A 54723-nucleotide genomic window follows, 5' to 3' on the forward strand; every position below is an offset into this window, starting at 1 on the left:
TTTTTTTCTTTCATTTTTTAAATATTATTATTATTATTTGCTTGCTATCTTCTGAAGATAGAAATTTTGGTCAGCTTTGTCATTTTAATATTTCTTTTTTTAGCTTTGCATTCGGCCTATTGCCGATTTTTATACTAAAAGAAAATGTGTCGAGACATGCCGTAATTTGCTCGATTCTGGTGCCGGTGTCTATAGAGCTCCTGCATTGATTTACATGGGTAATATTAAAATTGAAATATCTCAAGAACCGAATACCGTATGACGCTGAAACAAACTTTGAAATAAAGCTTTTACATTTCTCTATCTATTTTATGTCATTTTGATGTTTGTCGGATTCGTGTGATTTTGCTATCAACTGCAGATAGCTCAAATTTAAATGCCCGTTGGTTGTCGTTTTTGTCTGCTGAACGAGATCAAGGATAGGCCTACATACCACAAAAAAGCTTTCCACAGAGCAGAGACTTTACGTGCTAAATAGGGGTCGCATTTTGGCCATAAGTCGAGTTACGTCCTACTTTGAAATATATATTTGATATCATCTTAACTAGAACAACATTCTGCATAACATTTCTGAAAATGACTACACATAAACTTTTTAGTCCGACTAATTTTGAGAAAATTAGTGCTATATCAAAAAGGCCACATTTTTCCGTGTTTACATCCGACTGCTAACCGCGTTCTGACCTCGTTTGTTCATGCGCACATAATCGTAAATATCACTCAAATTTTCGCATTTTCTTTTCAAATTTGCAGAGATCACATTCACAAAATCTAGTAAAACACGATTTTTAACACTAAAATTGTTAATATTGTACCGATTTTCTTCAATTTTTATGCAAAGTTCGGACTATAGGCGTGATAAACTTTTACCGGAAACCGCTTCACAGGCGGATTTAGTGGTATGAACCCTGAACCCTAAAGCGATATTTTATAGAATCATGTCACTGATGTGCTATTCTGAAGATCAAATTAAAATTTCAAATGTTGCTAAATTTTGTTTTGGTTTATAATTTTAATTGCATACCTACTCAATACTAGTATATAGCTGAAATAAAATGCAGGCCTATGTTTTCATTGTCCCCTGCGCGAGATAGGCCTATATATTTTCGAATCGAATTAGGCCTACTGGTGCTATATCTACAGAGAATCAAATTAAAATTTCAAATATTGCGACATTTTGTTTTGGTTTAATTTGGGACTATAGACGTTAATTTGAGACTATATGAGATTCTAAATGCTAGGCCTATCTTCAGTAGATATAGCGAAAAAAATCCTAAAACGCGCACGGTTTCTCTGCGCGAATTAAAAAAAATCGGCATTCGGCCTATATGCCGCGCTATTAAAAAAAGCGGTGGAAAAGAGGTAAAAATAGAGAAACAGGCAGATGCGGAGAGTGATGAGTCTGTAATATCGCTTTAAACTTTCTGATCGGGACTGATCTATTAGAAAGAAAAAACTCGCCGCTACATGATGAAGTAAAATTTAGAGAAAATAATGTAAAACTTTACTTCTAGAGTAGAAAGATGCAATGAATCGGGATGAGATTCTAAATACTATCTTCAGCCGATATAGCGCAAAAAATCCTAAAACGCACACGGTAACTCTGGCATTCGGCCTATATGCTGCGCTATTAAAAAAAAAAAGGGGAAGGAGAGGTAAAATAGAGAAACAGGCAGATGATAATCTCTGCTTTATATGTGCCGTTTTAAATTTTAGTCAGCTTCGTCATTTTTACAATTCTTTATAGCTCTACAGTCGGCCAAATGCCGATTTTTCTCTGAGAGCGCAACCCCGTGCAATGCAGTTTTACCGTTTCGCGCCGTACTGAAACATCATCTACAACGCGTGCTAGGCAATGTTGTTGTTTTTGTTTTTCTTTCTTTTTTTAAATATTATTATTATTATTTGCTTGCTATCTTCTGAAGATAGAAATTTTGGTCAGCTTTGTCATTTTAATATTTCTTTTTTTAGCTTTGCATTCGGCCTATTGCCGATTTTTATACTAAAAGAAAATGTGTCGAGACATGCCGTAATTTGCTCGATTCTGGTGCCGGTGTCTATAGAGCTCCTGCATTGATTTACATGGGTAATATTAAAATTGAAATATCTCAAGAACCGAATACCGTATGACGCTGAAACAAACTTTGAAATAAAGCTTTTACATTTCTCTATCTATTTTATGTCATTTTGATGTTTGTCGGATTCGTGTGATTTTGCTATCAACTGCAGATAGCTCAAATTTAAATGCCCGTTGGTTGTCGTTTTTGTCTGCTGAACGAGATCAAGGATAGGCCTACATACCACAAAAAGCTTTCCACAGAGCAGAGACTTTAAATAGGGGTCGCATTTTGGCCATAAGTCGAGTTACGTCCAACTTTGAAATATATATTTGATATCATCTTAACTAGAACAACATTCTGCATAACATTTCTGAAAATGACTACACATAAACTTTTTTAGTCCGACTAATTTTTGAGAAAATTAGTGCTATATCAAAAAAGGCCACATTTTTCCGTGTTTACATCCGACTGCTAACCGCGTTCTGACCTCGTTTGTTCATGCGCACATAATCGTAAATATCACTCAAATTTTCGCATTTTCTTTTCAAATTTGCAGAGATCACATTCACAAAATCTAGTAAAACACGATTTTTAACACTAAAATTGTTAATATTGTACCGATTTTCTTCAATTTTTATGCAAAGTTCGGACTATAGGCGTGATAAACTTTTACCGGAAACCGCTTCACAGGCGGATTTAGTGGTATGAACCCTGAACCCTAAAGCGATATTTTATAGAATCATGTCACTGATGTGCTATTCTGAAGATCAAATTAAAATTTCAAATGTTGCTAAATTTTGTTTTGGTTTATAATTTTAATTGCATACCTACTCAATACTAGTATATAGCTGAAATAAAATGCAGGCCTATGTTTTCATTGTCCCCTGCGCGAGATAGGCCTATATATTTTCGAATCGAATTAGGCCTACTGGTGCTATATCTACAGAGAATCAAATTAAAATTTCAAATATTGCGACATTTTGTTTTGGTTTAATTTGGGACTATAGACGTTAATTTGAGACTATATGAGATTCTAAATGCTAGGCCTATCTTCAGTAGATATAGCGAAAAAAATCCTAAAACGCGCACGGTTTCTCTGCGCGAATTAAAAAAAAGTCGGCATTCGGCCTATATGCCGCGCTATTAAAAAAAGCGGTGGAAAAGAGGTAAAAATAGAGAAACAGGCAGATGCGGAGAGTGATGAGTCTGTAATATCGCTTTAAACTTTCTGATCGGGACTGATCTATTAGAAAGAAAAAACTCGCCGCTACATGATGAAGTAAAAATTTAGAGAAAATAATGTAAAACTTTACTTCTAGAGTAGAAAGATGCAATGAATCGGGATGAGATTCTAAATACTATCTTCAGCCGATATAGCGCAAAAATCCTAAAACGCACACGGTAACTCTGGCATTCGGCCTATATGCTGCGCTATTAAAAAAAAAAAGGGGAAGGGAGAGGTAAAAATAGAGAAACAGGCAGATGATAATCTCTGCTTTATATGTGCCGTTTTAAATTTTAGTCAGCTTCGTCATTTTTACAATTCTTTATAGCTCTACAGTCGGCCAAATGCCGATTTTTCTCTGAGAGCGCAACCCCGTGCAATGCAGTTTTACCGTTTCGCGCCGTACTGAATCATCATCTACAACGCGTGCTAGGCAATGTTGTTGTTTTTGTTTTTTTCTTTCTTTTTTTAAATATTATTATTATTATTTGCTTGCTATCTTCTGAAGATAGAAATTTTGGTCAGCTTTGTCATTTTAATATTTCTTTTTTTAGCTTTGCATTCGGCCTATTGCCGATTTTTATACTAAAAGAAAATGTGTCGAGACATGCCGTAATTTGCTCGATTCTGGTGCCGGTGTCTATAGAGCTCCTGCATTGATTTACATGGGTAATATTAAAATTGAAATATCTCAAGAACCGAATACCGTATGACGCTGAAACAAACTTTGAAATAAAGCTTTTACATTTCTCTATCTATTTTATGTCATTTTGATGTTTGTCGGATTCGTGTGATTTTGCTATCAACTGCAGATAGCTCAAATTTAAATGCCCGTTGGTTGTCGTTTTTGTCTGCTGAACGAGATCAAGGATAGGCCTACATACCACAAAAAGCTTTCCACAGAGCAGAGACTTTACGTGCTAAATAGGGGTCGCATTTTGGCCATAAGTCGAGTTACGTCCTACTTTGAAATATATATTTGATATCATCTTAACTAGAACAACATTCTGCATAACATTTCTGAAAATGACTACACATAAACTTTTTTAGTCCGACTAATTTTTGAGAAAATTAGTGCTATATCAAAAAGGCCACATTTTTCCGTGTTTACATCCGACTGCTAACCGCGTTCTGACCTCGTTTGTTCATGCGCACATAATCGTAAATATCACTCAAATTTTCGCATTTTCTTTTCAAATTTGCAGAGATCACATTCACAAAATCTAGTAAAACACGATTTTTAACACTAAAATTGTTAATATTGTACCGATTTTCTTCAATTTTTATGCAAAGTTCGGACTATAGGCGTGATAAACTTTTACCGGAAACCGCTTCACAGGCGGATTTAGTGGTATGAACCCTGAACCCTAAAGCGATATTTTATAGAATCATGTCACTGATGTGCTATCTTCTGAAGATTAAATTAAAATTTCAAATGTTGCTACATTTTGTTTTGGTTTATAATTTTAATTGCATACCTACTCAATACTAGTATATAGCTGAAATAAAATGCAGGCCTATGTTTTCATTGTCCCCTGCGCGAGATAGGCCTATATATTTTCGAATCGAATTAGGCCTACTGGTGCTATATCTACAGAGAATCAAATTAAAATTTCAAATATTGCGACATTTTGTTTTGGTTTAATTTGGGACTATAGACGTTAATTTGAGACTATATGAGATTCTAAATGCTAGGCCTATCTTCAGTAGATATAGCGAAAAAAAATCCTAAAACGCGCACGGTTTCTCTGCGCGAATTTAAAAAAAATCGGCATTCGGCCTATATGCCGCGCTATTAAAAAAAAGCGGTGGAAAAGAGGTAAAAATAGAGAAACAGGCAGATGCGGAGAGTGATGAGTCTGTAATATCGCTTTAAACTTTCTGATCGGGACTGATCTATTAGAAAGAAAAACTCGCCGCTACATGATGAAGTAAAATTTAGAGAAAATAGTGTAAAACTTTACTTCTAGAGTAGAAAGATGCAATGAATCGGGATGAGATTCTAAATACTATCTTCAGCCGATATAGCGCAAAAATCCTGAAACGCACACGGTAACTCTGGCATATTTCGGCCTTTATGCTGCGCTATTTAAAAAAAAAAAGGGGGGAAGGGAGAGGTAAAAATAGAGAAACAGGCAGATGATAATCTCTGCTTTATATGTGCCGTTTTAAATTTTAGTCAGCTTCGTCATTTTTACAATTCTTTATAGCTCTACAGTCGGCCAAATGCCGATTTTTCTCTGAGAACGCAACCCCGTGCAATGCAGTTTTACCGTTTCGCGCCGTACTGAATCATCATCTGCAACGCGTGCTAGGCAATGTTGTTGTTTTTGTTTTTTCTTTCTTTTTTTAATTATTATTATTATTATTTGCATGCTATCTTCTGAAGATAGAAATTTTGGTCAGCTTTGTCATTTTAATATTTCTTTTTTAGCTTTGCATTCGGCCTAGTGCCGATTTTTATACTAAAAGAAAATGTGTCGAGACATGCCGTAATTTGCTCGATTCTGGTGCCGGTGTCTATAGAGCTCCTGCATTGATTTACATGGGTAATATTAAAATTGAAATATCTCAAGAACCGAATACCGTATGACGCTGAAACAAACTTTGAAATAAAGCTTTTACATTTCTCTATCTATTTTATGTCATTTTGATGTTTGTCGGATTCGTGTGATTTTGCTATCAACTGCAGATAGCTCAAATTTAAATGCCCGTTGGTTGTCGTTTTTGTCTGCTGAACGAGATCAAGGATAGGCCTACATACCACAAAAAAGCTTTCCACAGAGCAGAGACTTTACGTGCTAAATAGGGGTCGCATTTTGGCCATAAGTCGAGTTACGTCCTACTTTGAAATATATATTTGATATCATCTTAACTAGAACAACATTCTGCATAACATTTCTGAAAATGACTACACATAAACTTTTTTAGTCCGACTAATTTTTGAGAAAATTAGTGCTATATCAAAAAGGCCACATTTTTCCGTGTTTACATCCGACTGCTAACCGCGTTCTGACCTCGTTTGTTCATGCGCACATAATCGTAAATATCACTCAAATTTTCGCATTTTCTTTTCAAATTTGCAGAGATCACATTCACAAAATCTAGTAAAACACGATTTTTAACACTAAAATTGTTAATATTGTACCGATTTTCTTCAATTTTTATGCAAAGTTCGGACTATAGGCGTGATAAACTTTTACCGGAAACCGCTTCACAGGCGGATTTAGTGGTATGAACCCTGAACCCTAAAGCGATATTTTATAGAATCATGTCACTGATGTGCTATTCTGAAGATCAAATTAAAATTTCAAATGTTGCTAAATTTTGTTTTGGTTTATAATTTTAATTGCATACCTACTCAATACTATAGTATATAGCTGAAATAAAATGCAGGCCTATGTTTTCATTGTCCCCTGCGCGAGATAGGCCTATATATTTTCGAATCGAATTAGGCCTACTGGTGCTATATCTACAGAGAATCAAATTAAAATTTCAAATATTGCGACATTTTGTTTTGGTTTAATTTGGGACTATAGACGTTAATTTGAGACTATATGAGATTCTAAATGCTAGGCCTATCTTCAGTAGATATAGCGAAAAAATCCTAAAACGCGCACGGTTTCTCTGCGCGAATTAAAAAAAAGTCGGCATTCGGCCTATATGCCGCGCTATTAAAAAAAGCGGTGGAAAAGAGGTAAAAATAGAGAAACAGGCAAATGCGGAGAGTGATGAGTCTGTAATATCGCTTTAAACTTTCTGATCGGGACTGATCTATTAGAAAGAAAAAACTCGCCGCTACATGATGAAGTAAACATTTAGAGAAAATAATGTAAAACTTTACTTCTAGAGTAGAAAGATGCAATGAATCGGGATGAGATTCTAAATACTATCTTCAGCCGATATAGCGCAAAAATCCTAAAACGCACACGGTAACTCTGGCATTCGGCCTATATGCTGCGCTATTAAAAAAAAAAAGGGGAAGGAGAGGTAAAATAGAGAAACAGGCAGATGATAATCTCTGCTTTATATGTGCCGTTTTAAATTTTAGTCAGCTTCGTCATTTTTACAATTCTTTATAGCTCTACAGTCGGCCAAATGCCGATTTTTCTCTGAGAGCGCAACCCCGTGCAATGCAGTTTTACCGTTTCGCGCCGTACTGAATCATCATCTACAACGCGTGCTAGGCAATGTTGTTGTTTTTTTTCCTTGTTTTTTTTAAATATTATTATTATTATTTGCTTGCTATCTTCTGAAGATAGCAATTTTGGTCAGCTTTGTCATTTTAATATTTCTTTTTTAGCTTTGCATTCGGCCTAGTGCCGATTTTTTATACTAATGTGTCGAGACATGCCGTAATTTGCTCGATTCTGGTGCCGGTGTCTATAGAGCTCCTGCATTGATTTACATGGGTAATATTAAAATTGAAATATCTCAAGAACCGAATACCGTATGACGTTGAAGCAAACTTTGAAATAAAGCTTTTACATTTCTCTATCTATTTTATGTCATTTTGATGTTTGTCGGATTCGTGTGATTTTGCTATCAACTGCAGATAGCTCAAATTTAAATGCCCGTTGGTTGTCGTTTTTGTCTGCTGAACGAGATCAAGGATAGGCCTACATACCACAAAAAAGCTTTCCACAGAGCAGAGACTTTAAATAGGGGTCGCATTTTGGCCATAAGTCGAGTTACGTCCAACTTTGAAATATATATTTGATATCATCTTAACTAGAACAACATTCTGCATAACATTTCTGAAAATGACTACACATAAACTTTTAGTGCTATATCAAAAGGCCACATTTTTCCGTGTTTACATCCGACTGCTAACCGCGTTCTGACCTCGTTTGTTCATGCGCACATAATCGTAAATATCACTCAAATTTTCGCATTTTCTTTTCAAATTTGCAGAGATCACATTCACAAAATCTAGTAAAACACGATTTTTAACACTAAAATTGTTAATATTGTACCGATTTTCTTCAATTTTTATGCAAAGTTCGGACTATAGGCGTGATAAACTTTTACCGGAAACCGCTTCACAGGCGGATTTAGTGGTATGAACCCTGAACCCTAAAGCGATATTTTATAGAATCATGTCACTGATGTGCTATTCTGAAGATCAAATTAAAATTTCAAATGTTGCTAAATTTTGTTTTGGTTTATAATTTTAATTGCATACCTACTCAATACTATAGTATATAGCTGAAATAAAATGCAGGCCTATGTTTTCATTGTCCCCTGCGCGAGATAGGCCTATATATTTTCGAATCGAATTAGGCCTACTGGTGCTATATCTACAGAGAATCAAATTAAAATTTCAAATATTGCGACATTTTGTTTTGGTTTAATTTGGGACTATAGACGTTAATTTGAGACTATATGAGATTCTAAATGCTAGGCCTATCTTCAGTAGATATAGCGAAAAAAATCCTAAAACGCGCACGGTTTCTCTGCGCGAATTAAAAAAAAGTCGGCATTCGGCCTATATGCCGCGCTATTAAAAAAAGCGGTGGAAAAGAGGTAAAATAGAGAAACAGGCAAATGCGGAGAGTGATGAGTCTGTAATATCGCTTTAACTTTCTGATCGGGACTGATCTATTAGAAAGAAAAAACTCGCCGCTACATGATGAAGTAAACATTTAGAGAAAATAATGTAAAACTTTACTTCTAGAGTAGAAAGATGCAATGAATCGGGATGAGATTCTAAATACTATCTTCAGCCGATATAGCGCAAAAATCCTAAAACGCACACGGTAACTCTGGCATTCGGCCTATATGCTGCGCTATTAAAAAAAAAGGGGAAGGGAGAGGTAAAAATAGAGAAACAGGCAGATGATAATCTCTGCTTTATATGTGCCGTTTTAAATTTTAGTCAGCTTCGTCATTTTACAATTCTTTATAGCTCTACAGTCGGCCAAATGCCGATTTTTCTCTGAGAGCGCAACCCCGTGCAATGCAGTTTTACCGTTTCGCGCCGTACTGAATCATCATCTACAACGCGTGCTAGGCAATGTTGTTGTTTTTGTTTTTGTCTTTCTTTTTTAAATATTATTATTATTATTTGCTTGCTATCTTCTGAAGATAGCAATTTTGGTCAGCTTTGTCATTTTAATATTTCTTTTTTAGCTTTGCATTCGGCCTAGTGCCGATTTTTATACTAAAAGAAAATGTGTCGAGACATGCCGTAATTTGCTCGATTCTGGTGCCGGTGTCTATAGAGCTCCTGCATTGATTTACATGGGTAATATTAAAATTGAAATATCTCAAGAACCGAATACCGTATGACGTTGAAGCAAACTTTGAAATAAAGCTTTTACATTTCTCTATCTATTTTATGTCATTTTGATGTTTGTCGGATTCGTGTGATTTTGCTATCAACTGCAGATAGCTCAAATTTAAATGCCCGTTGGTTGTCGTTTTTGTCTGCTGAACGAGATCAAGGATAGGCCTACATACCACAAAAAAGCTTTCCACAGAGCAGAGACTTTAAATAGGGGTCGCATTTTGGCCATAAGTCGAGTTACGTCCAACTTTGAAATATATATTTGATATCATCTTAACTAGAACAACATTCTGCATAACATTTCTGAAAATGACTACACATAAACTTTTAGTGCTATATCAAAAAGGCCACATTTTTCCGTGTTTACATCCGACTGCTAACCGCGTTCTGACCTCGTTTGTTCATGCGCACATAATCGTAAATATCACTCAAATTTTCGCATTTTCTTTTCAAATTTGCAGAGATCACATTCACAAAATCTAGTAAAACACGATTTTTAACACTAAAATTGTTAATATTGTACCGATTTTCTTCAATTTTTATGCAAAGTTCGGACTATAGGCGTGATAAACTTTTACCGGAAACCGCTTCACAGGCGGATTTAGTGGTATGAACCCTGAACCCTAAAGCGATATTTTATAGAATCATGTCACTGATGTGCTATTCTGAAGATCAAATTAAAATTTCAAATGTTGCTAAATTTTGTTTTGGTTTATAATTTTAATTGCATACCTACTCAATACTATAGTATATAGCTGAAATAAAATGCAGGCCTATGTTTTCATTGTCCCCTGCGCGAGATAGGCCTATATATTTTCGAATCGAATTAGGCCTACTGGTGCTATATCTACAGAGAATCAAATTAAAATTTCAAATATTGCGACATTTTGTTTTGGTTTAATTTGGGACTATAGACGTTAATTTGAGACTATATGAGATTCTAAATGCTAGGCCTATCTTCAGTAGATATAGCGAAAAAAATCCTAAAACGCGCACGGTTTCTCTGCGCGAATTAAAAAAGTCGGCATTCGGCCTATATGCCGCGCTATTAAAAAAAGCGGTGGAAAAGAGGTAAAAATAGAGAAACAGGCAAATGCGGAGAGTGATGAGTCTGTAATATCGCTTTAAACTTTCTGATCGGGACTGATCTATTAGAAAGAAAAAACTCGCCGCTACATGATGAAGTAAACATTTAGAGAAAATAATGTAAAACTTTACTTCTAGAGTAGAAAGATGCAATGAATCGGGATGAGATTCTAAATACTATCTTCAGCCGATATAGCGCAAAAATCCTAAAACGCACACGGTAACTCTGGCATTCGGCCTATATGCTGCGCTATTAAAAAAAAAAGGGGAAGGAGAGGTAAAAATAGAGAAACAGGCAGATGATAATCTCTGCTTTATATGTGCCGTTTTAAATTTTAGTCAGCTTCGTCATTTTTACAATTCTTTATAGCTCTACAGTCGGCCAAATGCCGATTTTTTCTCTGAGAGCGCAACCCCGTGCAATGCAGTTTTACCGTTTCGCGCCGTACTGAATCATCATCTACAACGCGTGCTAGGCAATGTTGTTGTTTTTGTTTTTGTCTTTCTTTTTTAAATATTATTATTATTATTTGCTTGCTATCTTCTGAAGATAGCAATTTTGGTCAACTTTGTCATTTTAATATTTCTTTTTAGCTTTGCATTCGGCCTAGTGCCGATTTTTATACTAAAAGAAAATGTGTCGAGACATGCCGTAATTTGCTCGATTCTGGTGCCGGTGTCTATAGAGCTCCTGCATTGATTTACATGGGTAATATTAAAATTGAAATATCTCAAGAACCGAATACCGTATGACGTTGAAGCAAACTTTGAAATAAAGCTTTTACATTTCTCTATCTATTTTATGTCATTTTGATGTTTGTCGGATTCGTGTGATTTTGCTATCAACTGCAGATAGCTCAAATTTAAATGCCCGTTGGTTGTCGTTTTTGTCTGCTGAACGAGATCAAGGATAGGCCTACATACCACAAAAAGCTTTCCACAGAGCAGAGACTTTAAATAGGGGTCGCATTTTGGCCATAAGTCGAGTTACGTCCAACTTTGAAATATATATTTGATATCATCTTAACTAGAACAACATTCTGCATAACATTTCTGAAAATGACTACACATAAACTTTTTAGTCCGACTAATTTTGAGAAAATTAGTGCTATATCAAAAGGCCACATTTTTCCGTGTTTACATCCGACTGCTAACCGCGTTCTGACCTCGTTTGTTCATGCGCACATAATCGTAAATATCACTCAAATTTTCGCATTTTCTTTTCAAATTTGCAGAGATCACATTCACAAAATCTAGTAAAACACGATTTTTAACACTAAAATTGTTAATATTGTACCGATTTTCTTCAATTTTTATGCAAAGTTCGGACTATAGGCGTGACAAACTTTTACCGGAAACCGCTTCACAGGCGGATTTAGTGGTATGAACCCTGAACCCTAAAGCGATATTTTATAGAATCATGTCACTGATGTGCTATCTTCTGAAGATCAAATTAAAATTTCAAATGTTGCTACATTTTGTTTTGGTTTATAATTTTAATTGCATACCTACTCAATACTAGTATATAGCTGAAATAAAATGCAGGCCTATGTTTTCATTGTCCCCTGCGCGAGATAGGCCTATATATTTTCGAATCGAATTAGGCCTACTGGTGCTATATCTACAGAGAATCAAATTAAAATTTCAAATATTGCGACATTTTGTTTTGGTTTAATTTGGGACCATAGGCGCGAAATTGGGACCATATGAGAGTCTAAATGCTAGGCCTATCTTCAGTAGATATAGCGAAAAAATCCTAAAACGCGCACGGTTTCTCTGCGCGAATTTAAAAAATCGGCATTCGGCCTATATGCCGCGCTATTAAAAAAAAGCGTTGGAAAAGAGGTAAAAATAGAAAAACAGGCAGATGCGGAGAGTGATGAGTCTGTAATATCGCTTTAAACTTTCTGATCGGGACTGATCTATTAGAAAGAAAAAACTCGCCGCTACATGATGAAGTAAAGTATAGAGAAAACAAGGTACTGCAAGATTAGAAAGATGCAATGAATCGGGATGAGATTCTAAATACTATCTTCAGCAGATATAGCGCAAAAATCCTAAAACGCACACGGTAACTCTGGCATTCGGCCTATATGCTGCGCTATTAAAAAAAACAAAGGGGAAGGAGAGGTAAAAATAGAGAAACAGGCAGATGATAATCTCTGCTTTATATGTGCCGTTTTAAATTTTAGTCAGCTTCGTCATTTTACAATTCTTTATATAGCTCTACAGTCGGCCAAATGCCGATTTTTCTCTGAGAGCGCAACCCCGTGCAATGCAGTTTTACCGTTTCGCGCCGTACTGAATCATCATCTACAACGCGTGCTAGGCAATGTTGTTGTTTTTGTTTTTTCTTTCTTTTTTAAATATTATTATTATTATTTGCTTGCTATCTTCTGAAGATAGCAATTTTGGTCAGTTTTGTCATTTTAATATTTCTTTTTTAGCTTTGCATTCGGCCTAGTGCCGATTTTTATACTAAAAGAAAATGTGTCGAGACATGCCGTAATTTGCTCGATTCTGGTGCCGGTGTCTATAGAGCTCCTGCATTGATTTACATGGGTAATATTAAAATTGAAATATCTCAAGAACCGAATACCGTATGACGCTGAAACAAACTTTGAAATAAAGCTTTTACATTTCATTATCTATTTTATGTCATTTTGATGTTTGTCGGATTCGTGTGATTTTGCTATCAACTGCAGATAGCTCAAATTTAAATGCCCGTTGGTTGTCGTTTTTGTCTGCTGAACGAGATCAAGGATAGGCCTACATACCACAAAAAAGCTTTCCACAGAGCAGAGACTTTTTGACGTGCTAAATAGGGGTCGCATTTTGGCCATAAGTCGAGTTACGTCCAACTTTGAAATATATATTTGATATCATCTTAACTAGAACAACATTCTGCATAACATTTCTGAAAATGACTACACATAAACTTTTTAGTCCGACTAATTTTTGAGAAAATTAGTGCTATATCAAAAAGGCCACATTTTTCCGTGTTTACATCCGACTGCATGCTAACCGCGTTCTGACCTCGTTTGTTCATGCGCACATAATCGTAAATATCACTCAAATTTTCGCATTTTCTTTTCAAATTTGCAGAGATCACATTCACAAAATCTAGTAAAACACGATTTTTAACACTAAAATTGTTAATATTGTACCGATTTTCTTCAATTTTTATGCAAAGTTCGGACTATAGGCGTGATAAACTTTTACCGGAAACCGCTTCACAGGCGGATTTAGTGGTATGAACCCTGAACCCTAAAGCGATATTTTATAGAATCATGTCACTGATGTGCTATTCTGAAGATCAAATTAAAATTTCAAATGTTGCTACATTTTGTTTTGGTTTATAATTTTAATTGCATACCTACTCAATACTAGTATATAGCTGAAATAAAATGCAGGCCTATGTTTTCATTGTCCCCTGCGCGAGATAGGCCTATATATTTTCGAATCGAATTAGGCCTACTGGTGCTATATCTACAGAGAATCAAATTAAAATTTCAAATATTGCGACATTTTGTTTTGGTTTAATTTGGGACTATAGACGTTAATTTGAGACTATATGAGATTCTAAATGCTAGGCCTATCTTCAGTAGATATAGAGAAAAAAATCCTAAAACGCGCACGGTTTCTCTGCGCGAATTAAAAAAAAGTCGGCATTCGGCCTATATGCCGCGCTATTAAAAAAAGCGGTGGAAAAGAGGTAAAAATAGAGAAACAGGCAAATGCGGAGAGTGATGAGTCTGTAATATCGCTTTAAACTTTCTGATCGGGACTGATCTATTAGAAAGAAAAAACTCGCCGCTACATGATGAAGTAAACATTTAGAGAAAATAATGTAAAACTTTACTTCTAGAGTAGAAAGATGCAATGAATCGGGATGAGATTCTAAATACTATCTTCAGCCGATATAGCGCAAAAATCCTAAAACGCACACGGTAACTCTGGCATTCGGCCTATATGCTGCGCTATTAAAAAAAAAAAGGGGAAGGAGAGGTAAAATAGAGAAACAGGCAGATGATAATCTCTGCTTTATATGTGCCGTTTTAAATTTTAGTCAGCTTCGTCATTTTTACAATTCTTTATAGCTCTACAGTCGGCCAAATGCCGATTTTTCTCTGAGAGCGCAACCCCGTGCAATGCAGTTTTACCGTTTCGCGCCGTACTGACTCATCATCTACAACGCGTGCTAGGCAATGTTGTTGTTTTTGTTTTGTCTTTCTTTTTTAAATATTATTATTATTATTTGCTTGCTATCTTCTGAAGATAGCAATTTTGGTCAGCTTTGTCATTTTAATATTTCTTTGTTAGCTTTGCATTCGGCCTAGTGCCGATTTTTATACTGAAAGAAAATGTGTCGAGACATGCCGTAATTTGCTCGATTCTGGTGCCGGTGTCTATAGAGCTCCTGCATTGATTTACATGGGTAATATTAAAATTGAAATATCTCAAGAACCGAATACCGTATGACGTTGAAGCAAACTTTGAAATAAAGCTTTTACATTTCTCTATCTATTTTATGTCATTTTGATGTTTGTCGGATTCGTGTGATTTTGCTATCAACTGCAGATAGCTCAAATTTAAATGCCCGTTGGTTGTCGTTTTTGTCTGCTGAACGAGATCAAGGATAGGCCTACATACCACAAAAAGCTTTCCACAGAGCAGAGACTTTAAATAGGGGTCGCATTTTGGCCATAAGTCGAGTTACGTCCAACTTTGAAATATATATTTGATATCATCTTAACTAGAACAACATTCTGCATAACATTTCTGAAAATGACTACACATAAACTTTTAGTGCTATATCTATAAAAGGCCACATTTTTCCGTGTTTACATCCGACTGCTAACCGCGTTCTGACCCGTTTGTTCATGCGCACATAATCGTAAATATCACTCAAATTTTCGCATTTTCTTTTCAAATTTGCAGAGATCACATTCACAAAATCTAGTAAAACACGATTTTAACACTAAAATTGTTAATATTGTACCGATTTTCTTCAATTTTTATGCAAAGTTCGGACTATAGGCGTGATAAACTTTTACCGGAAACCGCTTCACAGGCGGATTTAGTGGTATGAACCCTGAACCCTAAAGCGATATTTTATAGAATCATGTCACTGATGTGCTATTCTGAAGATCAAATTAAAATTTCAAATGTTGCTAAATTTTGTTTTGGTTTATAATTTTAATTGCATACCTACTCAATACTATAGTATATAGCTGAAATAAAATGCAGGCCTATGTTTTCATTGTCCCCTGCGCGAGATAGGCCTATATATTTTCGAATCGAATTAGGCCTACTGGTGCTATATCTACAGAGAATCAAATTAAAATTTCAAATATTGCGACATTTTGTTTTGGTTTAATTTGGGACTATAGACGTTAATTTGAGACTATATGAGATTCTAAATGCTAGGCCTATCTTCAGTAGATATAGCGAAAAAAATCCTAAAACGCGCACGGTTTCTCTGCGCGAATTAAAAAAAAGTCGGCATTCGGCCTATATGCCGCGCTATTAAAAAAAGCGGTGGAAAAGAGGTAAAAATAGAGAAACAGGCAAATGCGGAGAGTGATGAGTCTGTAATATCGCTTTAAACTTTCTGATCGGGACTGATCTATTAGAAAGAAAAAAACTCGCCGCTACATGATGAAGTAAACATTTAGAGAAAATAATGTAAAACTTTACTTCTAGAGTAGAAAGATGCAATGAATCGGGATGAGATTCTAAATACTATCTTCAGCCGATATAGCGCAAAAATCCTAAAACGCACACGGTAACTCTGGCATTCGGCCTATATGCTGCGCTATTAAAAAAAAAGGGGAAGGAGAGGTAAAAATAGAGAAACAGGCAGATGATAATCTCTGCTTTATATGTGCCGTTTTAAATTTTAGTCAGCTTCGTCATTTTTACAATTCTTTATAGCTCTACAGTCGGCCAAATGCCGATTTTTCTCTGAGAGCGCAACCCCGTGCAATGCAGTTTTACCGTTTCGCGCCGTACTGAATCATCATCTACAACGCGTGCTAGGCAATGTTGTTGTTTTGTTTTTGTCTTTCTTTTTTAAATATTATTATTATTATTTGCTTGCTATCTTCTGAAGATAGCAATTTTGGTCAACTTTGTCATTTTAATATTTCTTTTTAGCTTTGCATTCGGCCTAGTGCCGATTTTTATACTAAAAGAAAATGTGTCGAGACATGCCGTAATTTGCTCGATTCTGGTGCCGGTGTCTATAGAGCTCCTGCATTGATTTACATGGGTAATATTAAAATTGAAATATCTCAAGAACCGAATACCGTATGACGTTGAAGCAAACTTTGAAATAAAGCTTTTACATTTCTCTATCTATTTTATGTCATTTTGATGTTTGTCGGATTCGTGTGATTTTGCTATCAACTGCAGATAGCTCAAATTTAAATGCCCGTTGGTTGTCGTTTTTGTCTGCTGAACGAGATCAAGGATAGGCCTACATACCACAAAAAAGCTTTCCACAGAGCAGAGACTTTAAATAGGGGTCGCATTTTGGCCATAAGTCGAGTTACGTCCAACTTTGAAATATATATTTGATATCATCTTAACTAGAACAACATTCTGCATAACATTTCTGAAAATGACTACACATAAACTTTTTAGTCCGACTAATTTTGAGAAAATTAGTGCTATATCAAAAAGGCCACATTTTTCCGTGTTTACATCCGACTGCTAACCGCGTTCTGACCTCGTTTGTTCATGCGCACATAATCGTAAATATCACTCAAATTTTCGCATTTTCTTTTCAAATTTGCAGAGATCACATTCACAAAATCTAGTAAAACACGATTTTTAACACTAAAATTGTTAATATTGTACCGATTTTCTTCAATTTTTATGCAAAGTTCGGACTATAGGCGTGATAAACTTTTACCGGAAACCGCTTCACAGGCGGATTTAGTGGTATGAACCCTGAACCCTAAAGCGATATTTTATAGAATCATGTCACTGATGTGCTATCTTCTGAAGATCAAATTAAAATTTCAAATGTTGCTACATTTTGTTTTGGTTTATAATTTTAATTGCATACCTACTCAATACTAGTATATAGCTGAAATAAAATGCAGGCCTATGTTTTCATTGTCCCCTGCGCGAGATAGGCCTATATATTTTCGAATCGAATTAGGCCTACTGGTGCTATATCTACAGAGAATCAAATTAAAATTTCAAATATTGCGACATTTTGTTTTGGTTTAATTTGGGACTATAGACGTTAATTTGAGACTATATGAGAGTCTAAATGCTAGGCCTATCTTCAGTAGATATAGCGAAAAAAATCCTAAAACGCGCACGGTTTCTCTGCGCGAATTTAAAAAAAATCGGCATTCGGCCTATATGCCGCGCTATTAAAAAAAAGCGTTGGAAAAGAGGTAAAAATAGAAAAACAGGCAGATGCGGAGAGTGATGAGTCTGTAATATCGATTTAAACTTTCTGATCGGGACTGATAAAAAAAAAAAAAAAAACTCGCCGCTACATGATGAAGTAAAAATTTAGAGAAAATAATGTAAAACTTTACTTCTAGAGTAGAAAGATGCAATGAATCGGGATGAGATTCTAAATACTATCTTCAGCAGATATAGCGCAAAAATCCTAAAACGCACACGGTAACTCTGGCATTCGGCCTATATGCTGCGCTATTAAAAAAAAAGGGGGGAAGGGAGAGGTAAAAATAGAGAAACAGGCAGATGATAATCTCTGCTTTATATGTGCCGTTTTAAATTTTAGTCAGCTTCGTCATTTTTACAATTCTTTATATAGCTCTACAGTCGGCCAAATGCCGATTTTTCTCTGAGAGCGCAACCCCGTGCAATGCAGTTTTACCGTTTCGCGCCGTACTGAATCATCATCTACAACGCGTGCTAGGCAATGTTGTTGTTTTGTTTTTTCTTTCTTTTTTAAATATTATTATTATTATTTGCTTGCTATCTTCTGAAGATAGCAATTTTGGTCAGTTTTGTCATTTTAATATTTCTTTTTTAGCTTTGCATTCGGCCTAGTGCCGATTTTTATACTAAAAGAAAATGTGTCGAGACATGCCGTAATTTGCTCGATTCTGGTGCCGGTGTCTATAGAGCTCCTGCATTGATTTACATGGGTAATATTAAAATTGAAATATCTCAAGAACCGAATACCGTATGACGCTGAAACAAACTTTGAAATAAAGCTTTTACATTTCATTATCTATTTTATGTCATTTTGATGTTTGTCGGATTCGTGTGATTTTGCTATCAACTGCAGATAGCTCAAATTTAAATGCCCGTTGGTTGTCGTTTTTGTCTGCTGAACGAGATCAAGGATAGGCCTACATACCACAAAAAAGCTTTCCACAGAGCAGAGACTTTTTGACGTGCTAAATAGGGGTCGCATTTTGGCCATAAGTCGAGTTACGTCCAACTTTGAAATATATATTTGATATCATCTTAACTAGAACAACATTCTGCATAACATTTCTGAAAATGACTACACATAAACTTTTTTAGTCCGACTAATTTTTGAGAAAATTAGTGCTATATCAAAAAGGCCACATTTTTCCGTGTTTACATCCGACTGCATGCTAACCGCGTTCTGACCTCGTTTGTTCATGCGCACATAATCGTAAATATCACTCAAATTTTCGCATTTTCTTTTCAAATTTGCAGAGATCACATTCACAAAATCTAGTAAAACACGATTTTTAACACTAAAATTGTTAATATTGTACCGATTTTCTTCAATTTTTATGCAAAGTTCGGACTATAGGCGTGATAAACTTTTACCGGAAACCGCTTCACAGGCGGATTTAGTGGTATGAACCCTGAACCCTAAAGCGATATTTTATAGAATCATGTCACTGATGTGCTATTCTGAAGATCAAATTAAAATTTCAAATGTTGCTACATTTTGTTTTGGTTTATAATTTTAATTGCATACCTACTCAATACTAGTATATAGCTGAAATAAAATGCAGGCCTATGTTTTCATTGTCCCCTGCGCGAGATAGGCCTATATATTTTCGAATCGAATTAGGCCTACTGGTGCTATATCTACAGAGAATCAAATTAAAATTTCAAATATTGCGACATTTTGTTTTGGTTTAATTTGGGACTATAGACGTTAATTTGAGACTATATGAGATTCTAAATGCTAGGCCTATCTTCAGTAGATATAGCGAAAAAAATCCTAAAACGCGCACGGTTTCTCTGCGCGAATTTAAAAAAAATCGGCATTCGGCCTATATGCCGCGCTATTAAAAAAAGCGGTGGAAAAGAGGTAAAAATAGAGAAACAGGCAGATGCGGAGAGTGATGAGTCTGTAATATCGCTTTAAACTTTCTGATCGGGACTGATCTATTAGAAAGAAAAAACTCGCCGCTACATGATGAAGTAAAAATTTAGAGAAAATAATGTAAAACTTTACTTCTAGAGTAGAAAGATGCAATGAATCGGGATGAGATTCTAAATACTATCTTCAGCAGATATAGCGCAAAAATCCTAAAACGCACACGGTAACTCTGGCATTCGGCCTATATGCTGCGCTATTAAAAAAAAAAAAAGGTGGAAGGAGAGGTTAAAATAGAGAAACAGGCAGATGATAATCTCTGCTTTATATGTGCCGTTTTAAATTTTAGTCAGCTTCGTCATTTTTACAATTCTTTATAGCTCTACAGTCGGCCAAATGCCGATTTTTCTCTGAGAGCGCAACCCCGTGCAATGCAGTTTTACCGTTTCGCGCCGTACTGAATCATCATCTACAACGCGTGCTAGGCAATGTTGTTGTTTTTGTTTTTTTCTTTCTTTTTTTAAATATTATTATTATTATTTGCTTGCTATCTTCTGAAGATAGCAATTTTGGTCAGCTTTGTCATTTTAATATTTCTTTTTTAGCTTTGCATTCGGCCTAGTGCCGATTTTTATACTAAAAGAAAATGTGTCGAGACATGCCGTAATTTGCTCGATTCTGGTGCCGGTGTCTATAGAGCTCCTGCATTGATTTACATGGGTAATATTAAAATTGAAATATCTCAAGAACCGAATACCGTATGACGTTGAAACAAACTTTGAAATAAAGCTTTTACATTTCTCTATCTATTTTATGTCATTTTGATGTTTGTCGGATTCGTGTGATTTTGCTATCAACTGCAGATAGCTCAAATTTAAATGCCCGTTGGTTGTCGTTTTTGTCTGCTGAACGAGATCAAGGATAGGCCTACATACCACAACAAAGCTTTCCACCGAGCAGAGACTTTAAATAGGGGTCGCATTTTGGCCATAAGTCGAGTTACGTCCAACTTTGAAATATATATTTGATATCATCTTAACTAGAACAACATTCTGCATAACATTTCTGAAAATGACTACACATAAACTTTTTAGTCCGACTAATTTTTGAGAAAATTAGTGCTATATCAAAAGGCCACATTTTTCCGTGTTTACATCCGACTGCTAACCGCGTTCTGACCTCGTTTGTTCATGCGCACATAATCGTAAATATCACTCAAATTTTCGCATTTTCTTTTCAAATTTGCAGAGATCACATTCACAAAATCTAGTAAAACACGATTTTTAACACTAAAATTGTTAATATTGTACCGATTTTCTTCAATTTTTATGCAAAGTTCGGACTATAGGCGTGATAAACTTTTACCGGAAACCGCTTCACAGGCGGATTTAGTGGTATGAACCCTGAACCCTAAAGCGATATTTTATAGAATCATGTCACTGATGTGCTATCTTCTGAAGATCAAATTAAAATTTCAAATGTTGTTACATTTTGTTTTGGTTTATAATTTTAATTGCATACCTACTCAATACTAGTATATAGCTGAAATAAAATGCAGGCCTATGTTTTCATTGTCCCCTGCGCGAGATAGGCCTATATATTTTCGAATCGAATTAGGCCTACTGGTGCTATATCTACAGAGAATCAAATTAAAATTTCAAATATTGCGACATTTTGTTTTGGTTTAATTTGGGACTATAGACGTTAATTTGAGACTATATGAGAGTCTAAATGCTAGGCCTATCTTCAGTAGATATAGCGAAAAAAATCCTAAAACGCGCACGGTTTCTCTGCGCGAATTTAAAAAAAATCAGCATTCGGCCTATATGCCGCGCTATTAAAAAAAGCGTTGGAAAAGAGGTAAAAATAGAAAAACAGGCAGATGCGGAGAGTGATGAGTCTGTAATATCGCTTTAAACTTTCTGATCGGGACTGATCTATTAGAAAGAAAAAACTCGCCGCTACATGATGAAGTAAAAATTTAGAGAAAATAATGTAAAACTTTACTTCTAGAGTAGAAAGATGCAATGAATCGGGATGAGATTCTAAATACTATCTTCAGCAGATATAGCGCAAAAATCCTAAAACGCACACGGTAACTCTGGCATTCGGCCTATATGCTGCGCTATTAAAAAACAAAGGGGGAAGGGAGAGGTAAAAATAGAGAAACAGGCAGATGATAATCTCTGCTTTATATGTGCCGTTTTAAATTTTAGTCAGCTTCGTCATTTTTACAATTCTTTATACACTGCAAATGTTCCCGAACACATGACGCTTCTCAGACGCGTCCGAGGTGTTCATAATTGTCTCTTTAGAACACTAGTGTATTTGAAAATATGATAAGCCTTGCACATTAGTGTTCTTTTAGTATAATGTAGAACACACAGTATTGATCAGACGTGTCACAAGTGTTCTGAATGATTATATTGAATACTGGTGTTCAAAAATGGAACGCATGAGCAGACAGAGGTGTTGGAGAGCTGCGACGTGTCAGCGAGAAATACACGGTGCTCCTTTGAAGGAGGGATATAAGTAACAACAACAACAATGGCGATGCAACGTGGAAACGCTCCCGGGAAACGCTATTCCAAAGTGTCTTTTTCAAGACAAATGGGATGATAGTGAGAGTAAATTCGAAGGATTTAGGGAATAATGATATTCGGGGCAACTTTGGGAGCGACTCGGAGCCCGTATATCTGTTGACAGCGATGAACAAGCATCGGAGAGACACAAGAGGGTGCAGATGGCCGAGCAATTAATGCGTTGCGCTGTCGTCCGGGAGATACGATCGGCGAGGGTTCGAGCCTTGGGCTTGCCTTAGGTGAAAACTCTCTGATTTCATCGGAATTCTTCGGAACACCGCCATTATCTTGTTTATACTACCATGCATTTGTTTATTGTCGAGTAATGAGATTTTTAAAATGTATAAATAAAGGTTGAACACCAGCATTCTGAAAATCAATGTTTGAACACGTGTCATGTGTTAAAAACCGTTACATTTCTTTCATGTGTCCGAGGTGTTCATAGATAGTAATTTTGAACACCAGAGTTTAAAGGATTAGAACATGTTACACTATAGTGTTCTGAAGTAATAACACCTGTGTTCTCTACATTAACACTAGTGTTCTTTAAATAAGTTGAACACGTGTCATGTGTTAAAAAACCGTTACATTAATGAACGCGTTCTATGTGTTCTGGCCAATTTACAGTGTAGCTCTACAGTCGGCCAAATGCCGATTTTTCTCTGAGAGCGCAACCCCGTGCAATGCAGTTTTACCGTTTCGCGCCGTACTGAATCATCATCTACAACGCGTGCTAGGCAATGTTGTTGTTTTGTGTTTTTTTTCTTTCTTTTTTTAAATATTATTATTATTATTTGCTTGCTATCTTCTGAAGATAGCAATTTTGGTCAGCTTTGTCATTTTAATATTTCTTTTTTAGCTTTGCATTCGGCCTAGTGCCGATTTTTAAAAGAAAATGTGTCGAGACATGCCGTAATTTGCTCGATTCTGGTGCCGGTGTCTATAGAGCTCCTGCATTGATTTACATGTTTAATATTAAAATTGAAATATCTCAAGAACCGAATACCGTATGACGCTGAAACAAACTTTGAAATAAAGCTTTTACATTTCATTATCTATTTTATGTCATTTTGATGTTTGTCGGATTCGTGTGATTTTGCTATCAACTGCAGATAGCTCAAATTTAAATGCCCGTTGGTTGTCGTTTTTGTCTGCTGAACGAGATCAAGGATAGGCCTACATACCACAAAAAGCTTTCCACAGAGCAGAGACTTTTTGACGTGCTAAATAGGGGTCGCATTTTGGCCATAAGTCGAGTTACGTCCAACTTTGAAATATATATTTGATATCATCTTAACTAGAACAACATTCTGCATAACATTTCTGAAAATGACTACACATAAACTTTTTTAGTCCGACTAATTTTTGAGAAAATTAGTGCTATATCAAAAGGCCACATTTTTCCGTGTTTACATCCGACTGCTAACCGCGTTCTGACCTCGTTTGTTCATGCGCACATAATCGTAAATATCACTCAAATTTTCGCATTTTCTTTTCAAATTTGCAGAGATCACATTCACAAAATCTAGTAAAACACGATTTTTAACACTAAAATTGTTAATATTGTACCGATTTTCTTCAATTTTTATGCAAAGTTCGGACTATAGGCGTGATAAACTTTTACCGGAAACCGCTTCACAGGCGGATTTAGTGGTATGAACCCTGAACCCTAAAGCGATATTTTATAGAATCATGTCACTGATGTGCTATTCTGAAGATCAAATTAAAATTTCAAATGTTGCTACATTTTGTTTTGGTTTATAATTTTAATTGCATACCTACTCAATACTAGTATATAGCTGAAATAAAATGCAGGCCTATGTTTTCATTGTCCCCTGCGCGAGATAGGCCTATATATTTTCGAATCGAATTAGGCCTACTGGTGCTATATCTACAGAGAATCAAATTAAAATTTCAAATATTGCGACATTTTGTTTTGGTTTAATTTGGGACTATAGACGTTAATTTGAGACTATATGAGATTCTAAATGCTAGGCCTATCTTCAGTAGATATAGCGAAACAAAATCTAGTAAAACACGATTTTTAACACTAAAATTGTTAATATTGTACCGATTTTCTTCAATTTTTATGCAAAGTTCGGACTATAGGCGTGATAATCTTTTACCGGAACCGCTTCACAAGCGGATTTAGTGGTATGAACCCTGAACCCTAAAGCGATATTTTATAGAATCATGTTACTGATGTGTTATCTTCTGAAGATCAAATTAAAATTTCAAATGTTGCTACATTTTGTTTTGGTTTATAATTTTAATTGCATGTGGTTTTTTGTTCTACCTACTCAATACTAGTATATAGCTGAAATAAAATGCAGGCCTATGTTTTCATTGTCCCCTGCGCGAGATATATATTTTCGAATCGAATTAGGCCTACTGGTGCTATATCTACAGAAAATCAAATTAAAATGTCAAATATTGCGACATTTTGTTTTGGTTTAATTTGGGACTATATGCGTTAATTTGGGACTATATGAGATTCTAAATGCTAGGCCTATCTTCAGTAGATATAGTGAAAAAAAATCCTATAACGCGCACGGTTTCTCTGCGCGAATTTAAAAAATCGGCATTCGGCCTATATGCCGCGCTATTAAAAAAAAGCGGTGGAAAAGAGGTAAAAATAGAGAAACAGGCAGATGCGGAAAGTGATGAGTCTGTAATATCGCTTTGAACTTTCTGATCGGGACTAATGTATTAGAAAGAAAAAACTCGCCGCTACATGATGAAGTAAAAATTTAGAGAAAATAATGTAAAACTTTACTTCTAGAGTAGAAAGATGCAATGAATCGGGATGAGATTCTAAATGCTATCTTCTGTAGATATAACGAAAAAATCCTAAAACGCCGATTTTTACAGATTCCGCTGGAGGTATTAATTATTTTCTTTGTAGACCCTAAATGCTGTCTTCAGAAGGTAGCAAGCAAAAAGCATCAAAAATAATAATGTTCTAAAACTGCATTGACCGGGGCTGCGCGCTTAGGAAAAGGTCGGCATTAGGCCGAATGCAAAGCTATAAAGAAATGTTAAAATGACAAAGCTGACCAAAATTTAGAACGACACTTATATAACAAAGATTATCAGGATCATGTAGGAAAAAAAGAAACAAAACAAAGCAAAAAAACAATAATGACTCAGTACGCAAGAAATTACCTTTTGCTTTATATAAACCCGCCGTAATTGCTATCTTCAGTAGATAGTCAAAATAATAATCATTAAAAAAATCAATATTTTTTATATGAAAGAAGTTTTTTCCAGATTCCGCTGGAGGTATTAATTATTTTCTTCGTAGGCCCTAAATGATGTCTTCAGAAAATAGCAAGCAAAAAACATAAACATGTTCAAAAAAAAAAAAAAAAAATATCGCCTAACACGAAACGGCAAAACTGCATTGACTGGGGCTGCGCGCTTAGGAAAAAGTCGGCATAAGCTTTAAAGAAATGTTAAAATGACAAAGCTGACCAAAATTTAAAACGGCACTTATATAACAAAGATTATCAGGAACATGAAGGAAACAAAGAAACAAAGTAGTTTCATCATTTCAATTTTATTCATAATACACATAAAAACAGATATATTGAAAAGGAATACATTTAAGGCCAGACAGGAGGGTTGAGAATGTACACAACCAGGCTCAAAAATTCGCAGGCATATTAAACAACAGCACAATACAACATATAAATGCAGGTTATAAAGGAATATATCAATAGTATCATAAATTAGAAATAATATTGCATAAAAAAGTTGACAGGGACCCGCCCCGAAACAATTGCACTAAAACGATAAAATATGGTCTATAAGACGGCATTTTAATTTAAATCGACCAGTCATGGTAATATTTTGAGTGAAAAAATGAGTAGGAACATAGAATTGCACGTTGACTGAGAGATTTTGAACATTTATCAAAGACCCGTTTCATTGGTTTTTGGCTTTTTGAAACTAAGGGAAAATAGAACTCAGGTTACACTTGTTGGAGCTTGTGATGAGGCCTCTACTGCCTATTTCAATACAAAATAACTTAGCGTCATAACCCTGTTCTTGCAAATCAGCGATTAAACCAGCATATTTATTTTGTTTGTAGTCATGGGTTTTGTGGATGTTCTGCTCGAAAGGAATGCTGAGCTCTATAATGATGATGGATTTAGAGCTTTCGTTAACGAGAACCAGATCTGGTCTTTGCTGCGTGGGAAGAATATCAGGAGGGATTGGGGTAGGCCTACCAGCGATTTTAGTGGCACCATCTAAGTCACAGTAGAATTTCCAGGACTGGTTACTGATATCTTTGAGAGTATCCATGCGGAGAAAAAAACCCAAAACGAAAAATAAAAAACAAAAACAAAAAACAAACAAACAAAAAACAATAATGATTCAGTACGTAAGAAATTACATTTTGCCTTATATAAACCCGCCGTAATTGCTATTTTCAGTAGATAGTCAAAATAATAATCATTAAAAAAAAATCAATATTTTTATATGAAAAGATGTTTTTCACAGATTCCGCTGGAGGTACTAATTATTTTCTTCGTAGGCCCTTAATGCTGTCTTCAGAAGATAGCAAGCAAAAAAAAAAAAAAAACTTATATAGCAGAGATTACTAGGAACATGAAGGAAAAGAACAACAAAACAAAACAACAACAACAAAAAAAACCCAAAAAACAACAACAATAATCCCAGCAAACACAAAACGTTTTCGACATCATTCACAAAAGGTTATAAAAGGTTGTCAGAAAACGTTTAAATGTCGGGTTATATAAAGGGTACATTAATGGTATAAAACGTTTTCATAACATTAAAAACATTTATTTGTAATTTACTGCACAGCAAACACAAATGTTTTACAGAAAACATTTTTATGTCGGGTTATATAAAGGGTATAAAAACGTTTTAATAACATTCCAAAAACATTTTTGAAAACTTGGTACAAATCATTCTAAACAGAATGTTATTTTGGGGTTGAAAAATATTTTGCAAAAAAGTTTGCCCCAAATATTTACAATAACGTTTTTAAAATGTTTTCACGACCTTTATATAACCCGATATTAAATGTTATTAAAACGTTTTGAATAAAACATTTTAAGAACATTTCTGTGTTTGCTGTTAAAAATATTTTAACATAATGTTATTTAAGTGTTGACAAAATATTTGGCCTAAAATGTTTGCAAAAATAGTTTACAATGACATTTCGAAAACATTTTAAAAATATTGTTGTAGTGTGTTTTCATACAAAACGTTTTAAAACGATTTCATGACCTTTATATAACCCGACATTTTAATGTTATTAAAACGTTTTTACCTAAACCAAAACCCAAAATATAACTTAGGCCCCTTTAAAACGTTTTAAAAATGTTTTTGTGTTTGCTGGGATGATTCAGTATACGCAAGAAATTACCTTTTGCCTTATATAAATCCGCCGTAATTGCTATCTTCAGTGGATAGTCAAAATAATAAACATTAAAAAAATCATTAAACATAGAAAAATGAAAAGATGTTTTTTACAGATTCCGCTGGAGGTATTCATTATTTTCGTTGTAGGCCCTAAATAGTCTGAATGCAAAGCTATAATGAAATGTTAAAATGACCAAGCTGACCGAAATTTAAAACGGCACTTATATAGCAGAGATTATCAGGAAAGCAAAAACAAAACAAAAACAAAACAAAACCAAAACCAAAACCAAATAAAAAAAAACAAAACAAAACAAAACAAAACAAAACAAAACAAAAAAAACCAATAATGATTCAGTACGCAAGAAATTACCTTTTGCTTTATATAAACCCGCCGTAATTGCTATCTTCAGTACAGCCAAAACCAAAACAAAAGTAGTAAAAAAATTATCATTAAAAAAATCATTAAACATAAAGAAAAAATATTTTTATATGAAAAGATGTTTTTAACAAATTCCGCTGGAGGTATTAATTATTTTCTTCGTGTGCCCTAAATGCTGTCTTCAGAAGATAGCAAGCAAAAAACAAAAAACAATGTTCCAAAAAGCATTGCCTGAAGCTGAATTTATACTCAATCGCCGAAACATTTCAATGCACTGCTTTTGGAAAGCGATTGGCAATCGCAGAATTTTCCGATGTAAGGCCTATGGCCCGTCGCGTTTGCATTTATACTTATCATGGCAATAGCGATTGAAGACGACAATTATAATATTCTAAATGCCACAAAATACATTTTTAGAAACATCCATTGCTGTCAATAATTATTACCTTGAATTCATCACCGAAAGTTAATAATCGAGAAAGGTAAATTAAATAGCAAAATTATAGATCCAGTTGGTTGTATATGATTGCTTGATGCATTTACTTGTCAAGCGTAATTGCTTGGAATGCGATGCATCGCCCGTCGCTTTTGCATTTTGGTTTATACTTATCACGGCGAAAGCGATTACAGACGACAATTACGATATTCTAAATGCCACAAAATACATTTTTAGAACAACTATTTGCTTTGAATTACTTCATCACCAAAAGTTAATAATCGAGAAAGCTAAATTAATTAGCAAAATAATAGATCCAGTTGGTTGGAAATGATTGGTTGATGCATTCACGTCAGTGTCAATCGTCATCCTACTTGAATGGTCCGCCCGCCGCAGAACAGGGTTTTTTTTATCGTCGCCTAAGCGCTATTTCATAAAGCTGGTTTCATACTACCCTGCCGCTTGCCGCTGAGCGGCGTGGCGCACGCGCATTGCAGACAAACGGACACAATAAATGCTTGTCATTGGTTGAAACGCGGCAAGCGGCAGGAAAGTCTCCTGTACGCGCTAATAGCGCAATAAGCACTAGCGCTAATTAGCACATTCTCGCAACGTTAATCAGTCAGTGTCCAAAGTTCCCCTGTACACGGCCGCTATTAGTGCTAATAGCGCAATTAGCGCTACTCTAGCCATCCACACCGTTAACGGAAAAATCTTGGTGCCGCCACTGTTAGCGTTTTGATAAATTTAGCGTGCATACATTTGGTCGGTCAAGTTGCACATGTTAAACCATTAAAGAATTAACTTTGTCAACTTGTCACAATGTTTGTCTTAGGTTGAGTCATTAAATGTGCGAGGTTTGTTACGGATAACCACGCTGGACATGCATAAGACGGGACTTCTCGCCCCAGTTTTTTTTTAATAAGGCTTACATTTTCAAGTTTCAACCTCATAAAACATAATATCCCTAACATATATCAAATATTTAAAATAATATGACCGATGTTATAGAGCTACTCTGCAGGAGTAGCGTCGAACCAAGCATAAAACAATGCAGCCTCCCCCGGGAGTCAACCATTTGCATATGATCCGATGGCCCATTTCGAAATCCATACAATCAAAAATGCAAACGGAAAGCAACACTGCAGATAGAAATAATGTGTATAAAGGACGTAAGCGTGTACACGCTCTGAGGTTGACATATCTCCGAATGTATATAGGCCTATTTACTTAAATGCTGTATCAACAAATTACTAACACTAATTTGTATGTCACTTAAAAGATACTGAACTTCAATGATAAGAGATAAGTCAACATGGTCAAAGGAAATATTAGTTATAGTTGCAATCATCATCATGCCCATCACCACGCGACTTACTACCATTAGGCCTACATTATGCCTACCATACTGTAACATCAGCAACGAGTCAAGGAGGCAGATTCGCCCACTTTTTGGACTACTTCATGATGGAGATGCTGCTTAATTTAAAAATGGATACTCAATGCTTAGATACAATTCTAGTATATTAATGTTCTGCCAAGAAGATTGACCGTTGTTTCACAACTACATCTCAAAACATCTTTTAACTAAAATAAGACTTTTGCCATCCTACAACTAATGTCCACCAGAGACGGTCACGGTTTAGAGCAGTCTATGAGTCCGGCCCGTCCGGAGCGTGACTTATCAGGAGCTCTCAGCCTTTCAATCGAAGGAATTACTTTTATAGGGAATATATTCCCAATCTTGGTTATATTCTGCGTTAAGAAATCAACAGACAGAACTGTCACGGACATACTTATTGGTGCTTTAGCATTTACGGATATTCTAGCCGTGTTAGCCCCATTACCAGTCTCATTGCCAACTTTCATCTGCCAAGATCGTTGGAAGAAAGGACCTGCTGCTTGTCATTATTACCAATTCTGTGTGTTTTGGCTCCAGAATGTCGCTTCACTTCTAGTCATAGCAATGTCTATGGAGCGAGTCTTTGCTCTTGCGATGCCATTAAGGTACAAAAGTTGGTCGAAGAGGTACAGAGTGTATCTGACAATTGCTGGAATTTTTCTGTCGACTTTTGTGGTATCATGCCTACCATTGTTTGGTCTGGCGCCGGATGTTATGCCAGTAAAAGGAGGAAGAAGTCCATTCTGCAGATCATGGGCTTCGGCTAGATCAGATACTTGGTATCAAAGTGTTTTTCCATTGGTGCTTATTGTAGAATTTTGGACAAATATGCTGATAGTTCTCATCCTTAATTCCTTTCTAGTGTTTTATTTGGTACGTTTTGGGAGAAAACTGAAACCATCTTCAGGAACTGACAAGATTCCGGGGGACAAGATAGTTAATGGGAACTGCCAAATAGATAGACGAGATTTCTACGAATTTTCGAAGCTTGTGGTAGTTGTTGCTGTTTTATTCTATTGTACATGGTTACCAGTTTTAGTAAGTAGGATCAATTGTTTTCATCATTTTCTATTTTATAAAAAAAAATGGGCTCAACGTATCATGCATTTAGGTCACATTTTATCCAGAATTATTAGAAATTTAATATGATCTTCCTTAAAAAATTGCTCTATTATTCTGTTTTCTATCTTACATCAGTACATTGAGGCCTAGCATTAAAAAACATGTTCCAAATTTTGAGTTGTATTGCTCCAGCGGTTTACTTTTTGATATTGAGGCAAATGTGTATAACAATGTCCCATATGTTTAGGCTTATCCCATCCTTCCAATGGTGGAATGATACCATATTTTACTACGTTCTTGTTCACTTGTGAATACAAACGTAGTAAAAAGTGTACCATCTAAACGAAATAATAATCTTTGGAGTAATGGGAAAAATCATCGAAACATGATCTTGAGTGTTAAATTTTACTGGAGTAATGAGAAAAATTTGAGGTTTCTTCTAATGCCAAAATCTGTTTTTATGAGGAAAAATGGGGGATGATGCTGTCGATCTGGCTCAAAGAGTGCAACTCCAATCGTAGACCTACATCATTTGCACACATTGCATAAGATAATGATGACTCATTAGTCAACCTTGATTTTGTTTACTTCTGTCTTAATCGATAACTTCCCATCATTACACGAATTATAAGAACTTGTGTAAACACTTTATTGTGAAGTGTGATAAATGTCAGCAATATTTCCCTATCTTGTGGCCTTATTAATTGATACACGGACGATGAATGACCTCCTTACCTACTCATACGTTATATAAATCTACTAGTAGCGTATACTGTCCAAAGGTTAAACCTGAACCCATGTCAGCTATTGAGATTGAAACAAACTACCCACGGATGATGAAGATCAAATAAAATGAATTCGTATTACTTTCTCTCTAAAATATCCAAATTCTAAACTCAGAGCTTCCCACGTCAGTTATCCGTCATCGGTTGTCTTATATATGCCGTTATTTTACCCTATATCAATGTGTTTATTTGAATTCTTAATTCTAAAAATAGCAAATCCTTCTCCGCCCTCATTATTAAACCCTACTCAACAAAATATATTGGTGTGACACCCACACCCACACCCAAGGCCCTACATGGGGTGTGATCTGGGTGTGTGGGTGGGGGGTGTGGCTGGGTGTGTGGAAGAGTAAGGGTTGTGTGCGCGTATTTGACCAGCCAGATAGATAAAAAGACAGACACACATACATATATGCCCCGACACACACACGGATAGACAGACAGATGGACAGATAAAATGAGGGAGAGTTAATAAATAGAGAGAGCGGAGACAAACATCCCGATACACAACACCGAATAGCCTATATATATTTATTGCATAAAGTTGCAATTCGTAGCCAATTGCAACATAGAGTTGTCTTCGTTGCAAATTGCAACATTGAGGTTTTTTTACAGTTGTCCAGTTGCAGGAATGGATGTGGATATAGCCTACTTACTAAAACAAAACGAATTAGTAATGAGATTGTGTTAGACAACGTGGGCTAAAAGCTATCATTTATATCGCTGGCTGTCACGCTTGTACCGTAGTTAAAAGTCCAAAATAAGAAAGTCTCCAAGGTTATAGAGTCAAACGATAAAAAAGTAATTCATGTATAATAAGGTTAGAGTCAATTGGTGAGAATGTAATGTGCAAAGAAAACATGTTTCTTAATAAGTTTCATTCGTTAGTTGTATTTTTTATATTTTTTTATTTATTTATTTATTTATTTTTATTTATTTATTTTTTTATTTATTTATTTATTTATTTATTTATTTATTTATTTATTTATTTATTTATTTATTTATTTATTTATTTATTTATTTATTTTACCACCAACACCAACACCACCACCACCACCATCACCACTGGCACCGCCATCACCACCACCACTGGCACCGCCACCACCAGCAGCAGCAGCATCACCACCACCACTATCATCATCATCATCATCATCATCCATCATCCATCATCCATCATCCATCATCCATCATCCATCATCCATCATCCATCATCATCATCAATCATCCATCATCATCATCATCATCATCATCATCATCATCATCATCATCATCATCATCATCATCATCCATCACATCATATCACATCACATTACATCACATCACATCATTACATCACATCACATCATCACATCACATCACATCACATCACATCACATCATCACATCATCACATCACATCATCACATCACATCACATCACATCACATCATCACATCACATCATCACATCACATCACATCACATCATCACATCACATCATCACATCACATCATCACATCACATCATCACATCACATCACATCACATCATCACATCACATCACATCACATCACATCATCACATCACATCATCACACATCACATCATCACATCACATCACATCATCACATCACATCACATCACATCACATCATCATCATCACACATCACATCACATCACACATCACATCACATCACATCACATCACATCATCACATCACATCACATCATCACATCACATCATCACATCACATCATCACATCACATCACACATCACATCACATCACATCACATCATCACATCACATCATCATCACATCACATCACATCATCACATCACATCATCACATCACATCATCACATCACATCATCACATCACATCACATCACATCACATCACATCACATCACATCATCACATCACATTACATCATCACATCACATCACATCACATCACATCATCACATCACATCATCACATCACCACATCACATCACATCATCACATCACATCACATCACATCATTACATCACATAACATCACATCATCACATCACATCATCACATCATCACATCACATCACATCATCACATCACATCACATCATCACATCACCACATCACATCACATCATCACATCACATCACATCACATCACATCACATCATCACATCACATCATCACATCACATCACATCATCACATCACATCACATCACATCACATCACATCACACCACCACCACCACCACCACCACCACCACCACCACGACACCCAATATGAAAATTTGTCATGTGTATTGCTTGATTTTATTGTTTCAGGTTGTTATGACTCTCACACACTATGTGAGCGAGCACCACTGCCACCACAACCACCAGCACCACCACCACTGGCACCACCACCACCACCTCTATCACGATGACCACCACCACTGCTACTAACCCCATATGAAATATATGTCATAATGTGTATTGTTTGATTTATTGTTTCAGGTTGTTATGACGCTGACACAATCTGGATATTTTGTGAGCGAATTAGTAGCTGTCTACGCCTTAATAAGTACCACACTTAATGGTCTATTCAACCCATTCATATACCTCGTGTTGAGTAGACAGTATCGAGATGGGTACGTTGTTATTCTCACCAAACTGTGGAGATTTTGTTGTCCTGCTCAAATTAGTGAAAGTAAGTAGATATGTTAATGACAAATTTGATTTATCTAGTTAGCAATCATTATTATTATAATACTATCATGCTATCTACTAAAGATCACCTTTTGTCTCATGGTTTCTACTGAAGATAGCATTTTGCCTCATGTCATCTACTGGAGACAGCCTTTTGTCTCATGGTATCTACTGAAGATAGCATTTTACCTCATGCTTTCTACTAAAGATAGCATGTTGCTTCATGCTACCTACTGAAGATAGCGTTTTACCACATGCTACATGTTATCTATTAAAGACAACACTTTGCTTCCGATACAGTTGCTATCTAAATCTACTGAGCATTTTGCCTCATGTTATCTACTGAAGATAGCATTTTGTCTCATGCTATCTACTGAAGATAGTGTTTTACCACATGCTATATGTTATCTATTAAAGACAACACTTTGCTTCCGATACAGTTGCTATCTAAATCTACTGAGCATTTTGCCCCATGCTACTGAAGATAACATTTTGTCTCATGGTATCTACTAAAGAAAGCATTTTGTCTCATGCTATCTACTGAGACAGCCTTTTGCCTCGTGGTATCTACTGAAGATAGCATGTTGCTACACGTTATCTATTGAAGATAGAATTTTGCCTCATACTATCTACTGAAGATAGCATTTTACCACATGCTATATGTGTCCCATCACATCAAAACCGACCACTTCGCGGATGGTTTCATTGGCAGATAAAAATGAAAGAAGATAAGAAAATATAAAGAAAATAAAAAGAAATTTTAGCTTTTTTTACCTCATAAAACATTTATACTGTATCAGATTACAACATTACAACAGTAAGGTATCATTTTAAAGCTATAAAATAGCAGTTTAATAAGTTGATCCTGGTTTTTAAAATTTCCTTTTTCATTTCTGAAGCCAAGTGGTTAGTTTTGATGTGATGGGTCACATATGCTATCTATTAAAGACAACACTTTGCTTCCAATGCAGTTGCTATCTAAATCTACTGAACATTTTGCCTCATGCTATCTACTGAAGATAACATTTTGCTTCATGCTATCTACTGAAGATAACCTTTTGCTTCATGCTATCTACTGAAGATAGCATTTTGCTTCATGCTTTCTACTGAAGATAGCATTTTGCTTCATGCTTTCTACTAAAGATAGCATTTTGCTTCATGCTATCTACTGAAGATAGCATTTTGTCTCATGCTATCAACTGAAGTTAACATAAATTTTTGCTTCATGCTATCTACTGAAGATAGCATTTTGCTTCATGCTTTCTACTGAAGATAGCATTTTGCCTCATACTATCTACTAAAGATAGCATTTTGCTTCATGCTATCTACTGAAGATAGCATTTTGTCTCATGCTATCAACTGAAGATAACGTTAATTTTTGCCTCATGCTATCTACTAAAGATAGCATTTTGCTTCATGCTTTCTACTGAAGATACATTTTGCTTCATGCTTTCTACTGAAGATAGCATTTTGCTTCATGCTTTCTACAAAAGATAACACTTTGCTTCATGCTATCTACTGAAGATAGCATTTTGTCTCATGCTATCTACTGAAGATAGCATTTTGCTTCATGCTATCTACTGAAGATAGCCTTTTGCTTCATGCTAACTACTGAAGATAGCATTTTGCTTCATGCTTTCTACTAAAGATAGCATTTTACCTCATAAAACATTTATACTGTATCAGATTACAAGGGGATTTACCATTTGGTCTAATACCATTTGGTCTAATATCCATTTCGTCTAAATCCATTTCATCTAAACCCATTAGGTCTATATCCACTACGTCTAATAATCATTTGGTCCTTAAACCATTTGGTCCTTTAACCATTTGGTCCGATAACCATTTAGTCTAATAACCAATAAGTCTAAAACCATTTAGTCTAACACCCATTTAGTCTAATACTCATTTGGTCTATAACCAATAGGTCTAATAGCCATTTGGTCTAATACCCATTTGGTCTACACACCATTTTGTCTTACAGGCATTTAGTTTATTAATAAATAGACGAATTGGTATTAGACTAACTGGGTATTAGACCATACGAGTATTAGACCTAACAGTTATTAGACCAAATGGTTATTAGACCAAATGGTTATTGAAGAAATATTAGACCAAATGGTTATTAGACTATATGGTTAGTAGACATACCGGTTATTAGACCAAATAATATTAGACTAAATGGACATTAGACTATGATGATTAGTAGACTAAGTGACAATTAGCCTTTCTGGTAATAGACCAATTGAATATAGACTAAACGGGAATTAGACGAAATGGTATTAGACCAATTGGCAATAGACCGATTACAACAGTAAGGTATTATTTTAAAGCTATAAAATATAGATAGCATTTTGCTTCATGCTTTCTACTGAAGATAGCATTTTGCTTCATGCTTTCTACTAAAGATAGCATTTTGCTTCATGATATCTACTGAAGATAGCATTTTGTCTCATGCTATCAACTGAAGATAACATTAATTTTTGCCTCATTTTGCTTCATGCTTTCTACTGAAGATAGCATTTTGCTTCATGCTTTCTACAAAAGATAACACTTTGCTTCATGCTATCTACTGAAGATAGCATTTTGTCTCATGCTATCTACTGAAGATAACATTAATTTTTGCCTCATGCTATCTACTGAAGATAGCATTTTGCTTCATGCTCATGCTATCTACTGAAGATAACCTTTTGCTTCATGATATCTACTGAAGATAGCATTTTGCTTCATGCTTTCTACTGAAGATAGCATTTTGCTTCATGCTTTCTACTAAAGGGGAGCAGGGGGGGGCAGAGTGCCCCCTGACAAAAGAATGAAAGAAAAAGTGCCCCTAGAATCTAACCATTTTTGCTACTTTTTTTCTATTGTTTTTTTTATGTGTGATTTGTTGTTAATTGTCTTAATTCCGTCTTGTTTCTGAATAAAAATCAATAAATATTGAAAGATAAAAAAAAATGAAAGAGAAAATCAAGAGGGCAAAGGAAAAGAAAAAGGGCAAGGAGCCCTTTTTCTAGCAAAATTCATGGCCAAAATAGTGTAAAATACAAAATGTTTCAAGCGCACGCGCGCTTACATTGTAACAATAAAGCCCTTTTTAGCCGGATAATATGCGAAAATAGTGTAAAATAACATTTTTTAAGGCCCTTTTCGGGAAGCTCGAAGACATACAGCCTCTATGTATTGTATGATGCAACTGCAATTTTTTTCGTCTGTGCCCCAAATTTTTTATTTTGCCCCCCTGACCAAGAAAGCTGGCTACGCCCCTGCATTTTGCTTTATGCTATCTACTGAAGATAACCTTTTGCCTCATGCCATCTACCGAAGATAACATTTTGCCTCATGCTATCAACTGAAGATAGCATTTTGCCTCATGTTATCTACTGAAGATAGCATTTCGCCTCATGCTATCTACTGAAGATAGTATTTTACTTCATGCTATCTACTAAAGATAGCATTTTGCCTAATACTATCTACTAAAGATAGCATTTCTACTGAAGATAACATTTTGCTTCATGCTATCTATTGAATATAACATTTTGCCTCATGCTATCAACTGAAGATAGCATTTTGCCTCATGCTATCTACTGAAGATAGCATTTTGCCTCATGCTATCTACTAAAGCTAACATTTTGCTTCATACTATCTACTAAAGATAACGTAATTTTTACCTCATGCTATCTACTGAAGATAGCATTTTGCCTAATACTATCTGCTGAATATGGCATTTTGCCTCATGTTATCTACTGAATATAGCAATTTGCTTCATGCTATTTAGGGGGCCTACTGAAGATACCATTTTGCTTCATGCTATCTACTGACGATAGTTTTTTTCCGCATGCTATCTACTGAGGATAATATTATTTTTTGCCTCCTGTTATCTACTGAAGATAGCATTTTGCCTCATAATATCTACTGAAGATAACATTTTGCCTCCTGTTATCTACTGAAGATAGCATTTTGCCTCATAATATCTACTGAAGATAACATTTTGCCTCATGTTATCTACTGAAGATAGCATTTTGCCTCATATTATCTACTGAAGATCACATTAATGTTTGCCTCATATACTATCTACTGAAGATAGCATTTGGCCTCATACTATCTACTGAAGATAGCATTTTGCCTCATGCTATCTACTGAAGATCACATTAATGTTTGACTCATATACTATCTACTGAAGATAGCATTTGCCTCATACTATCAACTGAAGATAACCTTTTGCTTCATATTATCTACTGAAGATAACATTTTGCTTCATTTTATCTAATATTTTCATCCTCCTTTTGTTTTTCTTGACAGAATGCTGTTGTAATTATCCAAAGGACACGCTGAATGAGAGACATCTGTCGGACATAAAACTTACTGCATCTCCACCCGCTCCTAATGAAATCATCATCAAAATAACAGTCATTTGAAATGAATGAAAATGTTTTTCGTCAAACACACATCATTTTGGTATAAGAAAGTTTTAGCTGTATCAAGAAGAACCTTCATATACCGTATTCGTCCGAGTATAGTCCCACATTGAATGCATTTTGAAATCATTAATAGAGTATGACATGAAAACAAAGTATCAATTTTCATATTAAAAATACAAAATATCTTGAATTTTTTTTTTTTTTTTTTTTTTTAGGTCAACCATGAATGATCCTAGCATCTAGGTCTAGGTCCAGGACTCCAAAACCGAAAAAATAAACTTTAAAAAAAAAAAAAAAAAAAAAAAAAAATTTTTTTGTTGAAATTGAGTATAATCCCACCCCCAATTGTCAAAAATTTTCACATAAAAAACGCGTGGGACTATACTCGGACCAATACGGTACATGTATATCAATTGACAATCATGAGTAGGTGCTAGGTGTGTGTGTGTGTGTTTAGGCATACTTAATTGTGTTAAATGTATACAAACTTTGCAATACTATGTCTTCATTTCTAATGTGCCCGTTACCATGATTATAATAAAGTAATATATATGTATATAGTACATTGGATATCCACATGCAGAAAAGAGTGCTTTGCGAACATTTTTGTGTTAGGATTCAAATTGATTCAGTCCACCTCTAAAGCTTATCCATTGGGCTATTCAAGTTGAAATACATACACCCCTGTAGAAGGCATGATCATGATTTCCCACACAGGAGTGTAGATTTACAAATGGAGTCACCCATTCATGTAGCTCAAATTCATACTCCCTGCAGTAGATTAAGGCGAGGATTAAGGTCATGTCTTCAACAGGGGGTGTATAGATTTCAACTGGATTAACCCAATTTATGTTACAACTTGTCACCCTGCTATCTACCATGTCTACTAAAGATGGTATTTTGCCTCATGCTATCTACTAAAGATAGTATTTTGCCTCATGCTATCTACTAAAGATAGTATTTTGCCTCATGCTATCTACTAAAGATAGTATTTTGCCTCATGCTATCTACTAAAGATAGTATTTTGCCACATGCTATCTACTAAAGATAGTATTTTGCCCCATGCTATTTACTGAAGATAGCATTTTGCCTCGTGTTATCTACTGAAGATAGCATTTTACCTCAAGCCATATACTGGAGATAACATTTTGCCCCATGCTATCTACTGAAGATAGCATTTTGCCTCTTGACATCTACTGGAGATAACATTTTGCCTCATGATATCTACTGAAGATAACATTTTGCCCCATGTTATCTACTGAAGATAGCATTTTGCCTCTTGACATCTACTGGAGATAACATTTTGCCTCATGCTATTTACTGAAGATAGCATTTTGCCCCATGCTATCTACTGAAGATAGAACTCAGCCCAGAACTCAAGACCACTTTGCAATATTGTCCTCAATTTTGCTTGATGGTTAATATTTTGCTTTTACATTATTTTCTTGCAGCAATTGTTATCATATTAATTACACAATCTTTGTTGTAATAATAATGCAATAATGTTGTTTATTTCATACAATACATTTTATTCTTATTCTTTGGAATATAAAACAAAAATACTTATGATACATAGAATATATAAACTGGACCGGGTGCAACATTGCACATTGAACTCCATTAGCTCCCCTGTGTAATGTTGTGTGAGAGCGCACCACCATTAAATGCGCCATTGAAATACACAGGGAAAGACGCACTTTTAAATCGCGCTTAGTAATTGAAAATTGTATTTCAGCTATCAAGTTTGGTATCAAATTAAAGCTAATCATGTATAGAATATTATTCTTTCAACGGAATATATTGCTAACCGTCAACTTTTTTTGCTATTTTGCCGCAAAGGAAAAAGTGTGCAAATCTAACCTTAAAAAATTACTAAATTTTCGAAATTGGACATTGTCCAAATTCGCGCCAAAACTTCATCTCTGAAATAAAACATTTGGACTTTTTCTCATATTTTGTCATGTAGACACTTGTTGAAAGCAAATGAGCTGAAAATGGGCAAATTTTGACTATACGCTTTGAAAATAAAGCCGCTGGACTATTTTAACCGAATTTCACTGGTACATAAATCGTGGAGTGATTGGTGGTGCGCCCTCTTAATGGAATCATACTTGATGAATAATATTACACAGGGGAGCTATTGAAGATATGGCAGTGATGCACTGAGTCATCTTCTTTAAAACAGATTATAAGCAATAATTAGGAATTACAGTTGATTGGTCCAATTTTTTCACATTGTGTTTTATACCCCACCAGTAAATAATGTGATTTATTGAGTTAAATTTTATCAGCAGTTTAGCTATCAGAAGCAAAAACATTTATCCCAACTGGTCATAGAACAGTAAGAGTAGTGTACCACCACTCTTTTGTTCATATAATCCAGGCCCATAGCCAGTGGTGTGACGCAGCCCCCTCCTAATTGACAAAAAGGTTCACTTTTCAGGATGCAATATTTACAATTTTACATGTATCCAAGAAGGTCCAAATTAGAAAGACAAATGAACAAAGGAACCACTTTTCTGAAATATTATGTTAAACTGTTCAAAAGAGCCTCCAAATTTTTTTTTAGCTGTTGCACTTTTTGCATGTAAGTTAATTTTTGGAGGGAAAAATTCCACATTTTGGAAATTCCACACCATGCCACAAAAAATTCCTAGCTACAAGCCAGATATCATCTAACAGAAACATATTTCAGCCCTACTATGAGAAAAAAAAGAATTTTCTTCTGATGTCAAAATCTGCATTTTGATTGGGGAAAGTGAGGGGGTGTGACGCTGTCGATAGGGCAGGTTGTATCTTATTTCAATGTTGTCACTTGAAAGTTCAAGCAAGGATGTTATGTACTATCATATACATTGGACTAAGGGACCGTTCACAAACACTTGTTAGGGGGGCCTGATGCAAAAAGGGGGCCCCTGAAATTTTTTGACCCTCCTAAGGGGGGGGGGCTCTGAAAAAAATGACCACAAATTTTCCTGGGATAATTGAGTTTAAATGCCTTTCTATGGGGTTGACCCATAATTTTCATGTCAAAAGGGGGGCCTGAAATTTTTTGCATCAGGCCCCTTACAAGTGTTTGTGAATGGTCCCTAAGACAAGTAATGAGGTTCAGTCCACCTCTAAGGATTATTAACCACTGGGCTATTCCAGTTGAAATCCATACATCCTCTGTGGAAGACATGACAATAATCTCCAACTATAGATTTCAAATGGAGTCACCCATTCAGGTAACCCGACTTGAAATTCATTCTCCTGTGTGGAAGATTAAGGTCATGTCTTCCATAGGGGTGTATGGATTTCAACTGAATATACCTACACATCATTATATGCCACTTACTATAAGCCAGTGTTGAAAATATAATGTGTCCAAATATTAATAGCTATAACTTTTGTATGATAAGATAAGCAATATTTGTGGATTACAGTTTTAAACAGACTTGCAAGTTTGCTTTTCAATCATAAAATGGGCTATTCCATTTCAAATCCATACTACCCCTGTGGAAGATTTTGGAAATATCTGCCACAGGGGAGTATGAATTTCAAATGGAATGAGTATATTAGGCAGCTCCGCTTGAATGTCATACACCCTCTGAGGAAGATCCAACCTGAATCTTCCCTGAGGGAGGGTGAGTTTCAAATGGAGGCTGCTAATGTGTTAATTCCATTTGAAATTCATACTCCCCCTGTGTAAGATATTTCCAAAATCTTCCACAGGGGTAGTGTGGATTTCAATTGGAATAGCCCAATGATTGTGTCCCTTTCAATTTAATCCTTCTTGAATATTCCTTGTCCCCATTTTCTAAGTCGCCTGAAGCTTTTCTTGACTCTGGAGTTGGATGGATTGTTTGTGGAGTTCGACGGATTGTTTAATGTGACTCTGTAGTTGGGATTGGTCGATGCTTGGTCTGTGATAAAAGCATAAAACAAAGAAAGAATCAGTGTTAGTTTTAATTTCAGAATTTGCTGACTGAAGTTAGGAACAAATCCTTTCTAAAAAAAAAGATTGAAAATATTCACTCTAAACACATTTGAAATCACATTCCCTCCATACTTAATGCATTCCATAGTACATTTTTTTATGTCGAGCATATCTACGCATTAACAACTGTAATCTAAGAGATAATGCTGAACGAAGTGGGTCGCCGTAAACAGCTGGTCGGGGAATTTTTGCAGGACAGCCAGTGTATCCAACATAATCAGGCTTATGATTGGAACCAACTGTAACAAGGTCTTTTGTCATGGGTCATCTGCCCCGCCATTACCAGATCAGGGAGAGCGGAAATTATTTTTTTGAGGGGTCCTGTGGGGAATTGAACCCGGGCCCTCTTGCACCAAATACAAAGACCGTAACCAGTGTGCCATTATGTGTAACACTGTCTTGATTGGATGGTGAAATCAGAGAAAAAGTCCATTTCAATCTATTTTAAATCTATTTAGATTCATTCCTATCATCATTTCAATTGGCCAATTTAAAGGAGTATTTCGTGATCCTAGCATCCTCTTTTTATGACATTTTTCAGTAGATATCCACAAAAAAAGCTTATTCCCAAAATTTCAGTTGATTCCGATTTTTGCGAGTTATGCATGATTATGTGTATTACACTGCTCAATAGACAATGTGTTGTAATTTCGTTCTGGTGTACCAGAAGGTAATTCAAATTTCCAGATATTTTTCCTAAACAAATTAATCTGCAAGAAATTTTTTGTATATAAACATTATGTAGCTAGAGGTTTTCAATCGTATAAAAATCTCAACTTTTTTGAGAAAAGTGGGGGATGATGCTGTGGATCACGAAATGCCCTTTTAAGAGAGTTAAGGGATCTGGAATGAGCGTTTTGAGCATTTCGATAGTATTTTTTGTGGGACATGAGAGCACATCAGACATATCGAATTGCATTCTGAATACAAAGAAAGTTTCTGATATCAAATAATTTTCATTTTTTGAAATTCACGATATAAATATAATACACATTTTATGACAAATTATTAAAATTTGATATTTTTCACATTTTTGATATATAACAGTCCTCGAAGTAAATTTTATAAATCAAACGATATATTCTTAAAGTGTATGTAGCTGGGAGGAAAAGCCGATGATCAATTGAAATTTAGACCTTTCATATTGAAGATATGGATTTTTTCCCCAAAAGACCTATTTTTTTGGTGTTTGGGGGGGAAAATCTGTATCTTCAATACAAAAGGTCAACATTTTCAATTGATTGTCGGCTTTTCATCCCACCTTTAAATACATTTTATCAGATTTATAAAGTTAACTGCGAGTACTGTTAAATAGCAAAAATATCAATGTTTAATCATTTGCCATAAAATGTGTATAACATTGCGAATTTAAAAAAATCAAAATTCTTTCATTTACCTTGGCATCTCAATTGGAAGCCACAATATCTTGTCCACACATCAGTCTCTGCATCATATGTGTATCTCTGCTCTGCACCAGTGTCAAGAGATGGATCCCACCAACCTGCAGCAACATATCTACCAGCCTGAGGAAGAGACAGAATGGCATAAGACTTGAATTCAATATTACTTTTATTTGTCACTTTATTAGGTAGGTATTGATTAATAGCAATAATAAGATTTGGGTCCAAGTTCTTTTTGCACACAAACTTATGATTAATCTTACGATTGATTTAATAGGGTAATAAAATCGTAAGATATATCATAAGCATTGACACCAATCCGGCTTGAAATGTGTGTGTGTGTGTGTGTGGGGGGGGGGCAATCGGCCTGAATTGTCAAAAGTGGCTGAAAAAACAAATAATGGGTCATTTTTCCAAAAGGTGCCACCCAGATAGACACCCATGATCTGAACTCTCTCCACGCGGGTGTCGACTGCAGACGACAATTTTGTTTTTAATTCAAAATTTCACAAATTTCAGAATTGTAAATTTTCATTACCATATTTGGAATCAACATGAAAAATGCATTAAAAATGAGTACAAACAAGCCTAGCATTGGTTCAGTAAATCTTTAGATAGCTCTTGATATTTTGAGAAAATATCTCAAAACTTCGACTTTTTATGTTGAAGCTTATCGCTAGCACGCAGAGCATTAAGGTTTGGTGAAACAAGGCCCTGGTCTGAGCAAAGATTCGACTGATCTACCGGGACTATCAGTAATCACTGTAAAGGAGTGAAAATGTACATTTTTAGGAGGAATGACTTAAAAGTGAAAGATAAGTCATTAAAATTGCCATTAGGTGTTTTTCCATATGAAAGATTTTGGCAAAAGGAGCAGTGTTGATAATATGAAGCCCCATTCAGTTGCATGTAGCTACACATACTATATATCTGTATGGGCAAATTCTTCCACATCAACTAAAATGTGTCCTTTTACCTTTTTAGGTTGTGTTCAGTCTTTTCTAAATGCATCTGGCCATCCATATGGGGCTGTGCAATAATTATGAGCCCCCCCCCAGAAGCCAAAAATTGGTTGCCCCCCTCTCGGCCTGCCCAATTTTTTTGATTTCTTGCCTCCTCGGCCTGCCAAAAAATCTTTTGCCCCCCTTTGCACATACCAAATTTTTTGGATCCCAATTTGCAAACAATTTGCATATTTAAGCTTTTCCGTACTGTTTTCCTAAGCCATTTTAGAGCGTTTTATCTAAAAGGTGCTCCATGAATGTGTGCCAAAAATCGCTTGCCCCCTCTTGACTTGCCAAAAATTGCTTGCACCCATTGACAAAAATTTCTTGCCCCCCCCAATTTTACCCTCCCACCAGGGCTCATAATTACCCTAACATCTTTAGGGTATATAACTAACTAATTGTTTAATGTGGCCTGTGTTTTAATAGTACAGTCTTTTACCCAATCCCTCTTCCACCTCATTCTCTCATCCCTCTTCCATCTCTTCTTTTCTTCCTCTCCTCACCCTACCCTCTTCTCTTCCCTTCTCTATCCATAGCGATGACCCCTAACACCAACAATCAAAGCATGGGTGTTGTTGTCAAAGGATTATACTTTACTATATTTACCCTTTCTTCTTCGTTATGTTGTTCTGGCTCTTTTGGTGTTTCTTTGAGTTGTTTGAAGACTGTTGTCAATTCTTCTGTCATTTTCCCTTCCATGGCAACCTCCTCACAGTATGCATCAAGTTGCTCATCACCAGTCTCACGATAACAAACTACATTAAAAAAAATAACAAAACCAAAGTGGTTAATAAAAATAAAGAAAATAATATATCACTAAAGTCAATTAAAGTCAATGAATTCAACTTTTAAAAGGAAAACCCCATTTCAAGATGATTGGCCATTTCTTTAAGGGATGGGGTATGAATGTTTGGACAGTATTTATTGTGGGACATTAGAGCACATCAGACATATTGAATTGCATTCTGAACACGAAGAATGTCCTTCTGATATCAAATAATTTTTGATTTTTTGAAATTCGCAATGTAATACACATTTTATGGCAAATGATTAAAAATTGATATTTTTGATATAACAGTACTCGAAGTAAACTTTATAAATCTGATATCAGAAAGACATTCTTCGTATTCAGAATGCAATTCGATATGTCTGATGTGCTCTCATGTCCCACAAAAAATACTGTCGAAATGCTCAAAACGCTCATTCCAGATCCCTTAATGAAATGAGTGCAAAATGAAAAAAAAAAAAAACCCACAAAAAAACCATAGTGAAAACATGGCTAAGATATTATCTAAACACACATTTCTTTTTTAAATATATCAATTTTGGGCAATGGGACTTTGAGTTCTCATGGCCACCAACATTTTTAAATCTTTTTGCCAAATCTTTTTGCCAAATAATTTTTCCATTTTTTGTAATTTTTGCCAAACAACATTGTGTTAAAATGTTTTGCAGCTAGGAAGTTTTCAAAAATGTGTTTGAATGTTTATATTAAAATGTTTTATACCTTTCATATAACCTAACATTTAATAATTTTCTTTATAATATTTTACCCATCGTTCTAACAGTGTATGTCATAATCCAATATTAGCTAATATGAACGTGACACAATCTGGTCCATGGGGGCCAAAGGCGGCAAATTTGTAACTGAGATAAAGGTAAAAATATGGAGTAAAAAAACAATAAAATACAAAAGAAAATACACATCCAGAAACTTCGTAACTTTAGAACCATGTTTGCTAGACCTTTGGTGTTTTCAGTAAATGATAGTCTATTGTATGAATAATGTAATAATTACAGTAACTCAATTTTTAAAATGCCTCCTTTGGCCCCCATGGACCAGATCGTGTCACATATTATTAGATTCCCCCTATTATTAGACACATATCAATGCGGAGTTCATCCTCTTGGGACAGTCTGCAAGGAAGCGGACAGACTCACCCTGTGGAAAGAGAGATCTCCCAATTCACCAGCTATGGGACTGCAACCCAGTGAGCAGCTACCACCTGGAGCTGATTCCACATGGCCTGAGTGGCGGTGTCTCAACAGACTAAGATCAGGGGTCAGAAGGTGCAAGGTCGCTTTGCAGAAATGGGGCTACCTACCAGAAGGACAAAACACTACCTGTGAGTGTGGAACGGTTCCACAGACTATGTAACACCTGTTGGTCTGTCCAGATGGGGCATCATTGCACACATGAGGACCTAGCTGAATTCAACAATGCTGCTCGTCACTGTGTCAGCTATTGGCTCGGGGGCATTTGACCCTGCGCTTGGACACGCTAAGAAGAAGAATGCAGAGTAAAGAGTCTCCCCATAACCACTTGGACCATGCACATCTACTCAATTCCATGCTATAAACACTTACCAGCAAGAAACATTTCTGTAATGACACTGAAATGCTGGAATTTGATGTAAGCTCCACCAGATTTCTCCGCAAGATGTTGGTAGAAATCGGCAGCTGGCTCGTAAGTTCTTACACGCACACCATATACCTGTACCAAATGGAAGTTAAACGTTAGCATTAGAATATAAGATGTTATTAACATTGGCTGATCCAGAGTAGTAGAGGGGGACCAGCCCTATTGACAATCTGCAAAAATCATGCAAAATGTCAGAACTTTTCAAAATTGTATTTTCCTTTTTTTTTCCCCAAGAGGATGAGGGATCAGTGGCATAGCCGGGGCTCATCATTGCCGTCGATTCATCTTGGCTAAAAAATATTGGGGATCAACAATAGACAATTATGTGTGTACATGGTGAAGAAACCAAGAACATGTCGCTCAAATTTTGGATATCGACTCTTCCTTTTTGGTTGTTTACGTTAGCACATTGAAGAATATTGATATATAACGTAAAAACGCTGTGAAAATTTTTTGGAAAGTTTTAGTTTTTGCCCTACCCCCCCCCACACTTTTTAGATTCTCGAGGACCGCACTGGCCCAAAAAAAATTGGGGTCAACAATTCACAACTTCTGTTGGCAAAAAATATTTCAGTTAGTACATTTATAAGTTGTGCCCCCCCCCCCGGTTCCGAAAACCTGGCTACGCCACTGTGAGGGATCTGCCCCTTGGATCTAACATTAACTTTTTTCCAATTTGAGCCCCAAATATTTTTCTTAAGGAAAGGCAGTATGGCCCTGTTTACCCAAAGTGGTGGCACAAGAATATTTTCTGGGGATTTCGCACAAAATTGCCACAAAAAATGGAAATTTTCATAATTTTGGATTTTCACTGGGGGTCATCGGGGGGGGGGGGGGCAAGTGTTTAAACTGGGGGTATATGGTCTTTACCTTGATATCTCTCTGACAGAGCCTATCTAGTTCATCATGCCAGTTAAGCCCCTGGTCAGTATGGTTTACTCCATGAGGGACAACATCACCCAAGATGACCAGTGCTTTAGCTGCATCTTCTGTCCAGTCCAACTCCTGAGATTTTTTCAGAACCCATTCATAACACTGCATTTGAAAATAAAATAAAAATTATATATAGAATTATATTGACATAAAACTATAACACAAACCACTTCTAATGTCAGAAAATATAGAATTAAATTGTTTGAATTAAAAAAGAATGTGCTATTCTGATTTACCAAAAGACCCATAACTCATCTAACTGGGAATTTAAAAAAAATTAATTCTTTATTCAATCAATTTGTGCATCAAAAGTGCATTAACCCCAAAGACATGTACTAAGACTTATTTCATTCTGTAGCATTTTGATATTTGGCAAATGTATTTGTTTGTTTCCGGGGTTGTTTGCTTAAATGGTTGCTCCATGGGGAAACACACTTGGGTCCTGGTGGGACGTACCACGCTGGATCAAGAGAAAGGAAACTTCTTAATCCAATATCAACTGCCACTGAGGTACTTTTAATAACCAATATTAAAATGAAATCAAAAGAGTGAAATTAAGAGTGATATTTTAGCTTTTAGCCTTATATACAAAAGATTCTATATTAGACTTGTGCCAAGTCTTTGAATTTTGTGACCATTTAATTAAGGTGATGCTGACAGCACTTACAGAGACATTTTTCATTAATAAAGATAAATTAAACAAAACCAAAAGAAAATAATACCAGGGTCAGGTCCATAACAAATACACTCCCAATCCACCAAATAAAACTCAAAATGCTCAATATAACCAAAAAGGTTATAAATTTATAGAATTTTTATAGGGTCCACTCTTGAATGAAAATGTTCCAACATATCCAAAAAGTCCGCTTTGAATTTTAATATGCAATCTGACAGAAAAAAATGTTCTGCCCCACCACACCATCCCCCAACAATAAATCCTGGCCATGAGACCATTAAATATATACAGTAAAATATACTCACTGCAAAATTCCCCTCTCCACCAGATCGAGGCACATTATCCACAAAATCAACCAGTTGGTCCACATTACTTGTTATATCTGCATGTCTAATAACATAACTGGAATGCTGATCACAATAATCTCCATGTGCTATGATACCAATACGAATATTGGGGATATCACGTAGGAGGCGGGTCACAGTTTCACGAAGACGACTTCTTACCTATAATGATTTTAATGTGAAAAGGTACAACTTAGATTACCAAAATGTTATAAAATATATATCTTCAAGAATATTGAGTCTGTGCAATAATTATATATAAGCCCCATCCTCCAGGAATGTTCTAATGGCATGCCAAAACTGCCCCCCCCCAGCCTGCCTCAGTGTGCCAAAAGATTCTTGCCCCCCCCCTCCCCCACTCCTTAGCACATGTCAAGTTTGTGGGAATCCAATTTTCAAACCACAAATGCATTGAACATTTTTCTACACCTTAGAGCATAATATTGAAAAAGTACCACAAAAATGTATGCCAAAATGTGTTTGCCCCTTTTGACCTCCCAAAAATTGCTGCCACCCCTTTTGGCTTAACAATAGCAATAATTTTCCCAAACTTGTGCTTTGTCCCCCTCCCCCAGCAAGATAAAAAAAAATCACTAATCCCACTATTTTGAGCAAAGAATTCCAAATTTGTAAGCACATTTTCAGATCCCCCCAATTTCACTTTTACCCCACCCCCATTTCCCCCAGAAAACTGTGGGTGCCACCACTGCAATTACCTACCTCTGTCAGATAGGAGTACATACTACCAGTAGTATCAAATGAGAACACTATTTCCACCTTCTTGTCTGAGCTAAGTCCTGCTGCAAAACTGTTCAACAGTTCCTGTCAAAAATATTAATGAAACTCATGTTATTGAACAACTATAAATGAAAATAAAACAGTGCTAGAGTGTTAACAAACTTCCTATTCTAAAGGCGGAGGGAGCATGACCTAGCAGTGTTTGCACTCAAATTTTGGAACAAATAAAGCTGACACATAAGAGGAATGGAATGGGTTCTATAAAGGAGATTCCAAGGCTTGATATAAAAGGGGTGTCATTTCTGCCCCAGGTGCATTAATTTTTCTTGGGAGAAGGAACACAAGTAAAACCTTTGTTTTGATATATTATTGGTCTTATAACTCAAGAACTGCAAGACCTGTGGAAATGCAATTATTGGGTTCCTTGACTCATTTCCTATAAGATCAATGCCTTAATATTAAGAAGCACTGCAAAAATGGTTAAAACTGGAAAATTATAGCACATGTCATCTCATATATTTGTTTATTCATTTATTTATACATTCATTAGTTCATAATGATGATTTTAATGATGAATAATAAGGCTTATGAAATGAAATGATTAGTTTCCCGTCACATTTTTTTCAGTGAAATATGAGGTCATGATTTCATTATTCATTATTTTGGAAAATTTCATTATTGTCAAAACTTTCATTTACATGGCTATTACCTATATATTGTTGATGAAAGACCATCTCAAAACAGGTAATAATGCTTAGATCATCATTGCAGACATTTTGCAACAGATTGTGAAAAGATTTGAATTTGTTTGTTTTTTAAATGAAAAGAAATTTTGCAATTTTTGTAATCACTAGAAACATGATGAAGTAATCCTTAAATTTCCATTATTTACCACATCCTCTACCCCTACAACTAAGAAAAACTGCTGATTATGATCAGCAAGGGATGTCAGACATTTTGAGAGTTTCAATTTTGATTATTTCCATCTCAATTTTTAGATAATTGACTTTTTTATGAAAATTATGAGAGTTTTGGTCAAATTGAAAAGGTGATACGGGCTGGTGACGGGAAACTAATAATTTCATTACATAGGCCTAATATAACATAATACTACTACCAATAATACCTACCTGTTTAGTTTCTTCATCCAGTGCTTCCTGTGTTTCATAAGTAGTTGATGGTGCTAACGGTGTGTTACCTGCAGGATTCGTACTGGTGGTACTCAAATCAATCACACATTCATCGTCAATGCCACAGTCTTGTGCAGTATCATTGTTATTGGAGAGCAGCTGGCCTTTAAACTGTTTTACCAAAGTGAATCAAACAACAGGAAAATAAGGAAATCTAAAAGGAAGTTTTGTTTTCCTATGTTTAAGATTGTAGTGATTGCGAGTTTTAATGTACAAATTTTGTTTCAAACCAGAATTTTGACGGAAAATCACTTTAGCGTATGTTTTATGAAGTTTTACAAAAAGACTCAAAATGTATTTTAAATAATGTCTATCCAATTTTAGGGTGTTTAATGGACTACCTGTTCTTTTATTTTTACATGTTATCATGGTTTCAGGGTTAAAAAGTTATTTTTCATTACACACCAACTTTGTTTTACCAGTAAAAGATCCCTTGATCCTCTTCAATGAATCATATAAATTCTTACTTAAAAATAACCTCCTATAGATCCTCGCCCCATAATTTAGGCCTTGATATGTCTTAGGTTGAAATGCCCTTCTGCTATTCATTCATGATTATATGAATAATCGGTTAGCGTTACTATAACTTAATCCTATTATAGATCTGTGCATCTCACTCCAATCTAATTCTATATTAATATGATTAATGGCATGTATTCTTACCTTCAAATGTTGTAACCTCGATCTGATGTTCTCTTTATCACATATTTTCCCTTTCAATTCTAATATAGTGGATAGATTTTGAATCATAACTTGAAATGTGGATCCATCCTCTTTCCTGATGATCAGATTTAGAGTCTTCACTGGTTGAATCTATAATGAAGATAACATTTGACATACATATAATATTAGTTATTCATTAACAGTGTGCCTCTATTAGCCCACTTTTATCACAAAACGTTGTTCATTCATTCATTCATTCAATATTTTGAAAATACAATAATCATCCAAATATGTGAATTGTGTATTTTTAGAGCTTTATATCAAAATCGTTTGAAGTGACCTGAATAGTTCACTTCCGCAATTTCTTCTTCTTCCTATAGTTCCTAATATGTGTGCTGTAGGCCTACGTTTACCTTATTATTTGTGAGTATTATCGAACAGCTTCACAGTTTCACCTAATGCATGCACGACTAGTCCTAAGGATTGCAAAACGTGAACTACAGGCTATGGACATAGGAACGGCGTCCATGAGACTCAGCGAGTCTACTACAGGCTTAGATATCCTTTACCGTTTCCCCCGACCCCGATTATTTAGTAAACTTACCGCAGTTTTCAAGATGGTTTCTTGTCGCACTCCAAGATAACCAACTGTGTGATGTTTTTTCAGTATCTTTCCTGTGTATTTCAGCACTACGCACTTTTCTGGTACCCCTTCTTGTTCGGCAAGTTTTTCACATAATGTGCGTATCTGTGTACTTGTTGACACTGGGAAATTTGTCACGGCACCTGATGTCAGTTTTATGTATACGTCTATGATCTCTGAAGCCATTGCCAAAACGATTTCAATTCTTGTTTACGGCTTTAGAACTTTTAGAACCGTTGTTTAGTATTAGCAGATCTGCAGTTTGTTACGCTACTTCGTACAGCACAAACACGGATTTCCTTGACGTATCGAACTGTCACTGTTATTTATATGGGATTCCCTTTCTATTTTTAGCCACCAATCAGAAACAAGGGAATCGCCCTCTCATCACGTCGTAGCTAAAAATAGATCACACATTCACAGTGCAAAACAGATGTATAGAGGCGCATTGAAATCTTGGTATATCTGAAAATGTTGGGAATGTGATTTTTTTACAAACATCTGTTGTGGTTTATTTGGTTATTTCCTCGAGTTTCCGTATAAAAACAACATTTTTTCATGTTAAAATACAGTCACATAAATGAACCACCACATATGCAAAATGCACGAGTCCAAACTTTTGAGTGTTTCCATTATGTAAATGAGATAATTTAATTTACGAGATGTAGACTATAAATAATTATTAATACTTTTTAATGTTATGAGTAAGAAATAGCAGAAACAAAAATATGATATCAAAAGCATTTTTCTTTATAATTCAACAAAGCTATGAATTAATAAGGATTTAACTCAATAACAAAAACACTGATTGGGTCATTCCAATAAATTAAAAGGGGGTCAAATTTGTTTGTTTACATGGACTAAAGTCAGCACAGACTTGCAGAATGAATATTTTGCTCGCATAAAATTATGTAATAATGGTGAGTGAAATAAAATTTGATGGACAAAATCATGTTGGGCCAGTGCTTTAGAAATTGCTTGTGCGCCTATTAAAGCGGTCACAGTCAGGGAAATTCACAGTCAGATACATTCCAAAAAGAAGGGCGGCGCGGCGAGTGTTCGAGTTTTGGACTGGTTTCAAAATTCGGAAGCTATGTAATGCAATGAATTATACACACAACAATCCTACTCAAATGAATCTTTTCGACGAATAATTGCAAATGAAAAAATTAATGAATGCTTGTAAGTTGTAACTTAATTGAGTAATCTCCATGAGTAAATATCACCATGATCACATACCAAATCCCATGAGTAAATATCTCACACCAAATCCAAGATCAAGCAGACCTCATAACCAGAAATACATCAAGCCCCCGCATCAAGCCAGCAACCAGAATTTAGGTATGCTAGGTGAATTCAAATTTGCCATCAAACTGGATCATTTTATATATCAAATCAAAGTCCTTGAGTAAACAAAGCCAAAACTGAAAACCATTTTGTCATAGCACTTTCCGTAGCAAAGTTACATCTTGTCAAAGATTGACTTTCATCAAAAAGTTTCAGCTAGCAAAATTCCCCAAAACGGCATTTCGGGGGTGTTTCTAGATCTTAGTCTCATTATGATAGCAGTTTTTTTAATGGAACTGCTATCCAAATCCTCTAAAATTCCATGTGCGAAAGTGACTTATCACCATAAAAATCATATATTTGGGTCAA

General features: G+C 35.5%; 2 protein-coding genes across 2 annotated transcripts; one reads left to right on the top strand and one right to left on the bottom strand.

Moving 5' to 3' along the window:
• Positions 1–30345: 30345 nt before the first annotated feature.
• LOC140149846 (adenosine receptor A3-like) lies at positions 30346–39308 on the top strand. The gene is made up of 3 exons (XM_072171877.1): positions 30346–31198; positions 34463–34655; positions 38954–39308. Exons 1-3 carry the CDS (start codon positions 30377–30379, stop codon positions 39067–39069), a joined length of 1131 nt encoding a protein of 376 aa, XP_072027978.1. The 5' UTR covers positions 30346–30376; the 3' UTR covers positions 39070–39308.
• A 1269-nt stretch (positions 39309–40577) lies between these two features.
• Positions 40578–53361, bottom strand: LOC140150991 (uncharacterized). The gene is made up of 10 exons (XM_072173178.1): positions 53029–53361; positions 52425–52574; positions 51702–51872; positions 50554–50655; positions 49795–49995; positions 48751–48915; positions 47826–47952; positions 46065–46213; positions 44448–44574; positions 40578–42977 (listed from the first exon to the last, which is right to left on the bottom strand). Exons 1-10 carry the CDS (start codon positions 53251–53253, stop codon positions 42838–42840), a joined length of 1557 nt encoding a protein of 518 aa, XP_072029279.1. The 5' UTR covers positions 53254–53361; the 3' UTR covers positions 40578–42837.
• Between the last annotated feature and the right edge of the window lie 1362 nt (positions 53362–54723).

The sequence above is a fragment of the Amphiura filiformis genome, chromosome 4 (assembly GCF_039555335.1).
Source record: "Amphiura filiformis chromosome 4, Afil_fr2py, whole genome shotgun sequence".
NCBI classification, from domain to species: domain Eukaryota; kingdom Metazoa; phylum Echinodermata; class Ophiuroidea; order Amphilepidida; family Amphiuridae; genus Amphiura; species Amphiura filiformis.

Excerpts from the sequence above, each read along its gene's own strand:
- LOC140149846 (XM_072171877.1), top strand. The coding sequence starts at position 30,377 with ATGTCCACCAGAGACGGTCACGGTTTAGAGCAGTCTATGAGTCCGGCC. Across the intron at positions 31,199-34,462 it reads GTACATGGTTACCAGTTTTA|GTTGTTATGACGCTGACACA; the intron begins GTAAGTAGGATC and ends TTATTGTTTCAG. Across the intron at positions 34,656-38,953 it reads TCCTGCTCAAATTAGTGAAA|AATGCTGTTGTAATTATCCA; the intron begins GTAAGTAGATAT and ends TTTTCTTGACAG.
- LOC140150991 (XM_072173178.1), bottom strand. The coding sequence starts at position 53,253 with ATGGCTTCAGAGATCATAGACGTATACATAAAACTGACATCAGGTGCC. Across the intron at positions 52,575-53,028 it reads AAACCATCTTGAAAACTGCG|ATTCAACCAGTGAAGACTCT; the intron begins GTAAGTTTACTA and ends TCTTCATTATAG. Across the intron at positions 49,996-50,553 it reads TGTACTCCTATCTGACAGAG|GTAAGAAGTCGTCTTCGTGA; the intron begins GTAGGTAATTGC and ends AAATCATTATAG.